This window comes from Nerophis ophidion, linkage group LG01 (genome assembly GCF_033978795.1).
Source record: "Nerophis ophidion isolate RoL-2023_Sa linkage group LG01, RoL_Noph_v1.0, whole genome shotgun sequence".
In the NCBI taxonomy this organism is placed as follows: Eukaryota; Metazoa; Chordata; class Actinopteri; order Syngnathiformes; family Syngnathidae; genus Nerophis; species Nerophis ophidion.
This window is the reverse complement of record NC_084611.1, coordinates 37854035-37916234: the sequence shown is the minus strand read 5'-3', so window position 1 is coordinate 37916234 and position 62200 is coordinate 37854035. Positions and strand designations below refer to the sequence as shown.

Here is a 62200-nt window from a genome sequence, read left to right as displayed (position 1 = left end):
ATAAAATAAAATATTACCACCCATGTAGCTAAATAAAGGTCGCCATAACATTGAATTGCATTGCACTCTGGTGAACTACAAGCACAGTAGTAAACGTATAACAATAATACTTCTTGGGCTGTAGATGATTTAATGTTATTCAGCATTATTTTGTTAGGAAAAGTAGACTTTTGGTTACATCTCAATAGCTTGTGCAGGTGTACCTAATTTGTGGCTGCTCAGTCTGTAGAAAATAAAAGTTTGCAAATATTCATAGATGCTGTCCTGCCTGTGGTAAAGGACATTGTCCCGTCTTCGCCATCATCACAGCCAGGAAACAAAGGAAGTGTTGACTGACCTAAGAGCAGCAGCTTGAGCTCCCTGCGAGAGTCCTTCCTGTCTCTCTTCAGCTGCTTCTCGATCTCCTCGCTGATGCGCTGCTTCTCCCTGGCCTCCGTTGACACGCAGCATCCTGCCATCTTTGCAGGTGGGTGGCCGAGCCGAAAGTGTCAAAGGTGTCGCCGCTCTCCCTCCTCTTCCTCTTCTGCCTAAGTAAACATGGCGAGGTGTAGCGCTGCATCCCGAGAGCTGTTTTCAACATAGTCCCAGATTACAGACGTGCACAATGTTTTAAATATAATAGAGGAGGTGTATTAAACTCGTTTTTATTGAGAGCCGCATAGCAGTGTAGGGTGCCGAATTTGACAGTGAATAATGTTTTAGTATAAATGTACAGTGGGGCAAAAAAGTATTTAGTCAGCCACCGATTGTGCAAGTTCTTCCACTTAAAATGATGACAGAGGTCTGTAATTTTCATCATAGGTACACTTCAAATGTGAGAGACAGAATGTGGGGAAAAAATCCAGCAATTCACATTGTAGGAATTTTAAAGATTTTATCTGTAAACTATGGTGGAAAATAGGTATTTGGTCAACCATTCAACGCTCTCACTGATGGAAGGAGGTGTTGTCTCAAAATCTCACGATACATGGCCCCATTCATTCTTTCCTTAACACGAATCAATCGTCCTGTCCCCCTTAGCAGAAAAACAGCCCCAAAGCATGATGTTTCCACCCCCATGCTTCACAGTAGGTGTGGTGTTCTTGGGATGCAACTCAGTATTCTTCTTCCTCCAAACACGACGAGTTCAGTTCAGGGGCGTCGCCAGACAGATTTCACTGGGGCACGTGCCCCAGTAAAAATTTCACCAATAAAAAAAAAATTGCTTCAGAGTTTTAAGTCTACATATCATAGACAACAGCGCACATACTACTTAGTAGGGTAATTGATTGCTACTGTATTCACTCCAAGTAACAATGTGCACATGGCTACTTAATATGGTATTTTATTCACGTGTGGATCGTGAGACTTCGGTTGAGAGAGAGAGAGAGAGAGAGAGAGAGATAGAGAGGGGGGGGGATGAGAATCACTGCTGAGATAGGTAACGTTAGCCAACAACAATTTGTTAACTATATTATTTGGATTTTGATTTGACTCAAACTGTAACTCCTTGATGGATATCAGAAAGTTATTCGCCCGCAGCAAGAAGCAGCAGGAATGAGAGATGTAAGTGAAGTCCTAGCTAGCTAGGCAACATCATTGTCTTAAGTTGATGCTAAGTTAGCTAACGTTATTCCTTGTATCAAGACAAACATATTCATTTGCTGTATGAACTGTCGGGGGAATTTCCAATGAACATGAAACATAATGTTGGTTATTGTCTGCTGGTTCTGCATCAATGATGATTTGGAGTAAGCATGTGTGAGTTGAGTGCCGTAGTTTTTACATGATATTACTGTAAACGGAATGCAAAAGCAATACCACAGTTTTTTTAATGGTCGAATTAATGCAACTGACCTGTGAGTTTTTTTTACTGCAAAACAGGCGCCCCCAATTTTTTGACTCGGGGGCCGCAGTGGGTTAAAACAATTTGCCCAACAATTTGAAACACAAATTGAACTGTTTTGCCACAATACACAGCAATATGGGCAGCACGGTGGAAGAGGGGTTAGTGCGTCTGCCTCTCAATACGAAGGTCCTGAGTAGTCCTGTGTTCAATCCCAGGCTCGGGATCTTTCTGTGTGGAGTTTACATGTTCTCCCCGTGACTCCGGTCCAGCTTCCTCCCACCTCCAAAGACATGCACCTGGGATTGGTTGATTGGCAACCCTAAATGGTCCCTAGTGTGTGAATGTGAGTGTGAATGTTGTCTGTCTATTTGTTGGCCCTGTGATGAGGTGGCGACTTGTCCAGGGTGTACCCCGCCTTCCGCCCAATTGTCACTGAGATAGGCACCAGCGCCCCCCGTGACCCCATAGGGAATATGCGGTAGAAAATTGATGGATGGATATGTTTGGAGGAGAAAAGGTAAGGCCTTTAATCCCAGGAACACCAGGCCTACCGTCAAGCATAGTGGTGGTAGTATTATGCTCCGGGCCTGTTTTGCAGCCAATGGAACCGGTGCTTTAAATGGGACAATGAAAAAGGAGGATTACCTCCAAATTCTTTGGAACATCCTAAAATCATCAGCCCAGAGGTTGGGTCTTGGGCGCAGTTGGGTGCTCCAACAGGAAAAGGACCCCAAACCACTGTCAGAAGTGGTAAAGGAGTGGCTAAATCAGGCTAGAATTAAGCTTTTAGAATGGCCTTCCCAAAGTCCTGACTTAAAGGCCTACTGAAACCCACTACTACCGACCACGCAGTCTGATAGTTTATATATCAATGATGAAATATTAACATTGCAACACATGTGTATATGGCCTTTTTAGTTTACTAAATTGCAATTTTAAATTTACTGCGAAGTGTCCTGTCGAAAACGTTGCGGTATGATGACGCATGCATTTGACGTCTTGGGTTGTAGCGGACATTATTTTCCAGCCCGATCCAAGCTATAAGTAGTCTGGTTTAATTGCATAATTACACAGTAATCTGGACATCTGTGTTGCTGAATCTTTTGCAATTTGTTCAATTAATAATGGAGAAGTCAAAGTAGAAAGATGGAGGTGGGAAGCTTTTAGCCTTTAGCTGCACAAACACACAGTGTTTCCTTGTTTAAAATTCCCGAAGATGAAGCTTTACTATGGATCAGAGCGGTCAAGCGAACATGGATCCCGACCACATGTCAACCGGCAGTTTTCGGTGAGAAAATTGTGGTAATAAGTCACCTCTTACCGGAGACATCAGCGGAACTTCCGTCCTGCTGCAGCTGCGTGACTTCCCTCAGAAACTCTGGCGTCAACACACCCGTGACCACACCCCTCCTACTTTCAGGTACTATTTAATCTCACTAAAACACTAGCAACACAATAGGCAGATAAGGGATTTTCCAGAATTATCCTAGTAAATGTGTCTAATAACATCTGAATCGCTCCCACTGCAATCGTCTTTTTTTTTTTTTTTTAACTTTTTTTCTTTCTTGTAGTCCTTCACTCTAAATTTCCTCATCCACGAATCTTTCATCCTCGCTCAAATTAATGGGGAAATTGTCGCTTTCTCTGTCCGAATCGCTCTAGCTGCTGCTGGCTATGATTGTAAACAATGTGAGGATGTGAGGAACCCTACAACCCGTGACGTCACGCGCACAGCGTCTGCTACTTCCGGTACAGGCAATGCTTTTTTATTAGCGACCAAAAGTTGCAAACTTTATCGTTGTTGTTCTCTAATAAATCCTTTCAGCAAAAATATGGCAATATCGCGAAATGATCAAGTATGGCACATAGAATGGACCTGTTATCCCCGTTTGAATAAGAACATCTCATTTCAGTAGGCCTTTAAATGTGTGGACAATGCTGAAGAAACAAGGTTATGTCAGAAAATTAGCTTAACTGCACCATATTTGTCAAGATGAGTGGTCAAAAATTCAAACAGAAGCTTGTGGATGGCGACCAAAAGCGCCTTATTGCTGTGAAACTTGCCAAGGGACATGTAACCAAATATTAACATTGCTGTATATAATTTTTTGACCCAGCAGATTTGGTCACATGTTCAGTAGACTCATAATAAATTAGTAAAAGAACCAAACTTCATGAATGTTTTTTGTGACCAACAAGTATGTGCGCCAATCACTCTATCACAAATAAATAGGAGTTGTAGAAATTATTGGAAACTCAAGACAGCCATGACACTATGTTCTTTACAAGTGTATGTAAAGTTTTGACCGCGACTGTATATATCTTGTTCACGAGTGAGGGAAGGGTAGATCGTGAGGTCGACAGACGGATCTGTGCAGCGTCTTCAGTAATGTGGACGCTGTATCGATCCGTTGTGGTGAAGAAGGAGCTGAGCCGGAAGGCAAAGCTCTCAATTTACCAGTCGATCTACGTTCCCATCCTCACCTATGGTCATGAGCTTTGGGTTATGACCGAAAAGACAAGATCATGGGTACAAGCGGTGAAAATGAATTTCCTCCGCCGGGTGATGGGTCTCTTCCTTAGAGATAGGGTGAGAAGCTCTACCATCCGGAAGGAGCTCAAAGTAAAGCCGCTGCTCCTCCACAACAAGAGGAGCCAGATGAGGTGGTTCAGGTATCTGGTCAGGATGCCACCCGAACGCCTCCCTAGGGAGGTGTTTCGGGCACGTCCGACCGGTAGGAGGCCACGGGGAAGACCCAGGACACGTTGGGAAGACTATGTCTCCCGGCTGGCCTGGGAACGCCTCGGGATCCCCCGGGAAGAGCTAGACGAAGTGGCTGGGGAAAGGGAAGTCTGGGTTTCCCTGCTTAGGCTGGTGCCCCCGCGACCCGACCTCGAATAAGCGGAAGAAGATGGAAGGATGGATGTAAATGATACCTTGAATTGATTAACCCGACTTAAACAAGTTGAAAAACTTATTTGGGTGTTACCACTTAGTGGCCAATTGTACAGAGTATGTACTGTACTGTGCAATCTACTAATAGAAGTCTCAATCAATCAATCAAAACTTCTTGTTGCCCACATTTTGGCTGCATCTGTTTAATTAATAATTAAAATAAATAATGGCAACATATTACTTGTTGGATCAATGTAGTTTTAGGCAAAAAAAAAAAAAAGAAAAAAGCATAAATTTAAAAAAACAGCGATACTGAGCCTTATGTTAAAGAACTTGTTCAAGTTAGATATAAAAAGGAAAAATCTACTAAATCCTTATTTTGGTGGATGTATTTTTGTTTCTTATTAAAATGAAATTTCTACACAAAATCTTCACGAGAACATACCTCTCGTTGCTCACAATTCCCACGGAAAAGCCTGAATTCAAATTAATATTTGATAAACTCGCTGAAGATCTGAGAGGAACGATAATGAACAACATGGCTCCTGGGAGGGATCATCATATTTCTCTTTATGAACTTCTAAAGCTGACAATTCTTTGCTGAGAAAAAAAAAAAAAAAAAACGGCCCCAAAAAAAAAAACACAAAAATGTACATTCTCCTCATATAAAATGAAACCAAAAAACATGTAAATAACATTTTCTTCCAAAAAAAAGAATTAGCTATTAGACGTACAATAGTTACATAGATACATATTTTCCAAACTGCACATTCAATCCGGCAAAAAATGTCATGATTAAAAAGCCAACAAAGACGCTGCCATATATATATATATGTATACATATGTGTATATATATATATACATATATACTGTATATATATATACATATGTACATATATATTGTATATATATATACATACATACTGTATATATATATATCAATGTACACAATGATTATATAATTCATAATTGCACTATGCCTCAATAAATGTAAGTTACAACCTTGTGTTCTTGGAAACTGTTACAAAAACATATCCAAAGTGAGGAGGGGGGTGGGGCGGCCAATCGGAAACTTTGGTACAAACTTTAAACTCTTAACACCATTTTTTTTTCTGGTCACACTGCTATCAAGCTAACAGTCAAGACAGCCTGGCTGTGATTGGACGATCCTCAAAAGAAAGTACAGCAGGTGAGGTGCGGGGGGTGAAGGGGCTTGTGGCAACACATTGCCTTTTAAAGAGTTTGAAGAGTTCAGTACGCCACTTACTGCTCGCTTTTGGGGGCGTGGTCAGGCTGCTTGACATTTGGCATCGGCAAAGAATACACAAACACGATCAAAAAAAGAGTTGATGTGGCACAGTTGAACATCCTTTCGTCACACAAATATGGCGTCCACTCTCATGTTTAAACGCCACCTACCTCATCAGTACTTGGCGGTGGTACCAAGGTCAACGTTAATATCAAGGCGAAATACTTTTTCAAAATCACAGTTTTTGCCTTTTTATTACCGGTCAGTCTTGACAAGACGCTGTTCATGGGAACATTGTACTAAAAAAAAAAAAAAAAAGGTAGGGGTTTCGCCGCATGTCGCAACCGAATGCACACAGGACACGCCCCCGACCCCTAAACAGAACAAAACAACTGAATTGCACAAAGTTTTCAGAAAAAAAACAAACTTCACAAAAGCGCAAAGATTAAAAATGGACCCTTGCCTTCTGAACCAGCAACCCCTCACACATTTCACCAGCTCTTTATTAAATAGCAAGATGAACTCATTTGCTCCTGACAATCAAAAGATCAAACACATGGCAAATAAATTAGCATTCCACGCATTAGTTAGAATTTTTTTTTTTTTGAACTTTGATTCTTGTTGGTGTGTGACACACACCCAGTTCTCATATACTGTAGGTGTGTGTGTGGCCGTTACACCAGGTTGTACTCCTTCAGGTTGAGCTGCAGTATGGTGTCCTTGACGGCGGCGAACACAAAGCGGATGTTCTCCGTGTCGGTGGCGCAGGTGAAGTGCGAGTAGATGATCTTGTCGCTGTCCGGGTTCAGGTCCACGAACATCTTCAGGATGAACTCCCGGCCCGCCTGGGGGTCCCTCTGCGGACCTGGACAGGAACGAGGAAAACGACAAGAAGTCAGTACACACTTTGATGAACACGTTCTTGTGCAGATGGGTTGTCATGGCAACTGTCGGGATCTTCGGCACAATAGCATCAAAAAGCACATTAAAGTTAAAGTACCAATGATTGTCTCACACACACACACACACACACACACACACACACACACACACACACACACACACACACACACACACACACACACTAGGTGTGGTGAAATTTGTCCGCATTTGACCCATCCCCTTGTTCACCCCCTGGTAGGTGAAGGGAGCAGTGAGCAGCAGCGGCCACGCCCGGGAATCATTTTTAAGGATTTAACCCCCAATTCCAATCCTTGATGCTGAGTGCCAAGCAGGGAGGCAATGGCTCCCATTTTTATAGTCTTGGGTATGACTCGGCCGGGGGTTTGAACCCACAACCTACCAATATCAGGGCAGACACTTTAACCACTAGGCCACTGATTAGGTTCAGTCACATCAAGAAAAATACAACTGTACATTGGAATATCCATCCATTTTCTACGGCTTATCCCTTTTGGGGTCTCGGGGGGTGCTAGAGCCGATCTCAGCTACAATCAGGCGGAAGGCAGCGTACACCCTGGACAAGACGCCACCTCATCGCAGGGCCCACACAGATAGACAGACAACATTCACACACTAAGGCCAATTTTTTGTGTTGCCAATCAACAATTTCGTCAAGCCTAAATCAGGCATGTGATTTTTTCGTCTAAAGTCGGAATTCCATCTTTTTTAATATCGGGGGGGAAAAAAGTGTCGACTAATCAACTACGGCGTAATACAATATTACGCCGTAGTTGATTGGTCGATATGTTCCTTGTGACCAATCAGGACATCCGTTATGAATGATGACGTTACTACCGCCATTTTGTGATGTCGGTTCCCGAGAGAAAGGACGATTCACGAGTAAAAGAAATTGATAAACATGTCAAAAATAAGTTTCGATGGGACTGGATGGAAAGGGTAATCACTGATGCTGTTGGGAAGAAGGAAGTTACGGCTTTGTTCGGCAATTTTATTCGGAAAATCGATCGTCCCGGAAAAGTTTTGTGCACGTGGTGTCATGATAATATTGACTATGGATCACGAGGTTTCAAGGCTTTGGAAGTACATTCGAAAACCCCAAAAACATATGAAACAAATTGAAGCAAGGTAAAATAACTTTTCACTAGCTGGTACTTTCGGATGTCAACCGAAAGTGAGCAAACCTTACGGACTTCATTCTTTGTTTACATCGACAACTGCCGTAGACATCGAGAGGAAAGATCCACCCAAACAACCCACTTCAGTTGCAGACTGGGTAGTTAATAATGAGGTAAGCTAAAAAATATTTGCTTGCGAAATACGCATGTTTGTTTTAAATATTAACCAATTATTGCTTTGCAAAATATAAATGGGTTTTTCTAAAACTAAAAAGCCACGTGAAAATATATTATGAAATTACAGAAATTCAAAGAGTCGCATTATTGATTCCAGTTAACAATTTGTTTGAAAGAAATTTGCATATAATTCTAGAAGCAGAAGTTGGCAGTGAAATCCAAAAAAGAAGCTACAAAAGCAGAGACCAAAAGCAAAAATGGGGCTGCTCAGAAATTTGCAAGGAAAGCTCATGTTAGGGCTCTCAGAGCAAGTAAATGTGTGAAGTGAACTGAAGTAATGTGGTAATATTGTAAATAAACTGTAGATAATAACACTGATCAACGTGAAACCGAGTGGATGTGAAAAGAACACAAGATGTAAATATTAATGACTAAATACTGTTGGGACTGAACCATATACAGTGATTCATTAGGATAATTGGGGTATGTATGTTCTATTAATGATGTTTTCATGTCTTTAACACTAAAATATTTTCTTCAAATGGCGCTGTCTTTGTTAATTTTAGCATGTTAAATTGGTGAAATACCAGGAACTGGGGGCCTTCGTGCCCCAGACACCCGGAAATTTTTTCAGTCTTTTTCATTGTGGTCAAATCACATGCCTGTTAAATACAAAACCCAAAACCAGTAAAGTTAAAGTAATTTGTAAATAAAAACAGAATACATCCATCCATCCATTTTCTACCGCTTATTCCCTTTGGGGTCACGGGGGGCGCTGGTGCCTATCTCAGCTACAATCGGGCGGAAGGCGGCGTACACCCTGGAGAAGTCGCCACCTCATCGCAGGGCCAACACAGATAGACAACATTCACACTCACGTTCACACAATGATTTGCAAATCCTTCTCAACTTCAATTGAATAGACTGCAAAGACAAGGTATTTAATGTTTGAACTGAGAAACTTATTTTTTTTGCAAATAATCATTAACTTTGAATTTAATGGCGGCAACATGTTGCAAAATAGTTGGCACAGGGGCATTTTTACCACTGTTACATCGTCTTTCCTTTTGACAACACCCGGTAAACGTTTGGGAACGGAGGACACGACGTCCATCCATCCATCCATTTTCTACCGCTTATTCCCTTTCAGGGTTGCAGGGGGCGCTGGCGCCTATCTCAGCTACAATCGGGCGGAAGGCAGGGTACACCCTGGACAAGTCGCCACCTCATCGCAGGGACAACACAGACAGACAACATTCACACACTAGGGCCAATTTAGTGTTACCAATCAACCTATCCCCAGGTGCATGTCTTTGGAAGTGGGAAGAAGCCGGAGTACCCGGAGGGAACCCACGCATTCACGGGGAGAACATGCAAACTCCACACAGAAAGATCCCGAGCCTGGATTTGAACCCAGGACTGCAGGAACTTCGTATTGTGAGGCAGATCACTAACCCCTCTTCCACCGTGAAGCCGACACGACGTCTACAGTTGCCAAAAAGAATTTGAAATGTGGAGTTGTCAGACCACAGAACACTTTTCCACTTTGCATCAGTCCATCTTAGATGAGCTCGGGCCCAGCGACGCCGGTGGCGTTTCTGGGTGTTGTTGATAAATGGCTTTCGCTCTGCATAGTAGAGTTTTACCTTGCACTTACAGATGTCACGACCAACTGTAGTTACTGACAGTGGTTTTCTAAAGTGTAAGGCATACATGGTCAACACCCATACAGGTCAAACTGAGAGTGGCCGTACAAACAACTTTAACACTGTTACAAATATGCGCCACACTGTGAACCAAAACAAGAATGACAAACACCGCACTGTAACACAATATAAACACAACAGAACAAATATTCAGAACCCCTTGCAGCACTAACTTCCGGGACGCTACAATATACACCCCCCTACCGCGCCCACCTCATATCCTCATGCTCTCTCAGGGAGAGCATGTCCCAAATTCCAAGCTGCTGTTTTGAGGCATCTTAAAAAATATATTGCACTTTGTGACTTCAATAATAAATATGGCAGTGCCATGTTGACATTTTTTTTTTACATAACTTGAGTTGATTTATTTTGGAAAACCTTGTTACATTGTTTAATGCATCCAGCAGGGCATCACAACAAAATTAGGCATAATCAATCAATCAATCAATGTTTATTTATATAGCCCCAAATCACAAATGTCTCAAAGGACTGCACAAATCATTACGACTACAACATCCTCGGAAGAACCCACAAAAGGGCAAGGAAAACTCACACTCACATAATAATGTGTTCATTCCACGACTGTATATATTGGTATCGGTTGATATCTGAATCGGTAATTAACAGTTGGACAATATCGGATATCGGCAAAAAAGCCATTATCGGACATCTCTAATGGTAACTGACTGAATTTGACTTACTACTCTATTTCTGAAACGGAACACCCAGAATTTTCTTTTACAAATTGAAGTTTTTACTTAAGCTGCTTTCTAGAATACCCCCCTGGGCTCCATGAAAGTGTGCAGTGATTTTAAAAAGGTACTGTGCACGTCACATCTCATATCTCACTCCAGTATATGGCAGCATGCAGTGGAGTTGCTACTGTAATACTCAACATGCCTTGCATGCACTTCGTGAACAGCAGTAAAAGTTTATGTTTTGTTAGCGTTTAGTAATGGTTACCCACAAGGTGGTAAGAGGCCTGTTGTTGGCTACCCCTTGTAAATAGAGGATCCACTCTATCAAGTTAAAGTGTCTCTGCGGTTAGGCTGCCATCTACTGGACGAATATGTAACAAATCAATTAGACAAATTATATTGCGATTCTAAGGTGCTATATAATTTGTCCAATTGACTTGTTACATATTATATTGCGATTCTAAGGTGGGCAGCACGGTGATAGAGGGGTTAGTGTGTTTGCCTCACAATACGAAGGTCCTGGGTTTGATCCTGCGCTCGAGATCTTTCTGTGTGGAGTTTGGATGTTCTCCCTGTGATTGCGTGGGTTCTCTTTGGGTACTCCGGCTTACTCCCATCTCCAAAAACACGCACCTGGGGATAGGTTGATTGGCAACACTAAATGGTCCCTAGTGTGTGAATGTGAGTATGAATGTTGTCTGTCTACACAGTAAAAACTGAAATCTAAGTAAGATTAAATATCTCAAATAAGGGTGATATTTACTTATTTTCTGTATGATAACAGTATTATTCTCCCTAAGCAGATTTAATGTTAAAGTGTTTTACTTGTTTAAAGGGTTTTGGTCCTACAGTAAATGATCCCAGTAAGATATTACAGCTTGTTGCTGAGATTTGAACATGCTTGAAACTATTTTTGTCTAGATGTCCAAAACACAAACAGCAATTGTGCACAGGAAGGCGGGGAAGAAGAGGAGAAAAGGCAGCCAAAATTGTCAAAAGTCCTAATTTTGTCCAATATACCTCGCCGGGTTCCAGTCCCACGAGTCCTGCCGCCAACCGCACAAGTACCGAGATGCAATGAATGTCCAAAACGCATCCAGCATCAAGTCCCACGGGAAGTGGGGGAGAAAAGTGAGAAAAGTCGCCAAAAGTCCCCAAAAATGTTCAAAATACCTACCCAGGTTGGAGTCCCCATTTTACCGACTTTTCGCCCCGCCTTCCTGGGGGACTTTGCTCGGTGCATTTTGGACATCTTGTGCATCCCGGCCAGCGACAGGACTTGGATAGGGAATTAGAACATATTTGGGACTTTTCCAACTTTTATCCTCCCTCCCCGTAGAACTCGGCTGGGTGTGTTTTGGACATTTTGGGCATCCCGGGACTTGCGCAGCCTTTCATAAGATTGTATGTTAGAGTGTTTTACTTGTTTCAAGGGTTTTGGTCCTAAATGATCTCAGTAAGATATTACTGCTTGTTGCTGAGATTTGATGACCTCTATTGAGTAAAAACATGTTTGAAACTAGAATATCAACTGTTGCAAAGCTGTGTCATCTACACTCACAAGTATAAAACTACTTCTTTAAAGTAATAATTTCTTACTTCAAGCATGAAAAAATAAATCATGACTTTGACACAATTGTGTCTCATATTAAAACAGATGACAGCCAAATGGACTTTGCTGCGATGAGGTGGAAACTTGTCCAGGGTGTACCCCGCTTTCCGCCCGATTGTAGCTGAGAAAGGCTCCTGCGACCCCGAAGGAGATAAGCGATAGAAAACAGATGAATGGATTCTAAGGTGACTCATAGAACAAAAAAACAGTGCCAGAATCCTTCTGTGGTGGTCCAAAAATAATAACAATGCATGTGTTGGAAACTGTCACTTTATCATCCATCTATTTTCTACCGCTTGTCCCTTTTGGGGTGGCGGGGAGGTGCGGGGGCCTATCTCAGCTGCATTCGGGCGGAAGACGGTGTACACCCTGGACAAGTCGCCACCTCATTGCAGGGCCAACACAGATAGACAAACATTCATACATCAAATAATTTAAATTATTCTCAAACATTTAGTTTTTATCGCTGCGATGAGGTGGCGACTTATCCAGGGTGTACTCCGCCTTCCGCCCGATTGTAGCTGAGATAGGCTCCAGCGCCCACCGTGACCCCGAAGGGAATAAGCGGTAGGAAATGGATGGATGAAATATTTTGTCAATATTTAGAGACGACATGATGAACCCAGCCCTGCGATGAGGTGGCAAATAAATATATTTTTTTAGATTGTAAAAGGGGTTAGTGTATGTGCCTCACAATACAAAGGTCCTGGGTTTGATCCAGGGCTCGGTATCTCTGTGTGGAGTTTGCATGTCCTCCCTGTGACTGCGTGGGTTCTCTCCTCCCACCTCCAAAGACATGCACCTGGGGATAGGTTGATTGGCAACACTAAATGGTCCCTGAGTGTGAATGTTGTCTGTCTATCTGTGTTGGCCCTGCGATGAAGTGGCGACTTGTCCAGGGTGTACCCCGTCTTTCACCCAAATGCAGCTGATAGGTTCCAGCGACCCCATAAGGGACAAGCGGCAGGAAATGGATGGATGGATGTTGGGAGGATGTTTTTACATTGGGGTCAGACACAGAGATTGTTGTACCATCGCGCGTCTCAGGCTGGCAGAATCCAGCCGTTGGTCCGAGTGAATCTTGCCTATATTTGGACATACGTGTAGCTCTCCTCTTGAAAAAGGTAATGATCCTTCCGCATGTTCACATACAACTTTTTACCTCTCAAGTTTGATGTCCTCTTAGCACAGCGCACAAGAGCAGACCTCACCAATTGCGGTTTGGCCTTTTTTTGTTGGAAAATGTTGCAAATTAGAACTTCTTTACTTAATCTTTGTTTACATAATCTGGAATATCCACAAAAGGTTATTTTGAAAATGTCATTTTGTTTATAAATTATATGCAATCTGATGTTTTCCTAATTTTTCAGTGCACATGCATGAAGGTGTGTGTTGCTGGACTGGACCTGGTTTTAAAACCTTTTAAACTAATCTAATTTCATTAAAAACCTGGTCTGGTTAAGATAAATAAATAAATAAAAAACATTTTCTTGGATAAAAAAGAAAATAATATAAAAACAATTACCGTATTTTCCGCACCATAAGGCACACCTAAAAACCTCAAATTTTCTCAAAAGCTGACCGTGCGCCTTATAATCCGGTGCGCCTTATATATGGACTAATATTGAGCCACAACAGGTCTCGCAACTACGGTAAGCAGCCACCGACTTCATTTTCCCTCGTAGAAGAAGAAGTGCACTTCTTCTACGATAAGCAGCCATCGACTTCATTTTCCCCCGTAGAAGAAGAAGCGCGCGATGCATGCTGGGATATATGACTGCGGGAGGCGTGCCGTTTCTGTGTGTTTATGTAAAGACCCCAAAATGGCTCCTATCAAGAGACACGCTTACGACGCAGAGTTTAAACTCAAGGTGCTCAGTCACACAGTAGAACACGGGAATTGAGCAGCAGCGAGAGAATTTAACATTAACAGCTGCGACACTGACTCCTTTAATGACGACTTCGACGAGACGGAGCCGGGCATGTTGGATGCGCTATTCGCCCAACTGTTTGATTCGAACACTGAGGAAGAATTTGAGGGATTTGTGGATGAGGAAAAACTTAATAAAGTGAGCTTTACATGTTTATTTTGTGTGTTGTGTGACAATATTGTTTCAGCAACGTTGAGTTATTGATATATTATTGCTTTGCACTATTTTGAGTGTTACTATATTGTGATTGCACTAACGTTTGATTTACCGTAACAGTATCAGACTGTTTTGTACGTGTTTATTGAATCGGGGAAAATAATAAAACAGCTGTTTATTCATTTTGGGAGTGAACAGAGTTGTCAGAATGCTGGTTTGTAATTTATTAATAAAGTTTGACTGACGTATCTGACTGTTTTGTTGACATAAGGCACATACATTCTATGTGCCTTTTAATGCGGTGGGTGCACCTTATATATGAACAAAGTTTTAAAATGGGCCAATTATTGAAAGTGCGCCTTATAATCCGGTGCGCCTTATAATCCGGTGCGCCTTATAGTGTGGAAAATGCAGTACATAAAAAATAGTCAATCCATCCATCCATTTCCTACCGCTTATTCCCTTTGGGGTCACGGGGGGCGCTGGTGCCTATCTCAGCTACAATAATTAATGAAAATGTTAGTGGACCCGCGGCGCACACACAATCATGTGTGCTTCAGGGACTGTGTCCCTTACAGACTATGTTGTGGGAAACAGAATATTGGTAGCAGAAATAAACAACCCCTTTTGTGTTAAGTTAAAAATGTTAAAGTACCAAAGATTGTCACACACATATTAGATGTGTGAGTGGGTGTGGATGAGTGTGAATGGGGGAGGGAGGGGTTTTTTTTTGGGTTGATGCACTAATTGAAAGTGTATCTTGTGTGTTTTTTTCTATGTTGATTTAATAAAAAAAATAAAAACATTTTTTTTACTTTAACGAAAGACAATTTTATTAAAGTACCTTCCATTAACTTGGAAATATTCATGTATAGAACATCCATGCGATGTCTGTTTATTTCTTTTAAAAAAAAGCACCATTAATTGGGCAAAATGTAACAAATCTAAGTCAGCCTCACAAACCACACCTTTGCATGCCACCTTCGTTCAACTTTTTGATGTCTTAAAATTATTTCTAAAAAGTATGACAGTGTTAAAATAAAAAAAACTGCCAGCACTGTTGAAGGTTTTATGACGGAGACAGTTGTACCCAGGAAGATATAGAAAATGACTATATCGTAGGAGTGTAACAGTACACAAAAAGTTTTGTTCGGTACGTACCTCGGTTTAAAAGTCAGGTTTCAGTAATAAAACAACAAAATAGAAATTTTTGGGTTATTTATTTACCAAATTAGCAAAATCTTCCACCAAAAATATTTTCCTTAGTGGAATATTTGATGTGAAGTAATGGGAACCTTGGATATGTCAATAACTCATAATAACATTGATTTTGATTCAATATTATATAAATAGAATAGAAAGTACTTTATTGATCCCTGGGGGAAGTTTAGCACCACAGTTCGCTCACAATAGTAATAAATAATATAATATATATAATATGTTATATATATAATATAAATATATTCGACATATACTACATATACTTTACATATGTTTATGTTTTGAGCAATGACAGTTTGAAAGAAAAAAAACAAACAGCTTTGTTTTATTAGTCAACATTGCAACTTTTTGTAAGTTACATTTAACCTTTAAGCTTTTTTATTTCACTTTTGTTATGTTTTTGTTTACTCTAATAGTATTTTTATAATGTACCATGGGCCTTTAAAACATTAACTGTGGGCTGCAAATGGCCTCCAGGACACACTTTTGACACAAAAATTAAATCTGATAAATCTATGGATAAAAAGCAGACGCATACGCTCTCTCTGTCTCTCCCCGACTCTCGCGAATGCTGCTGTGCGCAATTTGTTTTGTTTTTAACCTTCTTTAACACTGAACGTACATTGAAAATACACGCAACCAAAACTCGAGATGCCGGACATTTGGGGCGTTTGGGGGGCTCCTGCGGGGAGGCTAGCAGCGACCGGGCAGCCACAGACTGACCATACGTCCTCTTTTCACCGGACATGTCCTCTTTTGCGGAGCTGTCAGGACGGAGTTTCTTAAATGCCTCAAATGTCCGGCATTTTGAGTATTGTTTACAGAAAGTGCAGTACGCTATTAATATGTCCGTGTGGAAACTCGTTCGGTACACCTACACCTCCGCACCGGATCGGAAACCCCGTACCGAAACAGTTCGATAAAATACCCATTCCGTTACACCCCGACTATATCGTGATATTCGAGTATACGTTCTCACGCAGTGCAGGCATTACACTACAGGCTCTCCTCGCTCTTTCTTGGGTCTCCCTCTCACAGACAGCAAGCACACCTTCTTACATACGTCACATACTGTCACGTCATACGTCACATACATATATGCCCTCGCGGAGCAGAGAGGTAGCAGCATGGATAACGTTAACTGTGGTGTGAGCGGTAATACGAAGGAAAGAAGGTGCGAATCTGGTAATCTGGACGGCGTGGCGCAGTGGGAGAGTGGCCGTGCGCAACCCGAGGGTCACTGGTTCAAATCCCGCCTAGAACCAACCTCGTCACGTCCGTTGTGTCCTGAGCAAGACACTTCACCCTTGCTCCTGATGGGTGCTGGTTGGCGCCTTGCATGGCAGCTCCCTCCATCAGTGTGTGAATGTGTGTGTGAATGGGTAAATGTGGAAGTAGTGTCAAAGCGCTTTGAGTACCTTGAAGGTAGAAAAGCGCTATACAAGTACAACCCATTTATTTATTTAAATGAAGGAAGAATTAATTCCCAAGAAAAACAGCTGGAGGTCCATCCTCTGACGGTGGTTTGGCTTCAAGCGGTAATATGTCGAACAGACAACCGTAATTTGTCAAGTGTGGGGCAAAAGCGTCGTTACAAAAAGTAGCATTACTGCTAATATGTAGCATCATTTGAAAAGTCACCTGCTAGAGAATGAAGAGTGCGTACTCCGCATGTCAACATCTCCATTCGGTGCAACACGCCCACACAATCAAAATGAAAAGTTTAACAGATTACTCTTCATTTACAATTGAAGTCAAAAAGTGGCTTTGGAGCAATTAAAGCTGCTCACATGGTCACTAAGGTGGGCACTATGTTTGACAGATCAACTTAATGTGTATTATATTTATCCATGACAGCATTTTTGTTGTAAACTGTTATTTTTACAAATGATGACAGATTTGAACAAGAGCATGTATTGTCTTTGTGTGATGATATAAATGAAACGTGGTGTATTGTATATTAGGTATGTGTCCATGAAAGGGCATTTTACGACTTTTCTTAATTTGATTACGTGATATGGTGAGATTTTATTATCATAATATTATTGCATGATTTTTGTATCCCTTTAATTTCGGTAGCCAGAGACTGCAGATGGAAAATAGCTATCTAGCTATAATCTGGTACAGAACATATCGGTCTTTGAGCTTAATGTTTCCGTGCATTGTCCCTTCAAATAAAGACTAAACTAAACTAAAATACCAAGGCAAACATTTCTAAATCAACACCGTATGAAACATTTTTTGATTTGTTTAGTTGTGATTTCCCTCTCTGCATGAAAGTTTAAAATGAGCATATATTAATGCAGTATGAAGAAGAATGTTTTAATGTAGACACATAGAAGCATCATACTGCTGTGATTATATGTATCAAGTGTTCATTCAAGGATAAGGCAAAATATCGATATATATATATCGCGTATCGCGATATGGCCTAAAAATATTGCGATATATAAAAAAAGCCCATATCGCCCAGCCCTACCAGGAAGTGATTAATTCTAATAAAATCAACCTCCTGTTGAGGCTCATTCTCACCATCATATTCCGGGAAGTAGTCGACCAGGTGCGAGTACAAGATCTTCTCTTCCAGCAAGTCCTTCTTGTTGAGGAACAGAATGACAGAGGAGTTTTGGAACCACGGATACGTGATTATCGTCCTGAAGAGTGCCTTGCTCTCTTCCATTCGGTTCTGGAAACAATGAGAACCGTCAGAAACCAGCCGCAACGAGCGAACTGTTAATACAGCGTTTCACCTCGTTGTCAGACTCCACGAGAACTTGGTCGTATTCACTCAGTGCCACCAGGAACATGATGGACGTGACGTTCTCGAAGCAGTGAATCCACTTCCTCCTCTCGGACCTCTGACCCCCGACATCCACCATCCTGTTAGTGAAGCAGAGGATTAGAGGCGGCCATTACTGCTCATGACTTGAAGTGTCCCGATACAACTTTTTCACTTCATATATACGATATCGATATGTAAGCCTTACTGATACAGATATTGAATCAATACATTATCAGCGCAAGTCATATATTTTTATTAGAAATGGCCGATACTGGCTTTTTTGCCGATATCCGATATTGTCCAACTGTTAATTAGTGATTCCGATATCAACCGATACCGATATATACAGTCGTGGAATTTACAAATTATTATGCCTAATTTGGTTGTAATGCCCCGCTGGATGCATTAAACAATGTGACAAGGTTTTCCAAAATAAATCAACTCAAGTTATGGAAAAAAAATGCCAACATGGCACTGCCATATTTATTATTGAAGTCACAAAGTGCATTATTTTTTTTTAACATGCCTCAAAACAGCAGCTTGTAATTTGGGACATGCTCTCCCTGAGAGAGCATGAGGAGGTGCAGGTATGCGGGAGTTGGGGGGGAGTTGTATATTGTAGCGTCCTGGAAGAGTTAGTGCTGCCCGATATTATCGGACATCCCTAATTTTTATCATCTCGTGATGTGGAATGATAAAAAAGTCTTGATCAAGTGAAATGAGAAAGAGAACAATGGCAGGAATAAAAACACTAATTAATCTTGACTGAAATGGACTTACGCTGTCTTTAAGTTGAAGTTGCGTGGTAATTGTTTTTCGATGATACCTTGTGGCCACGATTATTAATTGAATGCGGCGCTTTTTACTGGATACTTTCTAATACCCTTCAGACTTTGCTATAACTATTTGATACTTGTTTATATTGACAAATGTGGTGTATTAGACTACAATGTTATTCTATTAGGTATGTCTAGCTTGTGTGCTTAGCTGTTGTGTAGCTGCGAGAAGCCTGTAGTCTACCAGTGTTTATTTTTTGTAAATGCAGTAAAATACAAGACAAGACTGGAGATGTCAGATAATATCGAACTGCCGATATTATCGGCCGATAAATGCTTTAAAATGTAATATCGGAAATTATCGGTATCGGTTTTAAAAAGTAAAATTTATGACTTTTTAAAATGCCGCTGTACGGAGTGGTACACGGACGTAGGGAGAAGTACACAGCGCCAGTAAACCTTGAAGCCACTGCCTTAGCATGCCGGCCCAATCACATAATAGCTACGGCTTTTCAAACACACACAAGTCAATGCGCATACTTGGTCAACAACCATACAGGTCACACTAAGGGTGGCCGTATAAACAACGTTAACACTGTTACAAATATGCGCCACACTGTGAACCCACACCAAACAAGAATGACAAACACAATTAGGGAGAACATCCGCGCCGTAACACAACATAAACACAACAGAACAAATACCCAGAACCCCTTGCAGCACTAACTCTTAAAAAAATAATGCACTTTGTGACTTCAATAATAAATATGGCAGTGCCATGTGGGCATTTTTTCAATAAATTGAGTTGATTTATTTCGGAAAACCTTGTTACATTGTTTAATGCATCCAGCGGGACATCACAACAAAATTACGCATATTAATGTGTTAATTCCACGACTGTATATAACGGTATTGGTTGATATCGGAATCAGTAATTAAGAGTTGGACAATATCGGATATCGGAAATAAAGCCATTATCGGACATCTCTAGACAAGACCAATCGTGTGTGCTTATTGAAGGACATTTAGATGTTAACTGTCTATCCAGCTTTGCAAAAGTAAACAGGCTGCAGGATTGCTAGTATCAAAGCGATTAATTATTCAAAATTTTAGATACGGGCTCATAGTATCAATCGATCATATGAGAGCGGACCCTTTTGGTGACTTCGACATGCTAAACGCTCATGTGCCGTCTGCTGGCAATCACCTGAAAATGACGCTCTGCAGGTCAAAAGGGTACTCGATGATGCCTGTGGTGGGGACTCGAACCCTCAGCACGTCTTGCTGAGTGGGCAAGTAGGAGGTTTCGGCGATCCGGTCCAACGCGTTCAGGTAACTGTTACAATAAAGCGTGACATTTGTATATTTGCCCTTTTTCCAGGAACAGTGATGCTCTTCCCAGAAGCGGACACTCACTATTTGGTGGAGTCGGAGAGCTGGTACTCCCTCCTTCGATCGTAACACTCCTGGATGCCTGGGTCGTTCCATAAGCTCTTGATGGCGTCTACGTAAGGGTTGTCAAACATGGTGACCTTCTCCACGTCCACATCTCTCACGATATTGGCGTTTGCCTGGGGACAAAAGACCAGAGAGGAATACTCTTTATCAAAACAACCACAGGTATGGCGGTATGCTAATCATCAACGTTTTCTATATTAGGATGCCCTGAGGCTCGACATGTACCAAAAATCTCAATTGCAAATCTCTTTGGGCCAATTAAGGGGGAATTTTGGGTCGGCCCAGTTTCTTGTTCTGTGTGTCCCAGGAGGACTGTGTTGCCTGGTTAATAATGAATTCTAACATGGTCCGCTTTGTAAAATAATGTTTCTAATTAGGACTTCTGTTATATCGGAGAATTGAGAATGAGGTTATCACACGTACTACAAGCCAGCTGGACTACTTTATTCAGGACACCTGCACAATCCCTTGTGGTAAAGAAGGAGCTGAGCCGGAAGGCAAAGTTCTCAATTCACCAGTCGAGCTACTTTCCCTTCCTCACCTATGGTCATGAGTTTTGGGTTATGAAGGAAAGGACAAGATCATGGGTACAAGCTGCCGAAATCAGTTTCCTGGTGGCGGGGGTATCCCTTAGAGATAAACCTGCTGCTCCTCCACATCTACATTTAGTATCTCAGGTAACTCGGACTCTTTTGTTTTTGATTTACGGAAAAAATAGAGATATATATCGTATATCGCCATTCAGCAAATGGAGTGGAAAAACACAAGCAAAAATTGTAGGCTTCTTCACGCGACGAAGTCGGCCTACTTCACCGCAGTCTATAGTCCCTCCAGGCTGTGGTGGACGCGACGAAGTGGAGACGTGATGGCGACAGGCTGAGTTACACCGAGGTCCAAAAACCTAGGTACGGACCTTACCGTGGGATACCTGTACCATTGCAGCTTTTGCAGACAAGTACAATAAAGGGACATATTTGAAAAGGGAAAAATATTCCTTAAACACAAAAAAAATTGTACCTAAAACGAACCAAAACCGTGGTTCAAAAACCTAGGTACAGACCTTACCCCGGGGTACCTGTACCACTGCAGCTTTTGCAGACAAGCAAAATAAAGGGACAATTCTGAAAAGGGAAAAATATTCCTTAAACACAAAAAAATTTACCAAAAATGAACCAAAACCGTGGTCCAGAAACCTAGGTACGGATCTTACCGTGGGGTACCTATACCACTGCAGATTTTGCAGACAAGCACAATAAAGGGACAATTTCGACAGGGGAAAAAATATTCCTTAAACACAAGAAAACATACCTAAAAAGAACCAAAACCATGGTCTAAAAACCTAGGCACGGACCTTTCCGTGGGGTACCTATACCACTGCAGCTTTTCCAGACAAGCACAACAAAAGGACAATTTTGATAGGGGGAAAAATATTCCTTAAACACAAAAAAACTTACCTAAAACGAACCAAAACCGTGGTCCAGAAACCTAGGTACGGACCTTACCGTGGAGTACCTGTATCACTGCAGCTTTAGCAGACAAGCAAAATAAAGGGACAATTTTGAAAAGGGAAAAAATGTTCCTTAAACACAAGAAAACGTACCTAAAACGAAACAAAACCGTGGTCCAATAACCTAGGTAAGAACCTTATCGTGAGGTACCTATACCACTGCACCTTTTGCAGACAAGCGACATGAAGGGAAAATTTTGGTAGGGGAAAAAATATTCCTTAAACACAAGAAAATGTACCTAAAATGAACCAAAACCATGGTCCAAAAACCTAGGTACAAATCTTATCGTGGGGTACCTGTACCACTGCAGTTTTTGCAGACAAGCAAAATAAAGGGAAATTTTTGACAGGGGAAAATATATTCCTTAAACACAAAAAAACGTACCTAAAAACGAACCAAAACCGTGGTCCAAAACCCTAGGTACAGACCTTACCGTGGGGTACCTGTACCACTGCACCCCTACACAACATCATGTTGTATTGTTTACTCTAAATGCAGGGAGACAATCATTTCCGCCGTCTTCCTTTCTTAGTCGGAAGCGCGACACATCCCATCGGAGGCCAACTGCACTTTATCAGAGTGGGAGGATGTTGACTATCTTACAAGCACGCAACCATTTCATACTTTTAAATGTCGCTGAATGGAGTCGGTGTGAAGCGTCACAGTACTGTATTGTGTTGTTATTGTTTCAACGCGAGAGAAGCATCAGCATTCTGATGCACATGCTCCTGCTGCTTCACTGCATGTGACCTGGTGTTTCGTGTCCATTACACTGTGTCCCTGGATAGATGAACACCTAAACAGGGATTAAAGACTACTTGGAAAATGTAGTAAACTAAGATACAAGTTACTTTCAATTAAATGTAGCTAATGCAACATAAAACGACACAGGAAGTCCTTCATACCAACAGCCATCAGACTGTGTAATGCATATGTTCCTTTTGACTGTACATGTACTGCATATATATATATAATTTATTTATATTATTCACATGTGAATAATGCTGTATAATAGACAATATTTATGTTATTCACATGTGAAAAATGCTGTATAATGGACTGTATTTATGTTTTTCACATGTTAATAAAACTGTATAATAGACTATTTTATTCACATGTGAATAAAGCCGTATAATAGACTGTATTTATGTTATTCACATGTGAATAATGCTGTATAATAGACTGTATGTATGTTATTCACATGTGAATAATGCTGTATAATAGACTGTATTTATATTATTCACATGTGAATAATGCTGTATAATGGACTGTATTTATATTATTCACATGTGAATAATGCTGTATAAAAGACTATATTATTCACGTGTGAATAATGCTGTATAAAGGACTGTATTTATATTATTCACATGTGAATAATGCTGTATAATAGACTGTATTTGTTATTCATATGTGAATAATGCTGTATAATGGACTGTATTTATATTATTCACATGTGAATAATGCTGTATAATAGACTGTATTTATGTTATTCACATGTATTTATGTTATTCACATGTGAATAATGCTGTATAATAGACTGTATTTATGTTATTCACATGTGAATAATGCTGTATAATGGACTGTATTTATGTTATGGGGGCCGGTATAACTCGGTTGGTAGAGCGGCCGTGCCAGCAACTTGAGGGTTGCAGGTTCGATCCCCGCTTCCGCCATCCTAGTCACTGCCGTTGTGTCCTTGGGCAAGACACTTTACCTACCTGCTCCCAGTGCCACCCACACTGGTTTAAATGTAAAAAAATTAGATATTGGGTTTGACTATGTAAAGCGCTTTGAGTCACTAGAGAAAAAGCGCTATATAAATATAATTCACTTCACTGTATTTATATTATTCACATGTGAATAATGCTGTATAAAAGACTATTTATATTATTCACGTGAATAATGCTGTATAGTAAACTATGTATATTATTCACATGTGAATAATGCTGTATAATAGACCAGTGGTTCTCAAATGAGGGCACGCGTACCCCTGGGGGTACTTGAAGGTACGTGAGATTTTTTTTTTAAATATTCTATAAATAGCCACAATTAAAAAATCCTTTAGAAATATACTTATTGAATAATACTTCAACAAAATATGAATGTAAGTTCATAAACTGTGAAAAACAAATACAACAATGCAATATTCAGTGTTGACAGCTAGATTTTTTTGTGGACATGTTCCATAAATATTGATTTTAAAGATTTCTTTTTTTGTTAAGAAATGTTTAGAATTAAGTTCATGAATCCGGATGGATCTCTATTACAATCCCCAAAGAGGGCACTTTAAGATGATGATTACTTCTATGTGTAGAAATCTTTATAATTGAATCACTTGTTTATTTTTACACAAGTTTTGAGTTATTTTTATATCTTTTTTTTCCAAATAGTTCAAGAAAGACCACTATAAATTAGCAATATTTTGCACTGTTATACAATTGAATAAATCAGAAACTGATCACATAGTGCTGTATTTTACTTCTTTATCTCTTTTTTCAACCAAAAATGCTTTGCTCTGATTAGGGGGAACTTGAATTACAAAAATATTCACAGGGGGTACATCACTGAAAAAAGGTTGAGAATAGACTGTATTTATGTTATTCACATGTAAATATTGCTGTATAAATGACTGTATTTGTTATTCACTTGTGAATAATGCTGTATAATAGACTGTATTTATGTTATTCACATGCATACATGCATGCTTATGCATACAGTATATTCATACAAATTAATCTGAATTAAAACAAAGCCGCAAGTCAAACAATATTCAAATTTTTATAATTTCAATAACCCCTTTACCGTCTTCTTAAAAAAATTGTTTTTGTTCACATCGCGGTTCGTTCTTACAGACATGGTACTTCGCAATTAAGTGAGCGCTAGGGAACTCCAGCAGGGTTAGGATACTGTCCAAAAAGCACAATTACAGACATCAGAGAATGTTGGGAAAGAGGCCAGGAGTAGGCGCAGCAGAGCAGGGGCCCAGAACATTAACAACTTTTTGGTGAGAGAGTACAACTTGCTCATTTTAATGTCTGTGACATTACCTTTTGATGGGCGTCAGCTGTCATCTGGCCGCTCTACACTCTTAACAAGTCGTCAGTTAATTTAAAAAAATAAGTCGCCAGTTCATTGTAAAGCAACGGGTGTGACTTTGTGTTTCACACATATCACTGTCCGACAGTGCAGCAGTATGCATTGTATTATGACGTATTCAAGTTCGACTCAGTAATGAATAATTACTTTTATCAGATGCTCATGATTATGAGCACATCTGCCCATAATTAGTAATTAAGAGCATTTGATGTATTCAATAGAAGACCACATTCGACATGTGTTCAACGTAGTCTTGTAAAATGTGTTATTCGTGCGATTTTGGGACAAATATTCAAAGATTTGTTGTTTGTTTTTATAGCAATATAAAATGAAATACAGCATAATAGCTGAAAACAACAAAGTAAACAGGACTACCGTATTTTTCGGACTATAAATCACAGTTTTTTTTTCATAGTTTGGCCGGGGGTGCGACTTATTCTCTGGAGCGACTTATATGTGAAATTATTAACACATTACCATAAACTATCAAATAATATTATTTATCTCATTTGCGGAAGAGACGAAGAAAATGTCAACAATCGTCACATACACGTCAACCAATAAGAATTCGGCAGGGGAGGGTCATGGCAAAAGTGCATTGTGGGTCATGGAATGCTAACTGCTAACTGCTATATGCTACTGCCGTAGCTATTAAAATGGATAATTTCATCGTTGGCGGTAATTTATAAAAACTGAGAAAGGCTGAACAAAAATTGGACCGAAAAGGAAATCATGTACTGCAGATTACAAGCTGGACGTAGTGAAATATGCAGCAGAAAACGACAAGAGGAAGCGGCGCATACCTTTGGAGTTGACAGAGTTGTTTAGAAGCGACATCGAGGAAGAAGATTTCATGGGATTTATCGATTAGGAGTGACAGATTGTTTGGTAAACATATAGCATGTTCTACATGTTATAGTTATTTGCATGACTCTTACTATAATATGTTATGTTAACATACCAGGCACCTTCTCAGTTGGTTATTTATGCCTCATGTAACGTACACTTATTCAGCCTGTTCACTATTCTTTATTTATTTTAAGTTGCCTTTCAAATGTCTATTCTTGGTGTTGGATTTTATCAAATAAATTTCCCCAAAAATGCGAGTTATACTCCAGTGCGACGTATACTCCAGAGTGATTTATAATCAGAAAAATACGGTATTTTGAATTTGGGACAGTTTAACTGACTTTCAAATCTTAAACTGCGATTGTGACCTTAGCGGGTGGAGAAAGGGTGTTTAGCAAACTGAAACTAGTTAAGAAATATCTCAGATCTAAAGACAAAATAGCCTTTTTTTCTTACAAGTTACAATTGGACTTCAAAGACCTCATCAGCAAATTTGCTAAAAAAATTTAGAAAACAGGCCCAGTATTGGAATTTCTGAAAAGTCTTGCAGTGAACAAACAAGCCGATTTAAACTTTAATTGAGATTAGTTGATGCTTGTTGTTATTTATGATATACCTTGTGCCCTTTGTTTTACTTGTACATTTAAGTTAAATAGTGAATTTACCTGTGGATTATCTTGAATCTTTTTGCATATCAGTGCTTGAATGTTAAATACAAAAAAATAGTACCCACTACCTATTCCTTGAGTGGTTAATTGAAAATATATTTGCAGTCAGAGGTGTGATAACTGGTAGCAAATGATACTGATACAGTCTGCTTTGCCAGTCCACATGCGTTAGATGTTTTCCGTAGTTTCGGCCAGGTAATACAAAGCGCACGCTACCTTTTTTAATCACATCCACGGGAGCCCGCATTCTCGTTGTCTCTCCTTCGACAAATGGATGAAGTTTTTCGCTACGTAGAATCACAGCTGACCTGGACTTTTGCAAGTTCTCTTGCGTCTGAGGTGTGTTGTATCTAAAACAGCGGCAATCGCGTGTTTCCTTCTCTTAAGGTACTCGTATGATTTCCACAAGCGTCTGTGTATGTAAAAGAAGGAGAAACACGGGCACGTCTGGATGACTCGCCTCCATATTTCCGGTCGTTCGCGCTGAGTTACGAAACCGGTTGTTATGAAGCTGGCTGTGGCGCGTTTTTTCTGGCGTCACTTCCTCTCCGAACTCAGTTTGTAAACGTTTAATGAGTCCATACAGAGCCAAGAGCCGGAGATTCAAGAAATACACGGCGCACTTACCCGTGTCAAAAATTATCCAAGGAGGGGAACCTTAAACTATGGCTTTGTGTGGCTGACACAGTGCTTAGGCTAAATACAAACCCTGTTTCCATATGAGTTGGGAAATTGTGTTAGATGAAAATATAAACGGAATACAATGATTTGCAAATCCTTTTCAACCCATATTCAATTGAATGCACTACAAAGACAAGATATTTGATGTTCAAACTCCTAAACTTTTTTTTTTTTTTGCAAATAATGGCTGCAACACGTGCCAATGTAGTTGGGAAAGGGCATGTTCACCACTGTGTAACATCACCTTTTCTTTTAACAACACTCAATAAACGTTTGGGAACATAGGAAACTAATTGTTGAAGCTTTGAAAGTGGAATTCTTTCCCATTCTTGTTTTATGTAGAGCTTCAGTCCTTCAACAGTCCGGGGTCTCCGCTGTCGTATTTTACGCTTTATAATGCGCTACACATTTTCGATGGGAAACAGGTCTGAACTGCAGGCGGGCCAGGAAAGTACCTGTACTCTTTTTTTTACAAAGCCACGCTGTTGTTACACGTGCTGAATGTGGCTCTGCATTGTCTTGCTGAAATAAGCAGGGGCCTCCATGAAAAAGACAGCGCTTAGATAGCAGCATATGTTGTTCCAAAACATGTATGTACATTTCAGCATTAATGGTGCCTTCACAGATGTGTAAGTTACCCATGCCTTGGGCACTAATGCACCCCCATACCATCACAGATGCTGGCTTTTGAACTTTGCGTCGATAACAGTCTGGATCGTTCGCTTCCCCTTTGGTCCGGATGACACGATGTCGAATATTTCCAAAAACAATTTGAAATGTGGACTCGTCAGACCACAGAACACTTTTCCAATTTGCATCAGCCCATCTTTGATGATCTCGGGCCCGTAGGCGTTTCTGGATGTTATTGATAAATGGCTTTCGCTTTGCATAGTAGAGCTTTAATTTGCACTTACAGATGTAGCGACGAACTGTATTTAGTGACAGTGGTTTTCTGCAGTGTTTCTGAGCCCATGTGGTGATATCCTTTAGAGATTGATGTCGGTTTTTGATACAGTGCCGTCTGAGGGATCGAAGGTCACGGTCATTCAATGTTGGTTTCCGGCCATGCCGCTTACGTAGAGTGATTTCTCTTGATCCTATTCCCAATTAGCCTGCACACCTGTGGGATGTTCCAAATACGTGTTTGATGAGCATTCCACAACTTTATCAGTATATATTGCCACCTATCCCAACTTCTTTGTCATGTGTTGCTGGCATCAAATTCTAAATTTAATGATTATTTGCAAAAAAAAAAAGTTTATCAGTTTGAACATCCAATATGTTGTCTTTGTAGCATATTCAACTGAATATAGGTTGAAAATGATTTGCAAATCATTGTATTCCGTTTATATTTACAACTAACACAATTTCCCAACTCATATGGAAACGGGGTTTGTAATTATTTGTTTAAAGAGTTATCCGGCTTAATTTAGACAATACCTCAATGAACTGAGAATAAGACAACTTATAACACATGATTTACATAATAATACTCTGGACTTGTTAAGTCAATAATCATTAAAAAAAACAAATTGGCAGGCAACGTCAAGAACATTGAAAAACAACAAAACTGCAGGTGACACTGAATGGAGTAGAGGGGCCCACACCAAGTTTTTTTTTATGGGGGCCCAGAATTCCTAGCAACGGCTTTGATCACGAATCTTTAAAAAACAGACATCCGCCAATTATCCATCTTATCTATGACATTTGTCATTTGATTGACATACACGGAAACCAAGGGTCTTGTTGGATGGTTGTTGACGTGATGCAAGCTCTACACTGCTGCATCCTACAACTAAGGTTTCGGGTACTGAGCTCGAGGCTGAAGCGGGCAGAGTGCATGCCTAGAGAGCGGCGAGGTGTACAGGCATGTTCAAGTGGGGTAACACAATACAAACTCTGAACAATAACTATGCCATAACCTCGTGAGAAGCAGCATTCTCTTCCAGCGGTGGATTTTTATACTTGGTCTTTGTTGCTAGAGTTGCCAATGCTCTGTTGTTAGTGTATCATTCATTTAGTATGCCGTATTTAAAATATTGTGTTGAAGTCTGGGGAAATTGTTATAAATAAATCCCATCTACAGCCTTTAGTCACTCTGCAGAAAAAGGCCATTAGGATTGTGTCCCAATGTTCACTACAGACATCATTCAAATCCACTATTCATGGAGTTAAAGCAACTTAATCTGCTCGATGTGATCAACTTTAAAACTGCTCAAATTATGTTTACGGCATCCCAAAACTCTCTACCATCCAATATACAGAACCTACCGTATTCCAGGATAGAGATGCTCACCATAGTTACAGTCTAAGAGGAAACAACAAATTATATTTGCCTAAATTGAGAACAACTTTAAAATCAATGTGCATTTCAGTGCGTGGAGTCACTCTGTGGAACAACTTAGGGGACAAGTTAAAAACGTGTTCTAGCATGATTCAATTTAAAACACTGTTTAAAAAAGAAGTACGAGGAGGAAAGAGAGTGATGCCCTCAGCACAGAGCGATGGGAGAGAGGTGTATGGTCACAGAGTTTTTGGCCTCTGTGGGTTTGGGTTTGTGTGTATGTGTTTTGTCTCGTTTCATACTAACAGTATGAGACAAGATATTACCGTATTTTTCGGACTATAACTTACAGTTTTTTTTCATAGTTTATACTCACGACTTATACTCGGGAGCGACTTACTGTATGTGTGAAATTATTAACACATTACCGTAAAATATCAAATAATATTATTTAGCTCATTCATGTAAGAGACTAGACGTATAAGATTTAATCAGATTTATCGATTAGGAGTGACAGATTGTTTGGTAAACGTATAGCATGTTCTATATGTTATAGTTATTTGAGTGACTCTTACAATAATATGTTACGTTAACATACCAGGCACCTTCTCCGTTGGTTATTTATGCGTCATATAACGTACACTTATTCAGCCTGTTGTTCACTATTCTTCATTTATTTTAAATTGCCTTTCAAATATCTATTCCTGGTGTTGAGTTTTATCAAATAAATTTCCTCCAAAAATGCGACTTAATACTCCAGTGCGACTTATATATTTTTTCCCCTTCTTTATTATGCATTTTTGCCAGGTGCGACTTATACTTTGGAGCGACTTATACTCCGAAAAATGCGGTATATTGTTAGTGTGCAGGAGTTTTTCTTCTTTTTGCTTGTATGGTATTGTTCTTGTATTATATTGTTTCTGTTAAATGTGGAATGAGTGAGAGGGGTTGGTATTTATAAGCATCTGCTTCATCCAACCCCTTTTCAAGCCTTGCATAAATGCCTCTGCCAAAATGTAAAAAAACAAAAACGTGTAGTACTGCGCAGGTCTGAAATAAATACTTTAATTCAGGGGTCTCAAACTCAATTGACCTGGGGGCCACTGGATGCAGAGTCTGGGTGAGGCCAAGCAGCAAGAAAATATTTCTTAAAAAAATATATTTTTAAAAGTGTATTTTTATTTTCAACACAAAATAAAATCAAAATAAATTTAACTAAATGAGAATTAAGTAAGGTAAATAAATCAGTCATGGGTAATAACAATAATAATTCGATTTCTTCAGTCAGCAACAATGTATACACATACTTACTGTAATGTCATGAGCTATGGAATATAAGAACTACACTACCCAGCATGCAACAGTAGTAACGGTGAAGGATGTACTGTATGTCCCCATGTCGGCAGCTAGAATGTGGTTATGAGTACGCTATGCAGTTTACAGTTACGGTAGCACAATTAACTCCGAAAGGGCTAACATCACGACTAATGTGTTACACGTCCGATTCGCCAAGCGACTCTCTGTCGGCAGTATCAGCGCTGGGGTCCAGTGCACCATAGTTTTGTATTGTCGCTCGGTCCTTCGGCGGAGTGCTTCGCAAGCTACCGGGCCGCTCGTTTCCCCGGCGCCGGGGGAGGGAGGGAGCTCGAGAGAGACACACAGACAGTGACAGAGAGAGCTCGAGAGCTCGAGAGACAGAGCGAGTAGGCGGTCGAGCGAGCGAGCGAGGGAGGAAGAGTGCATGCGGGTCTAGTGGAAAAGCGGCAAAACGTTTCTCTGCTTGCAACACGCAAGTTACGTCAATGTTTTGCCCTTGAGAGACACATACCACACCGTGGTTGGTAGATTCCTTTGGCTCCTCACACACTGCTGCCAAGCGCCATTCATATAAAACACTAACATTAAACTTTCATATTAAGGTGAGGGCCGCAGAATAACGTCTCGTGGGCTGCAATTGGCCCGCGTGCCGCGTGTCTGAGACCCCTGCTTTAATTCAATTAAATTTATTTTTGTCAGACGTAGACATTTCGATTTCAAAATGGACCACCTACACCGGATGCTGGTTCTCAGGAGGATATCTCAAGACCAGCAAAGCACCGTGGATGACACAATGTCGAATATTTCCCAAAACAATTTGAAATGTGGACTCGTCAGACCACAGAACACTTTTCCACTTTGCATCAGTCCATCTTAGATGATCTCGGGCCCAGAGAAGCCAGCAGCATTTCTGGATGTTGTTGATAAATGGCTTTTGCTTTGCATAGTAGAGCTTTCACTTGCACTTACAGATGTAGCGACAAACTGTTTTTAGTGACAGTGGTTTTCTAAAGTGTTCCTGAGCCCATGTGGATTGATGTTGGTTTTTGATACAGTGCCGTCTGAGGGATCGAAGGTCACGGTCATTCAATGTAGGTTTGCGGCCATGCCGCTTACGTGGAGTGATTTCTCCAGATTCTCTGAACCTTTTGATGATATTATGGACCGTAGATGTTGAAATCCCTAAATTTCTTGCAATTGCACTTTGAGAAACGTTGTTCTTAAACTATTTGACTGTGTGCTCACGCAGTTATGGACAAAGGGGTGTACCTCCCCCATCCTTTCTTGTGAAAGACTGAGCATTTTTTGGGAAGCTGTTTTTATATCCAATCTTGGCACCCACCAGTTCCTAATTAGCCTGCACACATGTGGAATGTTCCAAATAAGTGTTTGATGAGCATTCCTCAACATTATCAGAATTTATTGCTACCTTTCCCAACTACTTTGTCACGTGTTGCTGGCATCAAATTCTAAAGTTAATGATTATTTGCAAAAAAAAATGTTTATCAGTTTGAACATCAAATATGTTGTCTTTGTAGCATATTCAACTGAATATGAGTTGAAAACGATTTGCAAATCATTGTATTCCATTTATATTTACATCTAACACAATTTCCTAACTCAAATGGAAAAGGGGTTTGTATAAAACTTGCGGGTCACACTAACATTAAACTTTCATATAAAGGTAGGGGTTGCAGAATAACGTCTGAGACCCCTGCCTTATCCATCCATCCATTTTCTACCGCTTATCCACTTTTGGGGTCGCGGGGGGCGCTGGCGCCTATCTCAGCTACAATCGGGCGGAAGGCGGGGTACACCCTGGACAAGTCGCCACCTCATCGCAGGGCCACCCCTGCCTTAATTCATTCAATTTCTTTTGTCAGATGTAGACATTTCGATTTCAAAATGGACCACCACCACCGGATGCTGGTTCTCAGGAGGACATCTCAAGACCACCAAAGCTGGCCATGAGGGGGTCGCCATGGCATCAACAAAGATTCCATTCTCCTTATACAGTAAGAAGCCAGGGTAACATCAGCATGATCTGAACAGTGTTAATGTTCCACATTGTTGCTTTAAACACGTGTGACACTCCTCACAATAATATTTAACCAACTTAACCAGCACCTGAAGCAGGTCAGCGCATTAGCGAGCATTCCCTTCTAGAAGCGCCTCAGCCGACAACAAAGCAGGACATGAGCGCACACCGGACGCTCGTGCACATGTAAATAATTGATCAGTGCTTCCAATCTCTATAAGAGCTTCCGGTCATTGAGGGTGGGCACAAATGGAAAATGCAAATGGTCTCATTAAAAAAAAAGGAAGTCATGTAGCACAGTCATGGCTACAACTTCCAATGACATGCAGCTTTTTTTGTTGGCTGTTTATCTGTCTGTGCCGTATAGTGGGACATAGGAAGTGTAAAAAAAAAAAAACACGAAATGATTACTGGATGCCTGCTCCGAGTCTGATAGACAGCCTGCTAAAAATACACAACACTCCTCCATGTACCTTGTTGTGCTCGTATTTGTAAGGGATCTTGAGCGTCTCCGAGGCCTTAATCATGGCCTGCATGGCAGTGAAGATGTTCTGGTACACCAACTTGGTGAAGCCTCGCTTGTCCTCGTCGGTGTAGCCGGCGCCGTGGATGATCCTCATCTGTTTGATAAAAGTGCTCTTGCCACTTTCGCCCGTGCCTGTCAAAACAAATCCCATCTGGTAAAGCAGTGGTCGAGAACCTTTTTGGCTGACAGAGCCATGGAAGCCAAATATTTTAAAATGTATTTCCGTGAGAGCCATATAATATTTTTTAACACTGAATACAACTAAATGCGTGCATTTTTAAGTACCGTACTTTTCGGAGTATAAGTCGCTCCGGAGTATAAGTTGCACCTGCCGAAAATGCATGATAAAGAAGGAAAAAAACATATATACGTCGCACTGGAGTATAAGTCGTATATTTGGGGGAAATTTATTTGATCAAATACAACACCAAGAATAGACATTTGAAACGCAAATTAAAATAAATAAAGAATAGTGAACAACAGGCTGAATAAGTGTACGTTACATGACGCATAAATAACCAACTGGGAAGGTGCCTGGTATGTTAACGTAACATATTATGGTAAGAGTCATTCAAATAACTATAACATACAGCAGTGGTTTCCCTGTGAACATTTTTTAAATTCAAGTACACCCGAATCAGAGCAAAGTATTTTTGGTTGTAAAAAAGAGATAAAGAAGTAAAATACAGCACTATGTCATCAGTTTCTGATTTATTCAATTGTATAACAGTGCAAAATATTGCTTATTTGTAGTGGTCTTTCTTGAAATATTTGGAAAAAAAGATATACAAATAACTAAAAACTTGTTGAAAAATAAAGAAGTGATTCAATTGTAAATAACGATTTCTACACATAGAAGTAATCATCAACTTAAAGTGCCCTCTTTGGGGATTTTAATAGAGATCCATCTGGATTCATGGACTTAATTCTAAACATTTCTTCACAAAAAAATAAATCTTTAACATCAATATTAATGGAACATGTCCTCAAAAAAAATCTAGCTGTCAAAACTGAATATTGCATTGTTGCGTTTCTTTTCACAGTTTATGAACTTACATTCATATTTTGTTGAAGTATTATTCAATAAATATATTTATAGAGGATTTTTTAATTGTTGCTATTGTTAGAATATTTTTTTTTAAATCTCACATACCCCTTGGCATACCTGAAAGTACCCCCAGGGGTACGCGTACCCCCACTTGAGAACCACTGACATATAGAACATGCTATACGTTTACCAAACAATCTGCCCCTCCTAATCGCTAAATCCCATGAAATCTTATATGTCTAGTCTCTTACGTGAATGAGCTAAATAATATTATTTGATATTTTACGGTAATGTGTTAATAGTTTCAAACATAAGTCGCTCCTGAGTATAAGTCGCACCCCTGGCCAAACTATGAAAAAACTGCGACTTATAGTCCGAAAAATACGGTAAGACCAACATTTTTAGTCGGGATGACCGATAATATCAGACTGACGATATTATGGGCCGATAAATGCTTTAAAATGTAATATTGGAAATTATCGGTCTCGGCTTCAAAATGATCGGTATCAAAAAGTAAAATGTATAACTTTTTAAAACACCGCTGTGTACACGGATGTAGGGAGAAGTACAGAGCGCCAATAAACCTTAAAGGCACTTCCTTTGCGTGCCGGCCCAGTCACAAAATATCTACGGCTTTTCACACACACAAGTGAATGCAATTCATACTTGGTCAACAGCCATAAGTAGCCACTGAGGGTGGCCGCATAAACAACTTTAACACTGTTACAAATATGCGCCACACTGTGAACCCACACCAAACAAGAATGACAAACACATTTCGGGAGAACATCCGCACCGTAACACAACATAAACACAATAGAACAAACACCCAGTACCCCTTGCAGCACTAACTCTTCCGGGATGGTACAATATACATCCTTGCTACCCCCTATGCCCACCCAACATCACCCACCTCAACCTCCCCATGCTCTCTCAGGGAGAGCATGTCCCAAATTCCAAGCTGCTGTTTTGAGGCATGTTAAAAAAAAAAATAATGCACTTTGTGACTTCAATAATACATTTTTTTCCATAACTTGAGTTTATTTATTTTGGAAAACCTTAATGCATCCAGCGGGGCATCACAACAAAATTAGGCATAATAATGTGTTAATTCCAAGACTGTATATATCGGTATCGGTTGAAATCGGTATCGGTAACTAAGAGTTAGACAATATTGGAATATCGGATATCTGCAAAAAAGCCATTATTAGTCATCTCTAATGTTTTTACTATAAGTCTCTTATTCTTTTTAATAACATTGTTATTCTGAAGATAACCAATAATAGATAAAATACCTCTTACCATCAATGCGACTTCTTGAACAGGTGCGGTAGAACAGATGGATGGATTCAAATGCATGAGAATGTTTTAGATTTTGAACGTTATTTTTACCACTGTGATTACCAGCGGAGTTATTCATTACTTATCGTGTTAAGCAATGTCAGCTAAGATTCATCTGAGAGCCAGATGCGGTCATCAAAAGAGCCACATCTGGCTCGAGAGCCCTAGGTTCCCTACTCCTGTGTTAAAGGAACCCCTTGTGTTGGAGGTGCCACCACACAACAACGTCTCAGCAACCCTTAAGCATTGACAGAAACTATCTGGGTGTGGAGAGCTAGTAGTAGTTTCTCTTTGGTTCAGTGAGAATGTTGGCAGGCGGACACAACAGACCGACTCGACGCCGTTGCCAACTCTTGAATGGTTTTGGCAGCAAGGAGCGAGAGAAATGCGAACGGGTGTGCATGCTCTGCGTGTCGGCGGCCAAGAGAGCGCGATGCATTCCAGTGTAGACGCTCTGTTACAGTCTGGAACTTTACTTGCAACGTATAATTTCAAGCCTATTTTGGCCAAATTAGCCTGCTCGGTGAGGGGAGCAGTCCCACGGTGGAGCCGTTGAGACGAGAATATCCATTTCATCCCTCATTTATATGTATTTCACATGGTTTTATGCATGTTAAAATAGGGCTGGGCAATATGGCCTTTTTTAATATCTCGATATTTTTAGGCCATATCGTGAAACACTATATACATCTCGATATTTTGTCTTAGCCTTGAATGAACACTTGATGCATATAATCACAGCAGTATGATGATTTTATGTGTCTACATTAAAACATTCTTCTTCAAACATGCTCATTTTAAACTTTCAGAGACAAACCCGCGATATATCGCCCAGCCCTAATATAAAACTATAATTCTTTATAAAATGTGTTTTTGTGTTCATATATTTTGAGTGTCTGGAACAGAATACGTTTTATTTATTAGGCATTAAGTTGGGAAAGTGTCCTGTTAGTTGTTAATAGGCAGTTGAAAGTGCGGCATCAATAGTTAAGAATGGGACACAATATTGATATCTTCTTGCAATACAGTAATGATTAACTAACACCCAGTATTGACATTTATAGTCAGTGTAAAAAATAGGTGGCCGCTATCTCCTGCTTCACCTGCTGTCTTCCACAACTGCGTATAAGCACACCTATAATTATCCTTTACATTCACCTCAATGACAAGCTGTCGAGGACCCCACCTGCTGTTGGACAATCGTTGATGCCTTTCAGCACACACCCTAAGAATAGACGTTTTCGTTTTTGAAAATAAAACTTTAAAGGAGCTGTTTGCCACTTGCTCACCACCGGTGTGCCGTCAGGGCCACCAAGGCCTTCTCTGCTGGCCTAACATAACCAGAAATCGTGGTCATAATTAAAGATAAAAGTATTTTTAATTTACTTTCCCTAAATATCTGAAATTCTCTTCATGTCATATTATGCTCCTCATAGTGCTGTTATTTTTAGATTATAGTTTGTATCCAATCAGAATTCAGCTAGTTTATGTTGGCATGCTGTACGAAATCTGCCGGAAGCCTTAAGAATCAACAATGCAAGCGTCCATTCAGTGCACGGGGACAAACATTATACAGTTACAACAGCCAATCAGATCCCCAGTTGTTGTCAGTAAGGCCTTCTGGGTGGCCTAAGGCAGACATATATTGTGATGTTACGAGCTACGTAAAATAAGAACTCCATTACCCAGCATGCCACAGTAGCCCCGGTTAGGTTGTTGAATGTAGCCATGCCTGCAGCTGGGTGTTATTGACGAGCACGCTGTGGAGTAAACTTTAAGAGCTCGGCCAACACGCCTCGTCTGCATCTTTTATAATTAGACAAGACAACACACATATTTGAAAGGCCATTTTCAAGAAGGATATTTAAAAAGAACTACATCTTGTGAGACCATGTCGGCCAACCCCGGAAGCCTGCTCAGCTGTCCCGGCGATGAAATGTGAGTACAGATATTTCATTTCTTAATTTTTCCACGTTTAATATGTTTTTCGCAATTTTAATTTTGAAATTTCTACATTAAATATGTTTTAATTGATGATTTTTAAATGTGCCAGAAAATAACCTGTTTTGTACAATCCCCAGTGGTGCGTAAATATGTTTCTGTATAGTATTTCTCTAGGAATAGTCACTTAGGGACAGAAATGATGGTATTTTGAGAGGTAATCTTTGAAGTCGGACATCACTGAAGGCCGAGGTGGGAAACGCACGGCCCGCCACTGTTGTTCACGGTTACATTTTTCTAAGCAAAAAATATCACAAAAACATCATTGGCTAGGTTATGTTACACATTTGGAGTAACAGCACACATTTGCTTTACAATTCCAATTCCAATTACCAAATTTATGTAGTCAAAACTTTTACTGGCCCGGATAAAATATTTGGCGTTTACGGCGGTCACTCACCCTGTCTTGTCTACACGTACACACGTACAAAAGCAGTAAAAGAGAGGCATTGAATAATTTGCAGTCATGTTGATAAGAGTTTACATTTAATGACAGTTGCCACTAACTATCCAAATCACTATCAATAGCAAACAACAGCCAAAGCTAATGCGCATGTTTAAAACAAGCTATGAATGCACTTTGGTGCGTGATGTCACTAAGATGACATATCAAAACAACACGAAATTAAAGTGCATTTTTTGTACAGAACGCCACTACAAAAGTTAAAAACAAATAAAGTGCACTTTTGAGCATGATGTCACACAACATATTTCAATAACTGTCAAATAAAAATGAGCTGCATAATAGGAAATCAAACAGTGTATATATGTCCTTTGTTCTGTGGTAGATTCCTGCAAACGTTATCTCCTTCTGTTGTTGATTTTTTTTCATACGGTTTTGATCTGGAAATTGTTGTTACAGCGTTTTGTTGGTGTGGCACCGAACGGAAATGTTGATATGCAGTTTCAAGCACTCTTCATTCTCTAGCGCAGACCTGGGCAAATTAAGACCCAGGGGCCACATGCGGCCCGGCCCGTTAAGCTTTTCAATCTGGCCTGCCGGACATTCCCAAATAATTTTTTTAGATCTTTAGGATGGAAAGTGTAGCTGCTATTATGATGTGCAGTGATGTTTTCTAATGACCGCAAGTCTTGAACAATACAAAGTATTGCAATGGTTGGAATCTGCGCTTTTGCATGATATACTAGTTACTTTGGTAATCTAATTAGTTACTATGGTAAACTAATTAGTTACTAGGGTAATAAGTCACAGCAGCTCAGACGAGGCACCAAGAAGTGTGGGTGGGAAGCGTTTCGACAGTGTTACCAGAGCCTGAAATGCGGGTGTCAGCGACAGACAGGGAAGGAGATTTTTACAACAAAGTTCTAAAGCGGGGGTAGGGAACCTATTGCTCTAGAGCCAGATGTGGCTCTTTTGATGACTGCATCTGGCTCTCAGATAAATCTTGGCTAACATTGCTTAACACAATAAGTAATGAATAATTACGCTGGTAATCACAGTGGTAAAAATAACGTTCAAATTATAAAACATTCTCATCCATTCTAATCAAACCATCCATTTTCTATCGCACCTGTTCAAGAAGTTGCATTAATGCTGAGAAGTATTATATCTATTATTGGTTAGCTTTAGAATAAAAATGTTGTTAAAAATAATAAGAGACTTATTATACTCTAAAAATGTTGGTCTTACGTAAAAATTCATGCATTTCATTGTAGTCAGTGTTAAAAAAATATTATATGGCTCTCACAGAAATACATTTTGAAATATCTTGCTTTCATGGCTCTCTCAGCCAAAAAGGTTCCCGACCCCTGTTCTAAAGCATAGTAATAAAACAGATGTAACAGACTGTGCGTGGGTTTTTTCTTACCCTTCGCGTTCATATTTCACTGTGTTTGTTGCATTTTTGTTGTGTTTCGCTTGCTTGTAAAATATGTGGATGGAGAGGGGGTGTGACGTTCATACGTTGTCAATATTCAATGTTTTATCCTTCATAGTTAATATCGTAAATCCCACATTACTGTCATGTACTTTCTGGGTGTCTCCTTCAGTAAAAAATTCTAAATGCAATTCCGTTTTGTAAGGCTGTCTGTTTTTAGGGTTCAATCAGACATTATTGTGAGGTTTTGTATTAGTGTTCCTAAAAATAGATATACCGGTCACCAGACATATTTGTTTCTCGAAATTTGGGCCCCGAGTCAAAATAATTGCCCAGGCCTGGTCTGGCGGGTGACTTTTCAAATTATGCTAAAAATTAGCAGTGGTGCTACATTTTGTAGCAATGCTTTTGCTGCATAATTGTTCCAACTAATTCCCGCTTGAAGCCAAACCCCCGCTAGACGATGCACCCGTTCTGTTTTTCTGGGGAAATCATTCTTCCTTCATTTGTTACCAGATTCGCACCTTCTTTCTCTCGTATTACCCCTTGCAACGCACCGTTAGCATCACAGCTAATGTTACCCATGTAGATACCTCTCTGCTCGGGGAGGGCGTATGATGTAGCACGCGTGACGTATGTAAGAAGGTGCGCTTGTTTTAAGTGTCTGTGAGAAGGAGAGACAAGAAAGAGTGGGAAACACATGCACTGTAATGACCGCAGCTAAAAGCAACTGTGTGAGAACATATACTTGAATATCACGATATAGTCATTTTCTATATCGCACCGAGACAAACCCGCGATTTATCGAGTACATCAATATATCACCCAGCCATAACGCATGTACGTGTTACGTACATATGCAGTTACGTCATTACGTTCTATAAGCTGTAAGAGGTGGGATATAACGCTTAAAATACATTGGAAAGTTAGCGAAAGTTAGGCATCTGTGTAAATGTTGCAAGCCTCTCTTTTAAGAGGAACAGTAATGGGTAAAACGGAGATTAAAAATGGTACTCGTGAGGGTTTTTGGTGCATAAGAAATAGGAGACATAACAAAATAGATGGATACTGTAGATAGATAGATAGATAGATAGATAGATAGATAGATAGATAGATAGTACTTTGATTCCTTCAAGAGAGTTCCTTCAGGAAAATTAAAATTCCAGCAGCAGTGTAATCAATAAATAATCAAGATTAGTATTTTTCTTTATCCATTCCAGATCATTCACGTCCCAATTAATATTTTTTCCCAACCCCAGTGGCCACGATATTGAACAGTACACTCTTAATTGGTTTAGTCTCATCTAAATCCAATACTTCTGTTGTAAATCTGTTATAGTTAAGCCACAAACTTCAAAGCGCAAGTTGGCGAGGGAGGACTGTACAGATGCTCCTGTACAGTAAGTTAAGTTAAAGTACTAATGATTGTCACATACACACACACACTAGGTGTGGTGAAATTTGTCCTCTGCATTTGGCCCATCCCCTTGAGGTGAGGGGAGCAGTGAGCAGCAGCAATGCCGCGCCCGGGAATCATTTTTGGTGATTTAACCCCCAATTCCAACCCTTGATGCTGAGTGCCAATTAGGGAGGTAATGGGTCCCATTTTTATAGTCTTTGGTATGACTCGGCCAGGGTTTGAACTCACGACCTACCGATCTCAGGGCGGACCCTCTAACCACAAAGCCACTGATTAGCTTTTACTTTTTCTTACTTGGCTACATTTACATCAAACAGGAGCATTACAATGTACGTTCATTTGGCATCGTCTCCGAAGTATACTCGAGCCAGCAGGAAGGTTTTTTTTGCATTTTCTTTTGCGACTTTGCAACACCACCCTAAACTTCAATTACAACCATATATTACTTTGTACCAAACAGAAAAAGGGGAGTATTATAATAGAATATTTGCAGCGTTGTGAGCTCGACCATGTGACATATTTACTGCTTGCTCACACAATTACAACCAAGTCGTGCTGGACTTTGCTCGATCCAAACCTTTTGTGTTGTGCACACTAAACACAGCCTAGAGAAGTGCCTAGAAATGGTGATGTAATACTTTTGAGACAATGTGCAGATGTTTTTTATTCTGCTGGTCATGGAGCACATTCGAGCTGATTTCGGGCGGAAAGCAGTCACCTGTCAATTGTAGGACTGGGACCTCCAAACAATTTGGTCGTCTTTATGTTTTTTTTTGTGAATTCTGAACCCAATTCAACGGCTGTGGTTGGGCCACCGGCTTTACAACATGCACCCATAAAGAGCGAATTGTTCTGCATTAAAGCAGATTACAATGCAACAATGGCACTATTTTTCATCCATGATTTTCTTGTTTTTTTACAGTGGAAGTCACTGCAGTTTGCAGGAGGAGGAGGAATTCATTACAGTAGTATGTACTAACCGGGGTTAGAAGCCTTTCTAAAAAGTCCCCTCTGGAGACCAAATCTCCACATGCCGCTGTCTGAGAGTTATGTGGGTGAAATTCTCTCACGGCCTCCTCGCACACATACTGTATGCCTGCTTCACCACCTTCAACCTTTTATTCTCCAAGGATCTGAGAAAGGAATGGCAAAATGATCCAGAAGCGAGAGAGACAGCTGACTGGCACTCACTTGTGTGATCATCACGTCTAATGAGCTTCTTGCTTCGCAATTTAATTGACGACCAGATGATAGTGGTGAGTAAATCACTTGTTTTTGTAAAGAAAATAATTACATTGAATGACTACCGTATTTTCCGGACTATAAAGCCGCTACTTTTTTCCCCCATGCTTTGAACTGTGCGGGTTATACAAAGGTGCAGCTAATATATGGATTTTTTTTTGCGAAAGGCTAAATTATGGAATGGATTAAGCAAATACATCAGACATGGTGCTAAAATGATACCATTAATGAAACTGTTCAAATGTTTTAAAAAGTACAGGGAAGAAAAATCCTAGTATACAACTTGAACCTTATTAAAAAAAAAGGATGAAACTAGGGCTGGGCGATATGGCCGTTTTTTTAATATCTCGATATTTTTAGGCCATATTGCGATACACAATATACATCTCGATATTTTGCCTTAGCCTTGAATGAACACTTTGTGCATATAATCACAGCAGTATGATGATTCTATGTGTCTACATTAATACATTCTTCATACTGCATGAATATATGCTACTTTTAAACTTTCATGCAGAGAGGGAAATCCAAACTAAGTCAATTTAGCAAAACTGTATTTATTAAATAGTTATTAAGCATAAATACGGTGATCATTTCTCAAAATAAGTTTAAAATACTAAATACCAGGCCACTGGACATAGAAGTACGAAGTTGACGGTAATATAAATGAAAAGGCTGGAAAGCAAGTCAAAAACATGGCATGGTCAATAACCAACGAATCACCATCATCATGCTAAAACATCACAGTTGTCAAGACTTCAGCTCAAATTGGTGTGTTTTTGTAATTAATTCTACCACAGAGGACAAAAGGGATGAAAACAATGGAACCAGAAATATAACTTCCTTAATTTAGTTTTAGAATACAGTAGTTTATTAACTTTTACACTTGTACTGTATGACCTTAAGTACGTTAAAAATATACTTAAACATTGCATGTGGTAAGTAAAAGGTTTTATCCAGGGATGGGAATGAAGATTTACAAAATCAGCTGAAAATGTTTTAATCCTAAAACACCGCTTTTGAAATCTATGCTAGTTTAGGATGCATTTCCTATTTTGAGTCAAAATCTGTTGTTAATCTTCACCTTCAGTTTGATAGATATATCGAGCCATTCCCAGTTCCACTTGTTTCTCAGGCCCTTATCGATATCTTTCGCTAATGAAGCATTCCTATCTTGAATAAGCTTAACCATGTCTAAAACTGTTTTGTCAATAAAGAAACGTGTTAATTGAGAGCTACTGTGTTCTCTTTCCAGATTAGTCGCCGATAAACAACCAATATAAACAGAATAAGAGTTCAGAAACGCTCACAATAATTGAGGATCAGGGACTAGATATTGTCGGCAAACGACGCGTGCAGACGCCTATAACGGGATATGTCATTGGTTGATGTTGTTTCAGCTAATAGTAGAGCTAGCCAATCTGGTGCCTTCACACATTGACATTATATTTTTTGCGGGAATTCTCTGCCTTGTACTGATAACTAGGTCAACGCAAAGACAAAAACCACTAGTACCTAACCCACCCTATAATTTTCTCACATATTTAAAGGATTCACAGAAATGACCCTGGCGGTAGGGGTGTAACGGTACACAAAAATTTCGGTTCGGCACGTACCTCAGTTTAGAGGTCACGGTTCGGTTCATTTTCGGTACAGTAAGAAAACAACAAAGTATATATTTTTTTGGTATTTATTTACCAAATTTGTAAACAATGGCTTTTTACATTCCTTTTAATATTGGGAACACTATAATAATTCTGCCCACGTTAATCCACATTAAACTGCCTCAAGTTGTTGCTTAGATGAAATAAAATGACACAACTTATCTTTTACATATAAAAAGTGCAACATTAAACAGTTTCAAGTCAACTCATCATGCTTAATTTATTACAGCATTTGGGAAGCCTGTAGTTGATTTTTATTATGTAAATGTTATATTTTTATTAACATGTGATATCAAGGACCCTGCCATTCAAAAACAGGCTGCTACATTACTAATAAATAATGTAACTATAGCTGAAAAAATAGTACAGTAGAAATAGGAGAGACTATTCATCCCTAAACACCATGGAGTTAATGTAGGCTTAATGATGCACTTACATTATTATATACACTATCAGAGACAGAAAGTCTTAATTTAACATAATGTCCTTTTTTGCTGCTTCAACACACCTCAATCAACACACACGCACGCACGCACGCACCGCAAAATGAGCTAACGTTACGCTAAAAGCTAACTAGCCTTCACCTCAAACAGGACTGCGAGTGAGCTGAGCTGCAGTTTTTTTCTAGAAGGTCAACGTAAAGTAGTTGACTCGGAAGTGTTTAGTGTAATTTGGAGAGTCCGCTGCTCACCTGCTAAACGCCTATCTGCTCGACGCTGAAGAGCTGACAAGATGCACTCTGAATACGCACTGCTTATTGGCTTGTTATCGCTACTGTTGTAACCAATCAGATGGTTGTGTGGGTGGGACAATGCAGGGTGCTGTGCAGGAGACAGAGGCAGAATGGAGCGGAGCAGCTTGTTAAGACTTTAACATAGGCGGCTACTTCATATGTTCGTGTGGAACTCCTTTGGTACTCCTCCGCACCGAACTCCGCGGAACCCCTGTACCGAAACGGTTCAATACAAATACACGTACCGTTACACCCCTACCTGGCGGCGCCAAAATCGGCGAAATGCCGCGGATTCGCGGAAAATTCCCATCCCTGTTTATCACGTTGGGAGTTTGAACTTAAAATTTTTAAAAACATTCGTCTAGGAAGTTTTGTGTTGAAATCAGATACATTTGAATGTAGGCTTGACCAATATATTGTCCCAGAAATTATTGCCGCTAGACAAAATTATTGTTAGCATAATCTTCAGACTCAAATAAGCACTTGCCGTTTAAAATTGGAAGGTCAATTACTTATTTAAGATTATAAGTTTTAAAAAAAACTAAATATATTCTAAATCTTAAAAATTGCGCTTCGACAAATATTAAACATAATGAAGCGCAGTTTTTCCCCCATTGGAAAAACTATGTGACTCACTGACAAGACGATTCACTTAGTTAATTGAATTCTGCTATTGAACATACTCTGGTGATGAGAGGGAGGCAGAGTGAACACTCTTGCAGCCTGCTTGGAAACGACACACCAAACACACACGGACATGGTAATTTATTGACGACAGCAAAGTTATCGATTTCATTTACATTTATCAGTCCATACCGTATTTTTCCGAGTATAAATCGCTACGGAGTATACGTCGCACCTGCCGAAAATGCATAATAAAGAAGGGAAAAACATATATAAGTCGCACTTTTGGGGGAAATTTGATGAAACCCTACACCAAGAATAGACATTTGAAAGGCAATTTAAAATAAATAAAGAATAGTGAACAACAGCCTGAATAAGTGTACGTTATATGACGCATAAATAATGGTGCCTGATATGTTATGGTAAGAGTCATTCAAGAGTCATTCAAATAACTATAACATATAGAACATGCAATACGTTTACCAAACAATCTGTCACTCCTAATCGCTAAATCCCATGAAATCTTATAAGTCTAGTCTCTTATGTGAATGAGCTAAATGTTATTATTTGGTATTTTACGGTAATGTGTTAATAATTTCACACATAAGTCGCTCCCGAGTATAAGTCGCACCCCTGGCCAAACTATGAAAAAAACTGCGACTTATAGTCCTAAAAATACGGTAATTCAATTTATTTGATCACATAACCGATCTTGTTCTTGTGAGGTTTCACTCCAGTCCCAGAGAGTAAATGTATCACTCCTTGCTTTACCATGAATTGATTAACGTGGACCCCGACTTAAACAAGTTGGAAAAACGTATTCGAGTGCTACCATTTACTAGTCAATTGTACGGAATATGTACTGTACTGCGCAATCTACTAATAAAAGCTTCAATCAATCAATCAATCAATCAATCAATCAAAACTTAGCGGCAAGCGTAAGAGGGAACGAAGATAGAATTGTACGTAATAAATGATAACCTTTTACGTAATTTTCCACTCCAGACCTGCGAGTGGCGATGTTGCAAATTACAAAGTGATTAGAAGCTGCCAAACGATTGAAGGGAGCGTACAGGTCTTCTGCAGTGGCTGAGCATATTTACATCTAGATACTTTTTACAATACCCAAAACAGACATGTTGTCAACAACTGAATGAGGTTGCCATTAACAGAATACAACCTCTAGATCAAGGGTGTCAAACTCATTTTAGATCGGGGGGCACATGGAGAAAAATCTACTCCCAAGTGGGCCGGACTGGTAAAATCACGGCACGATAACTTAAAAATAAAGACAACTTTAGATTGTCTTCTGTGTTTAAAAAAAAACAAGCACATTCTTAAAATGTACAAATCATACTGTTTTTTTTCTTTACACTTACTTGTTGTGGTTAATAGTATTCTATTTTTATTTGTCATTATTTGTATTTTCTGAATAAATGATGTGATAATGTTCATCAGTCAACTCATTGGTGTTAATTTTCAATCTATCAAGATAAAAAAAATTATTAAAATGAAATTACAGGGTGTTATTTATGTAGTTTGATCATTTTCCTCGACTGATGCAATAACATCATGTGGTTTGGTTTGTACATACGTAGCATCATCTACAAAGATTCAAGAATTGCTATTGCGACATCCAATGGACACATTTAGAACAACAGTTTCTTTCATTCAAAATTTGGCTCATTTTTATACTTGGCAAACTCATCCGGCGGGCCGGATGTTTGACACCGCTGTGCTACAGAAATGATTGCTTATATTCTGTGTTGGGTTTAATTACAAGAGTTTATCAATATGCTTTTAAAATCTTTATACGCACTGACACATGTGATTTCGTCTAATCCAGGGGTGTCAAACGTACGGCCCACAGGCTGAATCAAGCCCGCGAACAGGTTTTATCCGGCCCGCGGGATGAGTTTGCTAAGTATAAAAATGAGCCGAAATGTTTGAATGTTCTAAATGTGTCCGCTGGATGTCGCAATAGCAATTTTTTGTATCTTTGTAGATGATGCTACATCCATCCATCAATCTATTTTTTACCGCTTGTCCCTTTTGGGGTTGCGGCGGGGGTTCGCTGGAGCCTATCTCAGCTGCATTCGGGCGGTAGGCAGGGTACACGCTGGACAAGTCGCCACCTCATCGCAGGGCCAACACAGATAGACAGACAACATTCATACTCACATTCACACACTACATATGTAAAAAAATAAAAATAAACCACATGATGTTAGTGCACCAGTTGAGGAAAATGAGCAAACTTCATAAATAACATTCTGTAATTTGATTTTGATATTGTTTTTTTATCTTGATAGATTGAAAATATATACTCGATATATCGCGGGTTTGTCTCTGTGCGATATAGAACATGACTATATCGTGATATTCGGGTATACGCAGGGATGTGAAGGGAGATTTACAAAAACCAGCTGAAACTTTTTTAATCCTAAAACACGGCTTTGCGGAAGGCCGTACAGTGGCTGCACCCGAGTGCACTTAGTGCACTCGCCTGCTAGGGTGGTCTGGGGGCATGCTCCCCCAGAAAAATGTTGAACTCTATGTTAGCTCAGGATGCATTTCCTGCTATTTTGAGTCAAAATCCAACAATATTCTCCTGACCAAAATTTCACATTTATTAGCAAATATTTTCATAAAAATTTATCATGTGATGAAATTTATGTATACAAGTTTACACATATATCAAATTATTGCACACTTTTGGATTCTAGACAAAAATAGGCCTACAAATGGATTAACCAGAATTTAAAATATAAAAATTTTGAAATACATAAGATCGTATATTGTACCTCTGAATGGACTCGTCTGTCGCAGATTGGTGTGAGAGGAGCCGAGTCGGCGGTGGGAGGCTTCGTTAGTTGATATGAGGCTGCATTTGTGACAATGTTTGACTTCAGTTTGAAGGCAGATCCCAGTGAAAAATTACGTCTCCGTAAACTCACTTTACTTAGATGCCTTACCGATTTCGTGTGGTCAAAGAGTGCCACCTTTCCCCGAGATCCATAGTTCACAATGTCCTTGCAATATAAGCACTGAGCACGTCCCGGTTCATCACACTTTGCAATGAAATCGCTGATCAGTTCATCTACTTCTACGATATTGTTGTTAATCTTCACCTTTAGTTTGATAGATATATTGAGCCATGCCCAGTTCCACTTGTTTCTCACGCCCTTATCGATATCTTTCGCTAATGAAGCATTCCTATCTTGAATTAGCTTAACCGTGTCTGAAACTGTTTAGTCAATAAAGAAAAGTGTTAACTGAGAGCTACTGTCTTCTTTCCAGATTAGTCGCCGATAAACACAACCAATATAAACAGAATCAATCCAATCCAATCCACTTTATTTATATAGCACATTTAAAACAACAAAATGTTTCCAAAGTGCTGCACAACAATATTAAAAACAACAACTGGATCAGTCTGTCGCAGCACGAAACAGCTCAGTTCAAAGGAGGAAAAGAGCACTCCATGATCACCTTGTGATGAACGCTTTCCTTTAAAACAATCGCTAAACCCCCGCCACGACCACTCTTTCTCGGCATGTGAATGAAAGTACAGTCTGGGGGCAATAGCTCTGAAAAAGCAGCAGACTCACCGGTGCCAATCCAGGTTTCTGTCAAGAACAGTATATCCAAAGAGTGTGACGAGAAAAAGTCCTGGAGAACAAAAGTCTTGTTAATCACGGATCTCGCATTCACGAGTGCACACCTCGTAGAAGTTGTTGTAGCCACGCACGGTGCCCAGCTCAGCGGCCGAATATTAGCCAGGGACACGCCACCTGAGCCCCGGTGAGATGAGCATAGAGGGCGCAGCGCGCAGGGATCCTCCCGCTATCCGATAATTGGCACCAACCAAGACCCGAACAGTCGAAGCACCCGCCGCGACAAATAGCGACCAAAACAGTCGCTGTACTCCAGGAGAATTGCAGAGATCTTCACCGTGTCAAGATGTGCCAACCAAGCTTTCACTTTTACCAGTCGGCCGGATCGCACTCCTCGGCGTTTCCGCTTCCTGGGCAGCGGCGTGTTCACCAGGCGGAAGCACTCGGGTAGGTTAGCATTAGCACGGAAAAATGAATCTGAGTCTCTTGCATTGTAAAGTTCACATGACCGTACTGACTCCCCTATCCTCAACAGCTCCTGGCGTTCATACACTAAAAGTGAGTCGATGGTCCTCAAAACACACATCAAAATAACAACAAAACAGACAGTGGTGCTCAGAGGCAAGCGGCGAACCAGACACACCGGCGCCATCTTGTTCTCTTTTTTTATAACGAATTATATAATATATAACATTATAAGAATACGAGTTCAGAAACGCTCACAATAATTGAGGATCAGGGACTAGATATTGTCGGAAAACGACGCGTGCAGGCGCATATAACGGGCAATGTCATTGGTTGATGTTGTCAGTTGATAGTAGAGTTTAGCAAATCTGGTGCCTTCACACATTGGCATTATATTATATAAATGACCCTGGCGGCGCCAAAATCGGCGGAATTCTCATCCCTGTATACGTTCTCACGCAGTGGCTTTTAGCTGCTGGCATTAAACGACAGGCTCTTCTCACTCTGTCCTGTCTTTCCTTCTCACAGACAAGCGGACCTTCTTACAGACGTCACATAGTGTCATGTCATATGCCCTCGCATGAGAGGTAGCAGCATGGGTAACATTAGCTAGAATGCTAGCGGAGTGGTGCGAGTGGAAATACGAGAGAAAGAAGGTGCCAGTCTGGTAACAAATGAAGGAAGAATTAATTCCAAAGAAAACAGCACGTGGTCCATTGTCTGGCGGTGGTTTGGCTTCAAACGGGAATATGTCGAAAAAGTATGCGACAAAAGCGTTGCTCCAAAAAGTAGCACTTACTGCTAATTTGGAGCATCATTTGAAAAGTCCCCCACCTATTCGGTGCCATACCCACAAAATGCCAAAGCAACCATTTCCAGATCGTATGAAAAAAATAGTCAACAGAATTTAATAACGTCTTTAGTAACCTACAATATAACAAAGGACATACACTATTTGATTTCCTGTTACGCAGCTCATTTTTATTTGACAGTTATTGAAATATCTTGTGTGACATCATGCACAAAAGTGCACGTTATTTGTTTTAAACTATTGTAGTGGCCTTCGGTACAAAAAGTGCACTTTATTTTAGTGTTTATATGTTTGGTTTGGGGACGGCGTGGAACAATGGCCGTGTGCAACCCGAGGGTCTCTGGTTCAATCCCCATTTAGTACCAACCTCGTCAGGTCCGTTGTGTCCTGAGCAAGACACTTCACCCTTGCTCCTGATGGGTGCTGGTTAGCGCCTTGCATGGCAGCTCCCTCTATCAGTGTTTGAATGTGTGTGAATGGGTAAATATGGAAGTAGTGTCAAAGCGCTTTGAGTACCTTGGAGGTAAAAAAGCGCTATACAAGTACAACACATTTATCATTTATTTATATGTCATCTTAGTGACATCATGCACAAAAGTGCACTAATAGCCTGTTTTAAAATGTCTCTGACAATCTTGCACTTTTTGTTTTTAAATGACATGAATGTTTGTGCCACTGCTTAATAACTGTTTAATAAATACAGTTTTGCTAAATTGACTTAGTTGGGATTTCCATTTCTGCATGAAAGTTTAAAATGAGCATACCGTAATTCCTTGAATTGCTGCAGGGCATATAATATGCGCCTGCCTTGAATTACTGCCTGGTCAAACTCGCTTCGCAAAATAATTAGCGCATGCTTAGTATTACCGCCTGGTCAAACTTGTGACGTCACGAGTGACACTTCCCCTGTCATCATTTTTAAAATGGAGGAGGCTGATTTCAATACCGGTAATTTGAAATCGCATATAGGGAAGAAGATTAAGAGCTATTCAGTAGGATTTAAGTTCCAAGCTTACATCACACTCAAATGTTTACTGCATGTCTTTGGTAAGTGCCGGAGTGAGAAGAGGTTTTAAAATAATTAGCGCATGCTTACTTTTACTGCATGCCTTTGGTAAGCGCAGGACTAAGAAGAAGTTTGAAATTAATTAACGCCCCGGCGGCAATTCAAGGAAATACGGTATATTAATGCAGTATGAAGAAGAATGTTTTAATGTAGACACATAGAATCATCATACTGCTGTGATTATATGCATCAAGTGTTCATTCAAGGCTAAGGCAAAATATCGAGATATGGATATGGCTTGAAAATATTGAGGTATTAATAAAAGGCCATATCGCCCAGCCCGAGCTTGTTGTATTTTTGAACAAAGAAAACAATCTGACGTTGTCTTTATTTGTAAGTTATCGTGCCGTGATTTTACCAGTCCGGCCTACTTTGAAGTACATTTTTCTCCATGAAGTACATTTTTCTCCATGTGGCCCCTGATCTAGAATGACTATGACACCCCTGGTCTAATCATTACCAGGAGCTGCCTGCACCACAGTAGCAGACTTTGGCCCAGACACTGGACTCCTGCAGGCCTGAGTGCACAGGTTGCTGTCAGCCAAACCTGCACAATCCAAAAACCTCACAGTTGCATTAAAGGCCTACTGAAATGCGATTTTATTCAAACGGGGATAGCAGATCCATTCTATGTGTCATACTTGATCATTTCGCGATACTGCCATATTTTTGCTGAAAGGATTTAATAGAGAACATCGACGATAAAGTTCGCAACTTTTGGTCGCTATTAAAAAAGCCTTGCCTGTACCGGAAGTAGCAGACGATGTGCGCGTGACGTCACGGGTTGTGGAGCTCCTCACATTGTTTACAATCATAGCCACCAGCAGCGAGAGCAATTCTGACCGAGAAAGCGACTATTTCCCCATTAATTTGAGCGAGGACTAGAAAAAAATAAAAAAGACGAGTGCAGTGGGAGCAATTCAGATGTTATTAGACACATTTACTAGGTTAATTTTGGAAAATCCCTTATCTGCTTATTGTGTTACTAGTGTTTTAGTGAGATTATATGATCGTACCTGAAAGTTAGAGGGGTGTGGCCACAAGTGTGGTGACCGGCAGTGTCTCAGAGGAAAGCCACGTTTCTCGACGAGGCAAGGCAGCCGGGCTGAGATTTTTGTTCCCCCCTCCACGGAGTAACCATCCGACGGTCGGTGGCGGCCGGTGGGAGGAGGCAAGAGAGTCCACAGCTGCAGGAGGAATGACGCAAACTCTCCGCTCATGTCTACGGTAAGAGCCGAATGTAAATAAGGAAACACCGGCTGTGTTTTTGTTGCTAAAGGTGGCCGCAATTCACCGCTTCCCACCTACACCTTTTTTCTTTGACGTCTCCATTATTGATTGAAAAAATTGCAAAAGATTCAGCAACACAGATGTCCAGAATACTGTGTAATTATGCGATTAAAGCAGACCACTTATAACTGTGATCGGTGCTGGATCAAAATGTCCGTCACGCGCACACGTCATCATACTGCAACGTTTTTAACAGGAAACTTTGCGCGAAATTTAAAATTGCAGATACTTTGCGCGAAATTTAAAATTGCAATTTAGTAAACTAACCCGGCAGTATTGGCATGTGTTGCAATGTTAAGATCTCATCATTTATATATAAACTATCAGACTGCGTGGTCGGTAGTAGTGGGTTTCAGTAGGCCTTTAAAAGCAGTGCGTTTTCTCCACACTAGCACTTTCTAGTTTGGCAGGCAACACAAATCTGGCTATCTGTGCACTGGACTAAATACAAAAAAAAAAAAACACCCACGCACCTTGACACAGGTGGCAGACCCATTGATAAACAAACCCCTGCAAAAAACTCACATGTAGCTGGAATTATTCATTCCCACTTGCACCCCCACCAATAAGATGAGCTTACCGAGCAGCAACAGTTTGAGCTCCCGCCTCGCGTCCCTCTTGTCCCGGCGGAGCTGCCTCTCGATCTCGTCGTTGATCCTCCGGGCTTCTTTCGCCTCCTCGCTCAGGCAACACGCCATAATAGACTCCAGAGTCATACTTTCACGCTTCTTCTTTTTTTTTAAATATATATATATATATATATGTTTTTCCTCGTTTGGCGTTAGTTCCACCCGACTCCCGGGAGGCTTGGAAGATCAAGGGAAAAGGCGGACGGGGTGAGGGAAAAAGTCCTCACGCGGCCTGGTCGCTGGTCAAATGACGGCCTGCAGGCGACGAGTTACCGGAGGTGGAGGGGAAACAAATCTGATCCCCGAGAAACGAATCTTCTCCTTTCCACCTCCTCCTTGCAACTCGGATAGTAGCCGTCTGTGGGCGATCAACACATCCGTTGAAGACACGTCCTGAGTGGGCTCTCGTTAAGCATCGCCATCCGCGCTACGGACCACTATTCCCCGTTCCGATGTGGCAAAACTCTCAATCTTCCATCCAGCACCCACTGACACGTGTGAATATAACCACAGAGGGTCTATTTTTCCTTCCTGTTCCCCTTTCTTTCCCGGTGGCTCCGCTCCCGGGCGTGGTAAGGCTAAAATATGGCGGACTTTCACGCCAATCCGATAGGCAAAAAAAGGATACGGGCACGGTTGTCTCTTCTCCGCGCTTATGCATAAAACGTCGCGGGAACTCGTGGCAGTTGGTTGCAGCGGGTAGATGGCTCCATGACTCCGAAGACTGGCGTGTTTCGTGCGCCGACAATCTGGTCCTTTTCCCCTGTCAATTGTTTTCATGTGTTTTTTTTATGAGAGGCCATCCACTCCTCCGCTGGCTGCGTGACGTCACCCTCATCCAGCAGAGGGGCGTGGCGTCAGTCAAGGGTTTGATTTGGACACCCCACGCCCCCTCTTCCTCCTCCACCATATCTAAAATGTGAATGGACAAGAGGAAGCAGCAAGGTGGGTGGTAGTGCACATTGAGCTCGATGAACATTAAATATGTTGTCTTAGTAGCATATTCAAATGAACATGGGTTGAAAATGATTTGCAAATCATTGTATTCCGTTTATATTTATCTAACACAGTGGTTCTTAAAGGCCTACTGCAGGGGTGCTCACACTTTTTCTGCAGGCGAGCTACTTTTCAATTGACCAAGTCGTGGAGATCTACCTCATTCATATTTTTAATTTATATTTATTTATTTATGAAAGAGACATTTTTGTTAACAAGCTAATGGTGTTTAATGATAATACAAGCATGTTTAAAGGCCTACTGAAATGAGATTTTCTTATTTAAACGGGGATAGCAGGTCCATTCTACAGTATATGTCGTACTTGATCATTTCGCAATATTTCCATACTTTTGCTGAAAGGATGTAGTAGAGAACATCGACGATAAAGTTTGCAACTTTTGGTCGCTAATAAAAAAGCCTTGCCTGTACCGGAAGTAGCAGACGATGTGCGCGTGATGTCACTGGTTGTAGGGCTCCTCACATCCTCACATTGTTTACAATCATAGCCACCAGCAGCAAGAGCGATTCGGACCGAGAAATTGACAATTTCCCCATTAATTTGAGCGAGGATGAAGGATTCGTGAATGAGGAAAATTAGAGTGAAGGACTAGAAAGAAAAAAAAAAGTTTAAAAAAAAGAAAAAAAGGTGATTGCAGTGGGAGCGATTCAGATGTTATTTCTAGGATAATTCTGGAAAATCCCTTATCTGCCTATTGTGTTGCTAAAGTTTTAGTTGGATTAAATAGTACCTGAAAGTCAGAGGGGTGTGGCCACGGGTGTGTTAACGCCAGAGTCTCTGAGGAAAGTCACGGCAGCTGCAGCAGGACGGAAGCTCCGCTGATGTCTCCGGTAAGAGGCGACTTATTACCACAATTTTCTCACCGAAACCTGCCGGTTGACATGTGGTTGGGATCCATGTTCGCTTGACCGCTCTGTTCCATAGTAAAGCTTCACCTGCGGGAATTTTATACAAGGAAAAAACGGCTGTGTTTGTGTGGCTAATGGCTAAAAGCTTCCCACCTCCATCTTTCTACTTTGACTTCTCCATTATTAATTGAACAAATTGCAAAAGATTCAGCAACACAGATGTCCAGAATACTGTGTAATTATGCGAGTAAAGCAGACTACTTATAGCTTGGATCGGGCTGGAAAATAATGTCCGCTACAACCCGAGACGTCAAACGCAAGCGTCATCATACCGCGAAGTTTCAACACGACACTTCACAGGAAATTTTAAATTGCAATTTAGTAAACTAAACCGGCTATATTGGCATGTGTTGCAATGTTAATATTTCATCATTGATATATAAACTATCAGACTGCGTGGTCGGGAGTAGTGGGTTTCAGTAGGCCTTTAACACATATAGATTCCTTTCTTTCATGAAGACAAGAATATAAGGTGGTGTATTTGATTCTGATGACTTGCATCTGCTCCTTTCTGATCATGGAATTGTAAAGGAACCAAAAAAAACAATTAAAGTATCAACTGCACATGGCTTGTATATATGCATTTTCATGAAAGGAAAAGAAAGAAATGATAAAGGGGTTTTGATTTGGACACTCCCGCCTCCTCCTCTTCCTTCTCCTTCCTCCACCATACCTAAAATGTGAATGGACAAGAGGAACCAGCAAGGTGGGTGGTGGTGCACATTGAGTTCGATGATCATAGGTCAGAATGTATGAATATTTAACATGGAATTCCACAAGAATCGATTTTAGGACCCAAAGTTTTCATTTTATATAGAAACCCCGTTTCCATATGAGTTGGGAAATTGTGTTAGATGTAAATATAAACGGAATACAATGATTTGCAAATAATTTTCAACCCATTTTCAGTTGAATATGCTCCAAAGACAACATATTTGATGTTTAAACTGATAAACATTTTTTTTTTTTTGTGCAAATAATCATTAACTTTGGAATTTGATGCCAGCAACATGTGACAAAAAAGTTGGGAAAGGTGGCAATAAATGCTGATAAAGTTGAGAAATGCTCATCAAACACTTATTTGGAACATCCCAGAGGTGTGCAGGCTAATTGGGAACAGGTGGGGTGCCATGATTGGATGGGGCGAGGTACACCCCTTTGTCCACAACTGCGTGAGCAAATAGTCCAACAGTTCTCAACTGTTGGACTATTTCTCAAAGTCCAATTGCAAGAAATTTAGGAATTTCAACATCAACGGTCCATTTTTTTTTTTTTTTTTATTCTTATTGTAATATTTCTCTATTTTGTTTCCATTTAAACCCCCATTATTTACTTTTTACTTTTTTTAAATTGATCTCAACTCTGCACACTGCTGCTGGAATTTTTATTTTCCTGAAGGAACTCTCCTGAAGGAATCAATAAAGCACTATCTATCTATCTATCTATCTATCTATCTATCTATCTATCTATCTATCTATCTATCCATCTATCTATCTATCTATCTATCTATCTATCCATCTAATATCATCAAAAGATTCAGAGAATCTGTAGAAAGTATCCACGTAAGCGGCATGGCCGGAAACCAACATTGAATGACCGTGACCTTCGATCCCTCAGACGGCACTGTATCACAAACCGACATCAGTCTCTAAAAGATATCACCACATGGGCTCAGGAACACTTCAGAAAACCACTGTCACTAAATAAAGTTCGTTGCTACATCTGTAAGTGCAAGTTAAAGCTCTACTATGCAAAGCAAAAGCCATTTATCAACAACATCCAGAAATGCCGCTGGCTTCTCTGGGCCCGAGATCATCTAAGATGGACTGATGCAAAATGGAAAAGTGTTCTGTGGTCTGACGAATCCACATTTCAAATTTGTTTTTGGAAATATTCGACATTGTGTCATCCGGACCAAAGCAAACCATCCAGACTGTTACCGATGCAAAGTTCAAAAGCCAGCATCTGTGATGGTATAGGGGTGCATTAGTTCCCAAGACATGGGTAACTTACACATCTGTGAAGGCACCATTAATGTTGAAATTTACATACAGGTTTTGGAACAACATATGCTGCCATCTATGCGCCGTCTTTTTCATGGACGTCCCTGCTTATTTCAGCAAGACAATGCCAAGCCACATTCAGCAAATGTTACAACAGCGTGGCTTCGTAAAAAAAGAGTGCGGGTACTTTCCTGGCAGTCCAGACCTGTTTCCCATAGAAAATGTGTGGCGCATTATGAAGCGTAAAATAAGACAGCGGAGACCCCGGACTGTTGAACGACTGAAGCTCAACATAAAACAAGAATGGGAAAGAATTCCACTTTCAAAGCTTCAACAATTAGTTTCCTCAGTTCCCAAACGTTTATTGAGTGTTGTCAAAAAAAAAGTGATGTAATACAGTGTTGAACATGCCCTTTCCCAACTACTTTGGCACGTGTTGCAGCCATTATTATTTGCAAAAAAAAATACAATTTATGAGTTTGAACATGTGTTCAACTAAATATGGGTGGAAAAGGATTTGCAAATCATTGTATTCTGTTTATATTTACATCTAACACAATTTCCCAACTCATATGGAAACGGGGTTTGTACCTTATTTCAATTATAGTGCAGAAATATGGGGAAATACATATCATGGCAACATAACGCCTTTATTTCTTTCACAGAAAAGAGCAATTAGTATCATTGTTACTGTGGGATATAGAGACCACACAAATCCACACTTCATTGTGTTCACGTCCAAAGATGAGAATCACAGAAGGCCGTATGATTTTAAAAATCCAAGAGTGCGAACAAATTTTAAACAAATGTGCTTGTCTGTTGCTGGTGTGAAAGTATGGAATTCAAAAACAAAATTCTAAGCAAAGACTTAAAAAGTTGTAAGAATATCTTTGAATTTAAAAAAAATTACAAAAAGAGACAATTGGAATTATATCAAACTGATTTTTGAGTATTTTTTTGGATGTGTCATTGTGAAAATGCTTTAACGAAAATTTAAAAGTATGTTGGAGTTCGGGTGTTGGTGGAGGGAACAGATATAAAGTCATCTAAAATAATTTGTGTTAAAAAAGGGGCAGATAAATATAAGAATATTATTCTTCCATCTGCTCCTTTCTGATCATGGAAATGTAAAGGAACCAAAAAAAAAACCCAATGAAAGTGTCAAATGCACATGGCTTGTATATATGCATGATTCCTTTTTTTTGTGTCATGAAAATGGGTGTTTTTTGGGTTGGTGCACTAATTGTAAGTGTATCTTGTGTTTTTTATGTTGATTTAATAAAAAACATTATAAAAAATTATTCTGCGGCCCGGTACCAATCAAGTGGTTGGGGACCACTGCTCTACATGATTACTGGGGGTTGCTACAATATGCTGTGATGTCCTAACCAGTGTTAAGTACTAAATTGTATTCATTCATTTATTTATCTTTATTTATGTGGTGTGCTAGAATCTACAGTTTCTTTTCCACACTGATATACATGTAAGTCAAATTAATAACATATTATGTCAGCTAGGCAGCACGGTGTGACCTGGGGTTGGTGCATGTGCCTCACATTACGAAGGGCCTGAGTTGTCCTGGGTTCAATCCCGGGCTCGAGATCTTTCTGTATGGAGTTTGCATGTTCTCCCTGTGACTGCGTGGGTTACCTCCGGGTACTCCGGCTTCCTCCCACCTCTAAAACATGCACCTGGGGATAGGCTCCTCCCACTTCCAAAGACATGCACCTGGGGATAGGTTGATTGGCAACACTAAATTGGCCCTAGTGTGTGAATGTGAGTGTGAATGTTGTCCGTCTATCTGTGTTGGCCCTGCGATGAGGGGGCGACCTGTCCAGGGTGTACACCGCCTTCCGCCCGATTGTAGCTGAGATACGCACCAGCTTGTCCAGGGTGTACACCGCCTTCCGCCCGATTCTAGCTGAGATACGCACCAGCGCCCCACGCAACCCCAAAGGGAATAAGTGGTAGAAAATTGATGGATGGGTTTACTGGGGGTTGCTACAATATGCTGTGATGTACTAAACCAGTGTTAAGTACTGAATTGTATATATTTATGTATCTTTATTTATGTGGTGTGCTGGAATCTACAGTTTCTTGGGACGGTATAGCTCGTTTGGTAGAGTGGCCGTGCCAGCAACTTGAGGGTTCCAGGTTTGATTTCCGCTTTCGCCATCCTAGTCACTGCTGTTGTGTCCTTGGGCAAGACACTTTACCCACCTGCTCCCAGTGCCACCCACACTGGTTTAAATGGAACTTAGATATTGGGTTTCACTATGTAAAGCGCTTTGAGTCACTAGAAAAAAGCGCTATATAAATGTAATTCACTTCACTACACTTTTCCACACTGCTATAAGTCAAATTAATAACATATTATTTCAGCTATAGTCTTGTTTTATTTTCTGGTTTTATTTTCTCTGACGTCCGTAACTATCTTGGAAAAGAAAACTGCGCACACAATCTATTGTTATCTTCCTACGTACCTAAGTGACTCATAATGTTTTGCCTTCACTCACATGACTTAATATACATCAAGGAGGGCAAAGTTCATGACTCAGCAGCATCATAAAAGTGCGGCGGCATAGCATTAGTGCAGCCTCTGCAACATCTTGTCAACATCTACTTTGTGGGCAAGATAGCGTGATGGGACCTGTTGCAGCAGACAAATGCGTGTAGTGAAAATTGACGCCATGAACCTTAAGGCACTGCAATCCCATGTACAGTATATTACTTGTAATAGAAGACTTGTGCAATAGCAGCCACTTCCTGCATGTTACAATTGAGGTCACATCACACTTTGACAATCAAACTGTCTTGATTGAAACTTCAGCAAGTGCCCCATTTGGAGCGTTTAAATGGGGGCACGCTCATGACTCAGTGCTTGATAAGGACGAGCGATATTACCTAAAATCTATAATGCAATATACGGTCGGGGTCAAAAGTTTACATGCACTTATAAAGGACATAATGTCATGGCTGGCTTCTGTTTCCAATCATTTCTACAACTCTTATTTTTTGGTGATAAAAGTGATTGGAGCACATACTTGTTGGTCACAAAAAAAACAAACCTACATGAAGTTTGGTTATTTTATGAATTTATTATGGGTCTACTCAACATGTGACCATGTCCGCTGGGTCAAAAATATTCAATGTTGATATATGGTTACCTGTCCCTTGGCAAGTTTCACTGCAATAGGGTGCTTTTGGTAGCCATCCAGAAGCTTCTGGCAAGCTTCTGCTTGAATTTTTGACCAGTTTTCTTGACAAAGTTGGTGCAGTTCAGCTAAGTTTGTTGGTTATATATATATATATATATATATATATATATATATATATATATATATATATATATATATATATAAGAAGGAGCTGAGCCGGAAGGCAAAGCTCTCAATTTACCGGTCGATCTACGTTCCCATCCTCACCTATATTCATGAGCTTTGGGTCATGACCGAAAGGATAAAATCACAGGTACAAGCGGCCGAAATGAGTTTCCTCCGCCGTGTGGTGGAACTCTCCCTTAGAGATAAGGGGAGAAGCTTTGTCATCCGGGAGGAACTCAAGGTGAAGCTGCTGCTCCTCCACATCGAGAGGAGCCAGATGAGTGGTTCGGGCATCTGGTCAGGATGCCACCCGAACGCCTCTCTAGGAAGGCGTTTTGGGGTTGTCCAACCGGTAAGAGGCCGCGAGGAAGACCCAGGACACATTGGGATGACTATGTCTCCCGGCTGGCCTGGGAACACTTTGGGATACCCCGGGAAGAGCTAGACGAAGTGGCTGGGGAGACGGATGTCTGGGCTTCCCTGCTTAGGCTGCTGCCCCCCTCGGATAAGCGGAAGAAGATGGATGGATGGATATATATACATACATATACTAACAAATATATATATATATATATATATATATATATACAGTATATATATACATACATATACTGTACATACATATATACATATATATCTATATAGATATTTATATATATATACACACATATACTGTACATACATATATATATATATATATATATATATATATATATACATACATATCTATATATTTATGTCCATATCTATATATATATATATATATATATATATATATATACATATATCTATATTGATATATATATACCCATATATATGTATATACCTACATATACTGTACATACATATATAAATATATACATACATATATACATATATATCTATATTGATATATATATATATACCTATACATATGTATATACATACATATACTGTACATACATATATAAATATATACATACATATATACATATATATCTATATTGATATATATATATATACTTATATATATATGTATATAGATACATATACTGTACATACATATATCAATATATACATACATATATACATACATACATATACACATACATATATATCTATATATTTATGTCTATATATATACATATTATTTTTTATTTTTTTGAACTTCTGGATCTATATATATATATATATATAATATGTATATATATATATTTATATATACTTTTTTTTAACTTCTGATGTATATATATATATATATATATTTATATACACTTATATATACTTTTTTTGAACTTCTGATGTATATATATATATCCATACATCCATTTTGTACCGCTTATTCGCTATATTTATTTAAACTTTTTTGTGAACGTTTGGATCTATATAATATATATATATATATATATATATATATATATATATATATATATAAATGACTAATTATTTCCTCCTACTGTACAGCAAATAGTGTAGCATGTTTCGCTAATCCTCGTCCTCCGATGATAATGTAACTTGTAAGAACCGTAGTTTTGACGCAGCTCCACACTGTGGAGGGATGAGGCTGTATTGCGTTGTGGACATAATTTTTCATTTGTCACTGTTAAATTTGCGGCACACAGCTACAGTAGAATGAGTGTAATCAACATGCATTATATCAATATGACGGTAGTATTAAAAGCTACA

General features: G+C 40.0%; 1 protein-coding gene and 1 long non-coding RNA gene across 2 annotated transcripts; one reads left to right on the top strand and one right to left on the bottom strand.

The window, feature by feature from the left end:
- Positions 1-5267: 5267 nt before the first annotated feature.
- On the bottom strand, positions 5268-54128 carry LOC133553624 (guanine nucleotide-binding protein G(q) subunit alpha). Its single transcript, XM_061902070.1, has 7 exons — positions 53237-54128; positions 33444-33628; positions 20488-20642; positions 20279-20407; positions 18264-18393; positions 18046-18199; positions 5268-6838 (listed from the first exon to the last, which is right to left on the bottom strand). Exons 1-7 carry the CDS (start codon positions 53370-53372, stop codon positions 6648-6650), a joined length of 1080 nt encoding a protein of 359 aa, XP_061758054.1. The 5' UTR covers positions 53373-54128; the 3' UTR covers positions 5268-6647.
- On the top strand, positions 42071-54304 carry LOC133553628 (uncharacterized). Its single transcript, XR_009806965.1, has 3 exons — positions 42071-42195; positions 42275-42400; positions 54082-54304. It is a non-coding gene; the product is annotated as an uncharacterized LOC133553628 (long non-coding RNA).
- The last annotated feature ends 7896 nt before the right edge of the window (positions 54305-62200 follow it).

Coding starts and splice junctions, on each gene's coding strand:
- LOC133553624 (XM_061902070.1), bottom strand. CDS start 53,372: ATGACTCTGGAGTCTATTATGGCGTGTTGCCTGAGCGAGGAGGCGAAA. Junction 20,643..33,443: donor ACAAATACGAGCACAACAAG/GTACATGGAGGA, acceptor TTTTGTCCCCAG/GCAAACGCCAATATCGTGAG. Junction 20,408..20,487: donor CTCTCCGACTCCACCAAATA/GTGAGTGTCCGC, acceptor TTATTGTAACAG/TTACCTGAACGCGTTGGACC.